The 72,089-nt window shown below is 33.4% G+C and overlaps 5 protein-coding genes across 5 annotated transcripts; 3 read left to right on the plus strand and 2 right to left on the minus strand.

The window, feature by feature from the left end:
• Positions 1-3,129: 3,129 nt before the first annotated feature.
• Positions 3,130-19,921, minus strand: LOC133172393 (phosphatidylinositol 4,5-bisphosphate 3-kinase catalytic subunit delta isoform-like). Its single transcript, XM_061307270.1, has 24 exons — positions 19,863-19,921; positions 19,377-19,570; positions 15,055-15,150; positions 14,610-14,745; positions 14,202-14,314; positions 12,722-12,844; positions 11,881-12,057; positions 11,429-11,498; positions 11,092-11,255; positions 10,385-10,564; positions 10,024-10,156; positions 9,431-9,534; positions 9,254-9,307; positions 8,793-8,990; positions 8,429-8,550; positions 7,588-7,731; positions 7,341-7,494; positions 6,542-6,654; positions 5,786-5,895; positions 5,397-5,475; positions 5,059-5,223; positions 4,839-4,956; positions 4,583-4,725; positions 3,130-3,624 (listed from the first exon to the last, which is right to left on the minus strand). The coding sequence occupies exons 2-24, from the start codon at positions 19,524-19,526 to the stop codon at positions 3,363-3,365; spliced, it is 3,108 nt and encodes a 1,035-aa protein (XP_061163254.1). The 5' UTR covers positions 19,527-19,570; positions 19,863-19,921; the 3' UTR covers positions 3,130-3,362.
• Positions 19,922-20,220: 299 nt separating this feature from the next.
• LOC133205392 (uncharacterized) lies at positions 20,221-32,035 on the plus strand. The gene is made up of 9 exons (XM_061341194.1): positions 20,221-20,427; positions 21,359-21,476; positions 21,665-21,768; positions 28,691-28,832; positions 30,153-30,247; positions 30,384-30,489; positions 31,188-31,272; positions 31,382-31,580; positions 31,775-32,035. Exons 1-9 carry the CDS (start codon positions 20,293-20,295, stop codon positions 31,868-31,870), a joined length of 1,080 nt encoding a protein of 359 aa, XP_061197178.1. The 5' UTR covers positions 20,221-20,292; the 3' UTR covers positions 31,871-32,035.
• A 2,631-nt stretch (positions 32,036-34,666) lies between these two features.
• Positions 34,667-36,682, minus strand: LOC133205907 (macrophage-expressed gene 1 protein-like). The gene has a single exon (XM_061341799.1). The coding sequence runs from the start codon at positions 36,643-36,645 to the stop codon at positions 34,681-34,683; it is 1,965 nt and encodes a 654-aa protein (XP_061197783.1). The 5' UTR covers positions 36,646-36,682; the 3' UTR covers positions 34,667-34,680.
• Positions 36,683-37,091: 409 nt separating this feature from the next.
• LOC133205016 (macrophage-expressed gene 1 protein-like) lies at positions 37,092-39,275 on the plus strand. Its single transcript, XM_061340757.1, has one exon. The coding sequence runs from the start codon at positions 37,092-37,094 to the stop codon at positions 39,273-39,275; it is 2,184 nt and encodes a 727-aa protein (XP_061196741.1).
• Positions 39,276-52,970: 13,695 nt separating this feature from the next.
• Positions 52,971-55,432, plus strand: LOC133172559 (glycine N-acyltransferase-like protein Keg1). The gene is made up of 6 exons (XM_061307473.1): positions 52,971-53,067; positions 53,352-53,459; positions 53,811-53,931; positions 54,114-54,194; positions 54,512-54,599; positions 54,727-55,432. Exons 1-6 carry the CDS (start codon positions 52,984-52,986, stop codon positions 55,172-55,174), a joined length of 930 nt encoding a protein of 309 aa, XP_061163457.1. The 5' UTR covers positions 52,971-52,983; the 3' UTR covers positions 55,175-55,432.
• The last annotated feature ends 16,657 nt before the right edge of the window (positions 55,433-72,089 follow it).

Genomic DNA, 72,089 nt, shown 5'->3' on the forward strand with positions numbered 1-72,089 from the left:
GAAAACTTTACAGGTATTTTGTAATTCGCTGTAGTTGTCCAAAAAATGAGGAAATTAAGGATATTGCTCCTCAGCCAGGAATGATCTTATTATTTAATTAAAAAAGTTTCAAAATGAAGCTTGAAATCAAAATATTTTTTGTGCAACAATTTTCATTTCATGCATCTCAATATGATTCAACGTTCTTTGAAGTCTCAGAAACAGTTTTATAAAAAGCTGACATTTGTACCCCATAAAAGTACAAAAATAAATATGTTTTTAGAGAAATCGAATTTCCTTTAATCTATAGCCTTAGGTACATGTACCAATGTTTATAAGCATGATAAAATTAGAAGTGATCAGTGATGTCTTGCAATGATAACAAGTTTTTTTTACACTATGGATTGTATAACAATTGAAGTAAATAGGAGAACAGTTTAAATTATGTCATTTTCAATGAAAAATGAAGAAAGGTATAAATTTCACCTTTTTCTATCTCAGAAAAAGAAAATGTATCAATATTGCCCTAGGTCTCTGTGAAAATGGTTTTTCATATCTTTCTGACCTCTATTTTAAAATGATACTAACTTGAATTTAGGTATACGGGTTACTTTTAACATGATTTCAAATTGAATTCCATGAAAATGCTTCATTTTCTACATAATTCTATTATAGCCATAAATTACATGAAAAATTAAAGTCATATATGGTGTATATTTTGATAAGTTCAGGTAACCAAAATTAAAAAGATTTTTCAATTTATTACTTTATATAAAGGTAGGACTTTCCTGTAATTTGCACAATTTAGATCAATTGCTTTTCAAAGATGTTAAAAATTTAAAACAATAACCTATTTATTTATCGATTCCACATTTAAATAACAGACAAATTTATAGCCAATTTAAGTATGGAAACATGAGGTTATTCAAGATCAAAATTGGAGAAAATTTTAATTTGAACATAAAATACATATATCATGTTTTAATATTTACACTCAGTCTCGTATTATTATTTTTCCAGCTCAGATACACCATATACATGTACATGTATACAATACAGTCTAAACCCATTTACTAGATCTTGACCTCAATGGTGTTTTGCAGATACAGTTGTTCGATCTGCCACCAACAAATATCATTTGGAAAACGATTAGATCTGCCGTTATTCATTTCATATCATTATGACATATGATACATTTTGTTTTTATTCTGTGGGCAAAATGCTCATATTTTATAAATTTTATTGAGAATTTGAAAGAAGTCTCAGTAAATTGTATAAGAAAAAAAAAATTCACACATAAAATATAACATACTTTTATTGCAACAATTGAGAAGCATTATTTAAACAATCTGTGGAATGTATTATTAATATTGTTATAGGAATGTGACAAAAAGATTGATGCATGCAAGTTTTAGATGTAGTCTTAATTAACAACTAAATCAATTAAAGCTAAAAATAGGAGACAAATGTCTATCCAGCAAAAGTGAGCATTAATAAAACTTCATGAAATATAACAAAATGACTACACTGGTCACAGAAACAATAAATAAAAAACAGATTTTAAAAAAAGGAATGTGCCACATCATGATTTTATAAACTTGTCAATACTATACCTATTACAAGTGTAAGAGTTTGGTGAATCAAGTTCTGATCTCGAAGTGAAATCTGCATCAAAATAAAAACATCAATATAAACAGCACCAGGAATACTCATCATGGAATACATTACATAATATTATACATGTATCAAAATGTAAGCATTTCATTCTGAAATTTGAAACTCTCATCAATACACTGAACAGGCATTACATAAAAAAAAACCCAAATACATGACTACATTTTATTATTTACATTGCATGTGTACAATTCTTAATGTCATATAGTATGTATATATCATATATTGAAATCTTTGGCAAGAAGAAAATACTTTTAAGATTCTAAAGAACAAAATTTGAGAGAACTAAGAACAGATATACATGAAATTTAGGTTGACTGCAAGATTGCCCATGAGAATACAAGAATTTAAATTATCTGAGAAAAAAAAGAAAGAGATCGAACCAAAAATAGTTAAAAACAATTGAATCTGAATCAAAGACGGTAAATAACAGTATTAAAATACATTGTATCTCAACTTTGTGTGTAATTGTTAAAATACTGCATATTAACGTGTCTTGTGTAGAACATGAAATAAATAAAATGATATTTGATCATAACAATGGTAGAATAAATAATAATTTTAAAAAAATGACTACGAAAATAAAAAAAAATATTGCATTGTACAAAATATTTTTAAACAGTATTATACTTTACACTGTATAAAATACAAATGACTTCATCATTTAAATTAAGAAATCTTAGATAGGCTGCGATTGGATTTCTTTACATCCAAAAGGTTTGTAGAGATGTCCATCAAGGGTTTTCATGAAATAGAAACCAAGAAATCTTTAATTTCATGGTAAACAGGAGTGTAAAGGTTTGGGTATATTGGTGGTTAAAAGTAAAGTTCATTTTAAATATATGGTTATGGCACTGACACAGAAATGGATAAATTGTAACTGTACAATATGTTAAGGAAATGAAATCATGAAATAAATACTGGCACAATCGTGGCTGTTTAAAATCTGCTAATGGTCTCTTAAAAAGGAAAAGTTTCAAGGCAAACTACCGGTATTTGCAAAAAAAAAACCAAACAAACAAAAACCAAAACTAAAAAAAAAAAAATTATTATACATGTAACTATACATGATGTAATTCAGCCATTAATCAAAAGGCCTTAAAATTAAAATCAAAAGATTAAAAAAAAAAATAAAATCAAACTCTTGGGTCATCAAACTCACTCGAATAAAATATGTATTCTGATGTATGATTACCCTAGATGCTTATCAGACTATAAATACTGAGCTACAAAGAATAGGATACCAAAATTTAAAGGTGGCTAAGTTAATACTTTGTTTTTATGTTGCTCTTTTTATGGCTCAATAAATTAGCATGATATATGTAGCAAGTTACATTGTGAGGAAAAGACCTTTATTTTTTTTCTTTATGCACGTTGTACATGTATATGTGTATCAATTATGTGAAAAAAAGCAAGATTGCCTCATCTCTAAAAATATGATCAAATCGACAATGTATTATGCAAAGTAATCAATGGAAATATTTTTCAATGGTGCACCATATCTTAGTAATATAAAAATAAGAAATATCATGTGGTACATGAACATGTAGCTATTTTCCTAACATCCCCTTATGAAACATGACTCTGCTATAGTTTTTCATGAACAATGTGTAAGGCACTGCTGTAGACATATTACATTTCACACCTGAGTTCTGAGTGTACTGATCATATACTGGCACCTTTCTTTACTGAATCTGATCTCTTTGTTTTTATTTATGTGCCATGTTGTGGATAGCCCAATTGACACTGGTAGACCAGCTCTTATTTTTGGCTTCTTTAAATTTGTCAATGAATTTCTTCCTAGCTTCGTCCTCTGACAGATCTAAGGCCAGTGTGTCCTTGAGGTAATCTACATCGCTGACACTGGTCAGCTGGGGAATCCCCGCAGACAGCATCATCATGAAGAGGCGGATCAACAAAGCTCCTTGAGATCTGATTATCATGTACGCTCGCTCACATACCTGTTGAAACCTGATTACGGAAAAATTGAAAGAAAAATCAATTGTTTATAATCTATAAAATGTGAAAAATATCTTGAATCTGTGACTGCAACCAAAGATAAATGGTTTCAATCAAAACATATGAAAAACCAATAATTATGATCATTGATAAAACATGTACCTGTATCTTGATAAATCACCCTTTAAATTTTATAATACATTGTACTTCCATGTAGTGCAATAATTAGAAAAAAAAAAAGAATTTGTGTATATTCTGTTTACCTGCTGTAGTTCTCTTACAAACTACATACATTGTACAGCCTACTCCACATATATTGAAATCACTTATTTTGAAATATTGTTTATTTTGAAGTAAAACTAAATCCCCAGTCTCAATTTCTCATTATCTTTGCAATAAAATATCAGTTAAATTGAAATCACTCATATTGAATTATTACTTATTTTGAAGTAAATTATCCATCCACTGAGATGATAATGAGTTGTTTTTATGACAGTTATATATATGGCTGGTTGTCATCAAGGTTGGTGACATAGTAATTATATACATTGATGTAAAGGTGTCAGTAGATATATTTTCACCTAATATGTTTTTATTATGTGTTTTTATAATTAATAAATTACTGAGGGGTATCTCCATTCTCAGATCACATAATGACAGTGCTTTTGAACAGCTGTTTGAAAACATGCTTGTAAATCACAAGAAAGAAAAAACATGTTCTTTAGATAACTGAAAAAAATTAATGTCTGTCTAAGAAAACATCTTCATTGGCCAAATTCTCATAGTTTGAATTGTGGTTATATTGAAAAAAATGTGTTGGTCCCTTGAATTTCAATATTTTTGAAGTAGACTGTATATGTATTGCTGTGGAAACCTTGTAGTTTCCAAAAATGCAGACTGATACCACTTGTGAAGGACCCATGGGAGATTACTTGTTGCTGTACATGTACTTCTAAATGTTACCACTTACCTGTCAAAATTCTCCTTGTCTTTTTCTCCTCTTTTGATGACATACTCAAAATGTGATGTCAGAATGAATGGTACTCGCTCTCTTTTGATGTTTAGCTTGGATTTAAAATTGCCAAGGAAATGACCAAAGTCTATGTGGAAAAGCTGTCAAAAGAGAAATATGCAAGAGCTTAAAAAATTGACTTGAAAGATGGAACATCCCTCCCATGTATTTTTTAAAATAACTTTTCCAGTTCAGCATCCTTAAAAGTCTTTACCTGCCCAGACTCCTTCATCATGATGTTGTCATTGTGTCTGTCACCAATACCCAAGATGTATGTGGCCACTGCATACCCAGCACAGGAATAAGTGAACTCATCAATTGCCTGAGACAGACTACAATGTAAAAATCATATAGGGTACAACAATGTAAAAAAAATTCTACTGAATAAAAAATGGTCACACATACTTTTAATGCCTGATTTTATAAATTAATACCTAGATTCGTTTGGGTTTTTGAATTTGAGCCATTCATACAGAGCTTCTTTGGCAAATGCTCCTTTGTTGTACCACTTTTGGATTTTGGAGATGGTCATAGAGTTTGTCACAATCTCAATCATTCCCTCCTCCCTCCCTGTGGCAATACAGCCATAAGGGTTCACCCTGTCAACAGAGTAAGAAAAAATAAAAAATAAAAATAAAATAACCTCAGTGAAAACATGTAATATACCTATGTGGGCATTATATATTATACAAATAATTTCATCTTTCTTGCAAAATTTATAAAAGTTGTTTCAAGTCCTGATGACAAATAAAAGCAAACAAATGCATGTTACCTGAGATCAAGCCCTTCATTTTTCCAGATGTTATCCATGATCTGTAAAATCTGCAGGGTCAGCATATCTTGTCGAAGATCTGAAGTGAGAATATCATTCTCATTTACTGGTCGTAAATATGTTTAATTAACAATGAGTGAATTTCTAGTGATTTGGAGACACAGGAATTTGATCAACATCCAGCTTAGACTTCTGTGACAATGTCCATACATCAAGTGTATCATCTCAAGTACGTTACAAATTAAATTGTTATTGCTTTAACTTTACATGTACATGTATATATCAGTAAAGCATGTGTAATTCAAGAGATACACATCATGTATCCCAGGTTGACAGGTCTGTTATAGACTTATAAGGTAAAGAATATGTGCTCTACATTGGATACCTACCATCTCCATTTTTGTACATGATGAGAATATTAGGACCTTTAGGGTCAGCATTTGTCCACTCTAACCAAAGGGGTCGCTTTTTGGAGTCCATGATCTTGCACTTGTCAACTCTTGAATGACAAACATGTATATAAATATTTGATTTTATAAAATGTAATGTATTGAAAGACAGTTTACAAATGTTCATGTCTTCCTCTGAAGTGCAAGCAGAATTTACATGCAAGTGATCCTGATAAAAAATGCATTTTTGTCAGAATTTAAAACTGAATTAAGAGACCATAGTTTTACTAGCTGAAACTTATAAAAATGCAAGCTAGAAGCTGCTTTTGACATGTAACACATCTTCTTTAAGTTTTACATTTACAAAAGATTCTTTGTTAGTGTGGTCTTGTGTTTGAAGTTTTATTATCAGCCCAAAAAAGTAGGAGGAGTAGTTTTCAATTTAAGGTATTTTGGCAAAACCTTTATTGAAATCAAATACATGAATCAATACTCAGAAACTTCATAAAGTCTACCCATTCCTTTAGGACAATTTTTAGAGATTCTTTAACAACTTACCGTAGATCTTCGAGGGAGATCTCATGGGTGACAATTATGACAGAACTTAAAGAGAGATTTCAGGGGTGACAACTTATGGCAGAACTTAAGGAGACACCTCAAGGGTGATAAGTAGATCTTTAAGGGGGATCTCAGGGGTGACAACTTTTCTGAGTGATATCTAAGAACTGATAACTTTCCCGAGGGTTGAACACTTACAATAGATCTTTAAGGGAGATCTGAGGGGTGAGAGGGCTGTGGAGTCCAGACAAGATGTCAATTTTTTGTTTCATCAGTCTCTTCACATCATCTTTGTTCTTCTGCATTTTTTTCTGTAAAAATTAAATAAACTCAAGTATGGATTTCGATACAACATGAATAAGATGTAGTCTTTTAACACTAAAATATTTTCATCTTTATTTATTTTGTGTGCATGATATAGAGCAGAAATTGATTTTTCAAGTTAGCATAGATTTGAATTAGCACTTTCTGAATGTGCTTTATATCAATATATTTACACAAGACATTTAGCAATGTACTCAATTTAGCAGAAGCTGCTTTCTGCAAAAGGGCTTAATAGAATGCACAGCCAAATGTAATACATTTACAGTATAAGCAGATGCCTCAGGTGTAGCTTTGTTTAGTTTGTACTTGTATGCATAATTGAGGGGGAAAAGTACCAATAAGACTTGTAAAACTTTATGTTAGTTTTACATACATGTATGTAGAATTATGTATCTTGATTAATTTAAAACATGTGCCAAGTGTTACTGAAATCAATCCAAAACTGTAGGAGCATCAGTATTTAGAAAGAATGTTACATATTATAATGTGCTATTATGAGAAACCAAGATAATATTGTTCATCAGAATCTTGAAACTGATACTTAGAATTATGAGGCTTATTATAGTGTACATGTGTATCAGTTTTATTAAATAAGACAAAACTGTAGAATGAGTAACAATTTTATAAAAACTATCACTGATTATAAATTTGCCATCTCTAAGTAAATTCTTACATTGGGATTTTTGGCAATGTCACTAAAGGCAGATAGTTTGATAAGAATATCCTGTTGTTTGCTGAGAATCATAAGGTGATCTTGAGATGACTTGAGGTAGGCTTCCAACATCAGACCATAACGAACTGTCACCGTGGATTCATGCATTTCAGATCTTAAAAATAACCCGAAGGTTAAAGATTAACACAACATACTAACATGAGTACCCTTCTTATGTAAATTTTGTGTAAATATGTATCTTTCTTACTTCAGTAGCCAGTAAAGATGATGTCCCAAATGTTGGTTTTCTAGAGCTCGAGAGAGGAGGAATTTACTGAGAGGACACATGAGATGTGACTCGAATCTCAGGGCTTGGACTAGCTGTAGCATGTACTGAGACAGGTCGTCATCACTGGAGATAAAGACAACAAATTCACTGGATGTAAAGATAGGTTTTGATTTAAAATATGCATGCTTTAGATTCCTTCATGAATTAAAATGCATGCATCATTACAGACAATTCAAACATTTATAATCAGTGCGAGTTAGAAAACATAGCAATTCCATTGCAAAATGACAAGGAATTTAGTAAGAACTGTCTATACAGAAAAACATGTTTGAGTAAAAACACTTATTGTTAATACTTGTTTTAAGGTAACATGATATTTGTCAATTAATCATCAAGTAACACAAAATGTTGAATTAATGTAAGGTTCATAAAACTACTGCATTATATAGTACATCTAAGCAGGTTCTGTCAAGAGACTTCTAATGTCACAAAAAAATAAATACTGTAGATTCCTTATTTTATGAGAGTACTTAATATCGCTATTAAATGGCTCTTAGATGTAAAATCGTGAGAACAATAATTCACAAGTGGACAGTTGATCAAAAGACTTTATATGGATTTAAGCTCCATAAAGATAAAAACGAGTATAAATTTTATTTCATGAGAGCTGCTTCTTGGGGAATTATGCAATAATTAATACCTCGCATATATTTAGGAATCTACAGTATTCAGACTGGACCATAACACAAAACATTTATGCATTCACTATTTAAACAAGAGTCCGTAATTCAATTTTTGATCATTAGAATTGAGTAAAAACCTGAGTTCCTCAAGGCATTTACAGGCAAACTCTCGGACATTTGTGTCTGTGTAGTGGAAGTCAAGCAGAGCCAGGGCATGTTGGAGTTCTATTGGTCGCCATGACTGGAGGAGGGCCATCATCTGAAATAAGTGGGTCAAATTCAGAACATTAGTTAATCCATTTGTACATGAAATAAATGAAATATATAAATATAATATGTACAGTACAAAAACATAAAATCTTTTATTACTTTCAAATGATTTATGTGCATTATAGGAAATGTGGAATATTTGATTAAATAGGAATGAACTTTTAAATAATTATGTCTCTGAATGACTTTATTTAGCATATTGGACTATCTGATAGCAGGAATGATATGGACCTTGGCAACATCTATGTGGTTGTCCCACTTGACAGCATTCAGGAGAAGTGGCAGTGCGTGGTCGTAGTTGTCTCGGATCTCGTATCGCATCATCCAGATAAGGCTCTTTTCCTGCTCTGCCAGCTGACGATTACCTCCCTTGTCATCATTCATCACCTCCTCAAACTGAATAATGTGTGTTTTACTGGGATGCCAGTTCTGTGATAAAAACAAAAACCTTTAAAGAAATCATTCTTTAACACGTACACCATGTAATGAATACTCATTTAAAATTAGAAAAGAAATCAAAATTCTATAGTAATTTATATCTAGTTATTGGCTTTTGATACATATATGTCATCTAACTGCAATATTTCCAGCTATTATAAAGCACCTTTGTTCTCAGAAAATGGCTACTGTGAATAAAGATAGATTTTGCTAACAGAAGATGACCCAGTATGATGACCCAGAATAAAACTCACAGGAGACCCTGGTTTTCCTTTCTCCTCCATGTTTTCACTTGCACATTGTAAAACCTACAATGGAAACAACATATTAAGAATTATTTTACAGCATTACTTATATTGCATATGCCATTTTCTATCTTTTATAAAACTCATGTGCTACCTCTAAGGTTTATTTTGGCTATTGAGTTTTACCTTTTCATGTTGAGGATACATGATGTGTGACTGGATTTTGAAGTCAGGGACAGTAAACTCCAGGGTGGTAGAGTGATCCACCTGAGGGTTCATAGCCACAGTACCTAAAAAAAAACAATATAACAAATATAAGGTTCATCTGCTTACACGTCTTTTTTATTATTTTTAATAATGCAGCATTCCAATTAGATGTACAAGTATTTATAGTTAGATAAGAGCTTCTTCTAATGAGTTAAAATACTCATGAAAGGTATGCTCATAGAGTTTTGGGGGTTATTTATAAGGCACAACTTTCTTTAATTTTTCAAAAATGTTAATTAAAGACAAATTCATACATGAAATGATAGTAACATAACTAAGTACTGTAAACCAACTATTGTTCGCGTTATCTTTTATTCCAGCTAGAATCGTAAGTTTGAAATCAATCCGCAACAATTAATTTGCATGACTGAGGAAACATTCTTTACAAATACAAAGCAAAATAATTGATTCACGGAATTAATATTCGCGAATTAAATTAGCTTGCAAAACATGCAATATTTCTAGCATGTGAATAAAAGTTGGTTTACAGTACCATACGATGAATGGCTCACCTATGGGATTACAAGAATCATACAATTCCATATGCTCCTGACGTGGCCACATGTGTAACTTATAATTTCCTTTCAGAAGTCGGGATTTGTAGTCAAACAATGGGATATTGGCCCATGTCAGCAGCGAGTATTCCTACAATGAGAAATGAAAAATATAAAATCTCCTTACACCTCTATAAGTTTTTTTATAATTTTTTTCAACTAATTCCTCATTATCTTTTAAGATTTACATGTATATGAAACTTGTTTCAACAAAATGATCCCTTTATCTCTCTTTTTAAAGTCAATTTTAACATATTTCATTCAAGAAATTCTCTTTCTTAAAAACCCAGATATCATTGCTTTAAGCCCTATAAAGTACCTTGTTTTTCCTTATATGGAGAGCAAAGCAGAGTCTGCAGTCTCGGGGAATATCCTCTACTTTAATATCATATTCTATCTCACTCTTCCAGCACACCGTCTCAGAATACACCAAGGCGTCCTTTGTATGGTCTATTCGGAGTGTCTCAGGGCCGTGAAATAATCCCACATAGAGTCTGACCTACATGTACAACATGGTGTTAGTTTACAACATGTAGTACTAGTCCACACGTCCTCAAAGTGTGCCACACTTACTACATGATCTAACCATGTGTATCTGTAGTACTGTCATTCTTTCAGTTGTTGCAAATGATTTGCTTAACCTTTATACACATCTCAAAATTTGTATTTTTCTCACATGAATAATCAACATACATATAGGAGAACCCTAAAATTTTTAATGAGTTCTTCATGGGCCACGTTATGAGTCTGATAGACTAAGTTTTTACTGAAATATGTACAAAGCTGAATTCACACCACATTTGGATATTTCCTTTTGAGAACATTAGCTTTGGATTTTTCCTTCATATTTTTCTAAAATTTTGAACTCAAAGTGAAACTCAATGAAACTAGTAAGTGAGAGCTGTCAAATACCTTATAAAACAATATATGACTACCTTGTAAGCTAGGTAATCATGCTTATGTCCCTCTCAAGTTCTAAAGTAAAATACGCAAAATACATTGTACAAAAAATCTATTATAAAGCACCTTGCTGTTATCATCCACAATGATTTTAGAGACAGTGTTGATAGTCAGTTTAAAGTTAACATGGATGTCCCACGATGTGATGCTGTTCCTGCCTCGTAGACTGGGCTTACATGGCCGCTCAGGGTGAGGACGGGAGGGGTTGTGGTCAAGGTCATTAGCTTTTTCTGTACGAAAATAACACATGCATAAATCTGTTATATTTCAAAAAAGTTAATAAATGTATCTTAAATTTCATAAAGTTGCATATTAAAATCTGCACAAAGTTGACATATTTATGGTTGTTTATTAGCACTTTAAACACTAAATAAGAAACTTTTTTGCTCTAGAAATGACTTACCCATGACTTTACTTTTGGGCCTCAGCCACAGGGCAGGAGCAATGTTCCTCAGTAGACATCGGAATATGTACTGAATTAGAGTTTAACATTATAGTGATGAATAGAACACAAGTATTACAGTATTATATACATGTATATCCTATCAACTCCTGAAACATAATAATTTTTTGCTTGCTGCTTGGCAAAAAGCAGGCCTGTGATAATCAATTTGGGTAAATCAATCCATAAAACATTGGATACTGGATGACACCTCAGCATGGAATAGTTTTAACTTGTTAACTTCATCATTAATCAACATTTTGACCATACTTTTTTTTTTTTTAGCATATTTTAAACAACCAATGTTTATCTTATGTAAAATAAGAAATGCTCAATACAAATTACATAGTTAAATATACTATATGTACAAACCTTACATGTGACAAAGTAGTACAAATTACATATAACCTAACCTTGAAGGATCTTAGTGGATACTCCCCATACAAGTAATCCTCCATTCCAATAACCTTCAGGATGTAGTCGGAAGCCTTCAAATTCTGCATACCTGTGTTGGTCCTCCATTTCTCCAGTGCCATGGCAATCAGATCATTAGGAATTTTATCTGCCTCAATCTTCATTGTGTAAATCACCTGTAAAAAAAGTAACCATTTTATCTACATATTCATGAAGATATTAAAATTACTCAATAACATAATCTATACATTATTGTGCATTTACATGTAATATATATGTACATGATGTCTTTGTGGAATTACATGCATTAATTCACTGGACTTTTTTTGTTCTCTTTATGCTCTTTTTTTTTAATTTTAAAAGAAAACCAATCCAATATTTGGTAACTGTTACATGCCTAATCGGTGAGGAGAGAAATGCTACAGACAACACCAGGATTCTAACCCGTGCCTCTGAATTAATAGTCAGGTGCTCTATCTGACTACAGGCAAACAAATCTGCCTGAATGCCACATTCCTCCCTCCTTCAAGGTTTTGCCCCCCCCCCCCCAAAAACACCAACCAAGCTCTTCCCTGGCTGGTCTTTCACCTGTTTTGCAGGGTACCATATGTAATTGAAGAGGAAAGAAATGGGACAGACCAAACCAGGTTCAAACCTGGCCCCCCTGAATCAATAGTCAGATGCTCTATCAACTGAGCTCTGGCGAGAGAATCTGTTGTTCCCCACACATTTCCAGCATTCAACTTTTTATGTTATACATAAATGTATGTCAGACTTTCTATTGCTATAATTACCTACTTCATACACATAAAACCCTACAGATATAGCATTTAAATTTACCCCTGTTTCCTCTATATGGATAGTCAGCACCATGCCCTCTTTTAACTTGTTCTGAATGTAATCAGGTAACACTGAATGGTTCAGGATTCCTACTGGATGTTTGTACTGAAACCTCAAAAATCCCTGTTAAAAAAGGGAAAAAAATTTAATGAATTATAGTTATTTTCTCTAGCTTTACAGCTATCCCATTTCTAATTTTGCAGAAATCTCATTTCTTTGGTTTTACATACAGTCAAACCTCGTTATCTCAAACTTGACGGGACCAAGAGTAAACTTTGAAATATCGAAAGACTCAAGATAACAGGTTAAAAATCATAAAGAAAAAGTGGGACTTCTAGATCACTCTGACACATCCCTGGTATTTGAGATATCAGTGTTTGAGATAACAAAGTTAACTGTACATCCTTATTTTAGACTTTAACTCCAAAATTTAAAGATCATTAATTCACAGATACATCTAAATTGTTTATGGAAGACTTTGGCTTTTAGGTTTTTCAGGGAAAAAACCATAGATTTGTCATATTTTTTAACATTTTCTTTTTGTATTTTATGGATATATTGTAATCCAGTATATCTTAAGGCTACAGTATTCTTAATCTTTGAGAGAGGGAGGAATGATTCCAAAATTCTGAGTTGGAAAGCCAAAATTCAAAGAAGTTCAAATGTTTTCTATGATGTTAATGCTAATGTTCAATTTATAAATAAATATTTGTTCTAATCATTGAAATTTTGTAAAGTTGGTTGGACTAGAGGGTACCTTTTCAAAGAAAACAAAGCTATTTTTTTTTATCATGGCCTCATTAATAAATACAACAACTTTAGGTCCATTTCTATATTTGGTAATGACCAATATCTGCCCCCAAAATCAAACTTTTGAGAAATCTATAGTTATGCTCTAAACCAGGGAGGGGGGATCTGCAGACTTGAGAGCATTACCTGTTTTCAACAGCCATGATGCCATATACTAGATACAGTGTATGACGTCAAGAAGAAGAGGTAAATTAAAATTTTTAATTAATGATTTTGAGAGAAAAAATTGTATTTTATGTCAATATTTTGAAATAAAATTAAAAGTCATCAAGTGCAGTCTGCCCCAGCTTTATCTTTTAATAATCACATATGTAAAGAATTATAATATCAATCAAATATGTGAATATTGTTCTGGAGCAAGCTTGTGCTCAATAAATTCTAAACTCAAAATTGAAAAAATTTCGTCCATTTAATCCTTTATCTTGAAAATAATGGAAAATTCAAATAGTTTGTGACGTTACTAAAACAAGTAATGACGATAATCTATTCTTCCAAACTATAATAATTTTTGTCAATATAGAATTTTCATACAATATGAACAACTGTGTACATTTCTACAGATTTTAAAAATTTGCCTTTTATGGGGGGGGGGGGGATATGTTTTTACCACATATAGTTCTTTCCTATTTCATGACTTTCAATCATGGATTTATGAAAACTGGTGACTTACAGATAAATCCTGGTTCCTTCGATTGACAATATCCTTGCAATAAGCAGACATGGTCCTGCGAAAGTCTGTGATGTCATGAGACACTTCTGCTTGATGATCGATGCATTGTTGACCTAAGACAGGATTGTAAAGAAAAACTTGTATGCAATCATTTTGTACATTAATAAAATATGTGGTAATCAAATAAGAGAAAAACAGGATGTACTTTATGTGAAATTACACCATAGTAAAAAATTTGACAATTTGAAAATCTTATCCACAGTGGGTTTAATTTCACAGAAAAATTACAAATTATGAACCAAAGCGAAAATAAAACTATCACATAAATTTCCCAATCTAGTATCCAATATGAAGTTTGCAAATTCTGTGAAATGATCAGAGATTATGAAGTGCAGCATCATATCTCACCTTTCATTCCAATTAGATTATTTGTGCTTTTACTCAATGATCGAGTTTTATCATCAGCTTTCTTTTTAACTAATTTTAGAAAACGAGCAGCTATCTTGAATTCATTCAGCATCATGTCTTCATCAACTATTTCATCCTGTAAAAAGAAATCCAAAATTTGTCTTGAATTCCTTTCTTTAATGTGTTAACATTCTTGTTATTACTTATATACAACTAGTGAAAGGTTTGTAAAAATACTAATCATGCCAAAAAATATATATCACTGACTAAAAATAGCTAGCTGTTAACTTTTAAATTAAATTAATTACATGTATATTAAATCAATGTGTGAATCCCTACTATAGGCTTTCATGGAATCATGTTAGATCTAAAATGAAACACTTATTATTTTTATGAAAAATGTCAAAAACAGAAATTACTAAGATTAGTGAAGTTGGAAACTGACCTTTTGGCCTTGTTGGTTGATGTAAGTGAAGCAATAATTCTCCATTCTTTTGAGAGATTTAAATAATGGATAGTTTTCTGCTTCCTTCCATAGTTTCTTACAACAGATTTACAACAAATACATGTAAATTCACTAACATACAAAAAATGTACATGCAATCACAGTAATATCTCTGTCGAATACTATATACAGGGAAATTTTTGCCTCCGTTTTATTTCCCCCCTTTCACCCTATAGACACAAGTGGGTGAATTTAAGATGGGGCGAATTCAAAGAAGACAGTATGATTTCTTAAACAGAACTGTGACTGGGCAATATTAAAACAGGGCAAAATTTTTTATAAGTGTGAAAGGGCAACATAACAGGGGGCAAAAAAACCCCTGTATACAGTAAATGTTTTTCATGCCAATCTAAGATGTTCTGAATCCCCCACCACTTCTCAAACTCCTAATAACATCCCATGTGGGTTCATGTCATAGCAACCTTTAGCCAATGAGCAACCTTTAGCCAATGAAATTTTTACTGCCCAAAACTTTGCCGGTAGCTAGTTCTGTTACTTTTTCACAGATACATGTATACCTAAATGCCCAAAGAGTACATGCATTCATGAAAGTGTCTCATAGGATTTCTGTATTTGGCTGTTTGTGCATCTTTGTTTGTATTATTCAGGAATGGTGGATAAGTATACCCGGTAAATTTATTTTATGCCAAAATAAACTTAAATCTATGTAAGACAGACTACAGAGCATCAGAAATGTAAACATAAAACTAATTCTTTGAGTTAAATGTATATGGAAGCTGGAATTTAATTGGCCATAGTTTTCATGTTTATATCGATAATTGAAAGGTCACTCTGATGTGACCTGGTATGGGACATTGTTACGAGGGGCATTTCAAAAGTTCTGGCAACTGGTATATAAAATTTTAATTACGTTACGGATCAAAATGACTCTGATACCACTGTAAAGCTTAGGCAAATATGCATTAGTAGTGACGTCATTTTACATTCAAAATGACGTATAGGTCTGCTAAATTGACGTCATAATTAGGTATACTCTGTATACTGGGCGTAAAAATGACTGATTAGCAGAACAATTTTTTTGTTGAGCAAAGAGCATATTGCAAAAATTCGCTCATTGCTTGGCTTTACAGCAACAGAAATAAAAGCCAATTTAGATGTAGTATATAGAGAGCATGCTCTTTGATATCGAGCAATAGCAAGATGGGTAGTTCAATTTAAAGAGGGTAGAAAATCAATTGAAGATGGCCCCCGTTCGGGGCGTCCAGTTTGTGCATATGGCGAAAAGAAATCGTCGCTGTTCAAAATACGATAGCTGATGATGCTAGATATACAGCTAAGGAAATAGCAGACTTAACTAACATTAATTCGTCAGCAGTTTTTTTGTATTTTAAAGGAAAACTTAAAGCATAGGAAAGTCTGTGCTAAATGGGTGCCGCATCTTCTCTCGGAAGAGCAAAAGCGCATCCGGGTAGAAATGGCTTCACAGTTACTAACAATTTATGAAGATTGTGACCAAAGGCGAATAAATGAGATTGTAACTGGTGATGAAACATGGATATATTTTTTTGAACCGGAAACTAAGCTCAATAATAAAGTTTGGATCGGTGAAAATGATACAAGGCCTCAAATTGCACACAGAAAGCGGTCTGTCCGGACAGTAATGTACGCCTTATTTTTTGATTCTAAAGGCCCTGTTGCTCAAGTTCCGGTTCCAGAACACAGCAGTGTTACTGGTCAATTTTATGCAGAGAATGTCTTGTCTCAGGTTATAGAGCACTATAAAACGACCCAACCAACAACCAGTACTAGAAGAATAAAGCTCCTCCATGACAACGCACCTGCCCATAGATCAGAGGTAGTAACCAAATATTTAAAGGAAAATGGTATTGCCGTTTTACCACATCCACCCTACAGTCCTGACCTAGCTCCATGCCATTTTTGGTTGAATGCTGTTATCAAAGAAGCCCTCCGAGGACGGCGATTTGAAAGTTGTCATGCAGTCGGAAGTGCCGTATTCCAGAGTATGAAGCGTATACCGAAAGAGGACTATAGGGCAGCATTTTCCACGTGGATTTCAAGACTGAAAAAGTGTGTCCAGGTCAACGGAGACTATTTTGAGGGATTGATATAATTTAATTTATGATATTGACGCTCATTAATTTACCGCACACCCAGTTGCCAGAACTTTTGAAATGCCCCTCGTAGATGTTTGAAAAGTGGAAGTGGATTAGAAACATCTAAATTAATTTTAATTAGGTTATTTTCATGCCTGAAGCTCATTAAATTAACATACTAAGATACAACATAAACTAAAATCAAATTACTGGTATAAATTCTGAAATACAAAGAAATTGTTTAATTATAAATAAATCTACAGGCGCATTACATTTGCACAAGATGAAAAGGTTTAACAACAGTCCTTATACACTGTACATATCAACAACATTTAAGGTAGGTCTCGGGTTTACTGCATAAAAATTCTTACGAGAAAACATATCCTGAAAATTTGATATAATCTTCCTTAGAATTTGCGGCATATTATCTGAAATTTTTATTAAATTTGCCTACGTGGTTTTAATGCTATATTACTGTAAACGCGGTATAGTTTTCAGTACTATTTTTACGCTTTACTATAGAAATATATAGGAAAATGACGTTTTTTAAACAATTTTACCAAAAGAGTTTCTTCAGAAAAGGTCAGATAACTTTTTAAAGACGTTGACGAATTACTCAAAAATTTTAAAATATCAAGATGAGGTAAAATTAAAACTATTGAGGTAAAAAAATCAATATGTCTTCTCGCTAGTTTTTTTGCTTAATAATTTTAAAGTTATAGCTTTTATATTGCCAAAATGTTGCATTTATGGCGTTATTTATGACTAAAACGTCATATATTGAACGTAATCGCGTTTACATATAAGTATCTTTATATTTGGAATATACAAGATCTAAAAGGCGACATAGATGCACATTGTAATTTTATTTAGCATTTCACTTCTTGCATTAATGTGATAGGAAGAACAGCAACTTATCTACTCTAGTATTATTAAATTCATATTCTGTCCACGAAGTCAGAATGGACGGTATATTGATATAAACATTCTTCAAGCATTAGAATTAATATGCAGCGACTACACTGGGATTAATTCAAGTCATGTTAAGATGTTCAAGTTCATTATTAAGATTTCAAGTATAATACGTGAATTTTATCACTTCATTCGAAATCGGTAAAGAAAAAAAAAAACCCACCCCAATACTGAAGGGGGGGGGGGTTACCGGCAATGTTTTTTTTTTTTATATCAATCGCAATTCAGTATATAGTCCGAACTCTCAAACATTTGTTCTTTCTTGTTTTTTTTTTTCTTTATCAATTTTTCATCAGCAAAATGTAAAATACTTGCATTCAGCTTATACACAGACAGCTTAATTTTGTTATAGAAAAAATTGTACTTGATACTTGTATTTCGTAATACATGTAGTATATTAATATCTGATTAGAGTGTCATAAAGGTCCGATATGCCGGGTGTTTGTATAAATTTATTTTAACATGTTTAATGCATTTCACTATGATAAAGCAATTCCTTGCTAGCCTGCATATATAGAACGACTTTATCAGATTCAAATACATAATAATTAAAAAAAAAAAGGAAGAAGACAAAGCATGTAATTAAATTTCATCCGTTTTTAGTGTCGAGGATTGATTTTATCCTAAAAATAACAAGTTTGTTTTTTTTTCCGTGGCTGTGAAGAGCAAACATAGTGCATTACGCACCTTCCCGTCTTTGCAAATTATGCGTGCATACATGCAGCCTTTCAATTTTTCGGCTTAGCAATTTACGGTTACTTTCATTTGCATGCCATATCTTTAATTTAACACTAACTCATTTTGATTGACCTTTAGCAGTTTAGTATCATTTACAATATAGATTATTCCTTGCATTTTGCATCGCATTTATTATGTTTTATTAGATTGTTCTTATACATTACACATATAATCAGAGCTGAATTCAAACTTATAATACTCTTGGTTCATACATTTACGACAATACAATTACGGACAATAACATGTACTTTCTACGCTTCCTACGGACTAGATTCTATTGCTAAAGTAATTTTCAAAGAAATAAACGGGAAACAATGCAACGTCGCCTTTGTGACGTAACTGACGTCATAATCAAATGTGCACAAAACAACCGCTCGAATCGTCGAAATTGTGTACCAAAATTGATGACAAAAGTAAACCCGCGACCTACCTTAACTAGGAATTTATATACATTGTACTCTTGGACACTGTACTCACCAATTTGATATTCTCTATGGAGTCATAGAAGTCCACTCGGATGGGTATGAAGATGCCATTTGGCATCAAGAAGTCCATTTCTACATGGCCATCATTTTCGTTGACCTCTTTGGCCACATCTAAGTCTGGTAACACTACTATTGGAGGCATGACTCTGCAATGACCAGGATGACGCTCTGGTCACTCCACTCAATCTAGTGGGGGAGAAATCGAATATCACAACGGCATGATCAGGAATTACATAAGACAGATGTGTAAAAAACAAAAACAGATATGGTAACTCTCAAACAACGAAAAAGATATCAATGATCAAGGAAGTTTTCTGTGTCCCATTTTCAGCTGATTTTGTCGTTTTCCTTAACGTTGTTAGCAGTGTAAACAAACTTTAATATGGGACAACTCAAAAACTTTAAACAGTTTTGCTCACTATAACTTTTACATAAATCACAGATATTTCGTTTATATTGGTATCCTCCCAAGTAATACTGTACCGTTACTTATTTCCTCATAGTCGTCTACTTCCTCAATGATACACGGAAGGTAATCCCCCTTTACATCTAGAATCTCGAGTCCGACCAAATAAAACTTTTACAGAATCAAAGAACTGAGAGTATTGTTTACTTGGACCATTTAACAATATTACGTTGATCCATGGATGTTCACATTTGAATTAGAACACCTTCTTCAAATTAGATGCATGGAAAGTCAAAAAACTCTACAGGACATTTTTCAATTAAAATTCTATGCATGATTATTAAGCGAAATTTATCATAAATTTGTGTCACATACTTTCTTCCATATGATCAATGTTTCACGGATCAATGATTTTAATGTAAATAAAAACCTTTATCAGGTACATTACACCTGCTGAAACGTTAATGGGCCGAATCGAGAACATAAATACCAAGCAGATAAAATGCCGGGACCCTATTCTGGTCATTCTGATGAAGCATACCCAGAGGTTTTCAACCTGCCGGCTATGCCACCCCAACCAAAGAAAAAGAAACCTGGACAACTGTCTGAAGAAGCAATAAAACAATTCTTTGAAGAGGTAGGTATTAACAAATACCCATGATGTATATATCTTTCATATTTCTATAACCACCCATTTTGTCGGACTTGTACTTTTGTAACTATCACATCATCCAGTACTTAACTCTGATTTTTGACATGTGGATGTAGGCGAAAGCCTGTCCACTTTTCTTAAGAGAATGACCTTTGACAATGAACTCGTCAAGATCTTAACACATCTTTAGGTAATGGTTAACAAAATACTAATCATTGAATGAAATCCAATAACAGGTTCATGTCGACACTATTTTAACAGACAGACAGGCAACCATGCCAAAACCAATATTTCCGAATTAAAAGGGACAATGCACATGACTTGAAAGATATTCAAATAATAAACTTTCATGCATGAGTTTGTATACTAGTATATTCCTTTTAATGAATACTTTCATGCTTTTATAAATTATATTTCTTAAAATAGGAAAACAGTGATGTACAAGTGTTAGCTGTGAATGTGTGTCAGACACGTAATATTATCGTATTTGCCCCCCCCCCCTCCCCCTCCAAATACAACTTACATTGTACCTGAAAAATCTTTGAAAAGCCAAAAAAGGAAAAATTGTCCAAACTTTAAAATCCTATTTCGAGGGGTGGGGGTGGGGGGTGGGGGTAGGGGTAGGTTCCAGCTTTTTTTCCACAACCAAATACTCTGTTTCCATGAAAACTATACAGCAACAAAAAGTGGGGGGGGGGCAACCTTCAGTGAACATCTTCAACAGTAAAAAGTTACGTTTAGAAAGGGGGGCAGCCCCAATACTACGTGTCTGTAAAATTCTAATTTTTTTTTAAGTCTGTCATCTGCAATGAAAGACACCGTTGCTGTTTTTTTTATTGTTTCTTAATTATCAGTTCTAGAGTACCACTAATTAGACCTTCATTGTACATGTACATAACTACACTTGTATTTCTAGGGATATGTCGTAGTGAAGGATTTTTTCTCCCCCAGTGAACTCGAACCCTGTAGAAAGGCTCTAGAAAAGCTTGTAGATGATGTGGCGCAGCGACTGTACAAAGCTGGCAAAATTTCCAGTAAGATATCAGAAAGAAAATTTTTGATAAAACGATCAGGAATTAATTTAGATGATATAATTTAGCATTACTCACACCGGTACATTTATATGACAGAGTTCTATATATATATATATATATATATATATATATATATATATATATATATATATATATATATATATATATATATATATATATATCTTTAGGTTTGTACGATGACTGTGATCTTTTCCATGAACGATTGCAGAAAATGGACAAGGAATGGCCAGGTGCAGCCATCTTAGTGATCAAAACACAGGTCTTGCCACAAGTGAGTATATAAGGCTTAACTAAGTTAAATCTGTAGATGAGCGAGCGATGAAAGACAGGCTAGGTGTTGAAACTGTTATGGCGGCACATATTGTTGGTCCTGCACATATTGTCGCCGGCGACATGTGTGCAAATTTACACAGCACATATTGTTCGCCCATCGGTACAAACCGGGTATTGTCCATGTGTACAGGCCATGTCTATGTGTATATGCCTGCACAAATTGTCGCCGACGACGAAGTGTACAGGCCCTAGCGGCACACGCTTTCGCCTTGATTTTCAGAGTTTAAAGATAATTTAAAATTTTTCACAGTATAAATCAAAGCATAAATCCCTGTTGCCAAAGCACTGACCAAATGAACTTTTAAGCAAATTAATATTGATAATTTGTTTTCCCCTCAGAATGTCTGGTTATATTGAGTCTTTTGGTCTGTTTACTCTTTCAAATGATAGCATGAAAACTAAAAATCTGTGATGGCATATTTTGCCCCCTACACACAAGATAAGTTATGACATCACGAGAAAAGTATGTCAACATGAAAGATAATTATGTCTACATGCAAAATAATTATGTTGACAGGATAAGTTTTATTACTAATTCAGAGCATGAAGAGAACAAACATAAGAAGGAAAAGTCTAAAATATAGGTGAAAAAGAGCATTTATATACGTATCTATATAATCATGTACATGTACAAGTAGATATCTGACATTTATATATGCATGTATTGTGGTAAGGGGTATCAACACGATAATGGCAATACCTGCATCCGTAGATTATGAAAAATTGCAATGTAGTAGAAACTAAGTAGTAGAAACTAAAGCGAAATGTAAGTTATCAATCTTTAGAGAATCTGGTTTTAATATGGGTAAGGTTACTTACTTTGTAAAATCAGATTCTCTAAAAGGATTCGTAACTTGTATATGTAAACTCAGTTACCTTGTTGACATTATTTATCAGCTGAAATTGTCAACTCGGTATAAAATAACAACAATCAATCAATCAATCTTGCATGAAGGGGACAGAAATATGCCACCATACAAATTAGAATGTTCCTTAATTTCAAGATTTCGTTCAAATGTAACTATAATTACAGTTATATGGCCTATATTACTTTGATTCCCCATAATTTCGTTTGATTATCTTAAGAATAAGTGCCCACAAATTACAGATAGAGGTTGGCAGATATTGTAATCCAATTATACCAAGAGATGTAAGATATTGTATTAATTGTCAAACTGTTGTTGAAGATGAACATCATTTTTTATTAGGGTCTTCCGTCTCCAACGGAAGACCCTTCTATTATTCTATTGTTTCTTTTTCACTTTTATTATTATTAAGATCTTCCGTCTTCACGGAAGACCTTATAGTGATTCTACTGTTTCTTATTATTATTATTTTTCCGCCCAATCTAATTTTGTGCACGCGATTTCTCGAAGACTACTGGATGGATTTTAATGAAATTTGCAGAAGCCATGTGTTTCAATCTGAAGTTATTTTATCCGAGAGAATTTGTAGAAATTCACTTCCGGTGCCAAGTTACGGACCATTTTTTGAATTTAAAAAGACATTTTGTCCGCGGATAATCTCAAGAATGGTAAAAGATATCAATGTGAAACTTTCAAGGATTATAGATCGTGATAAATCCTAGCCGGGACGTGACTTTTCGTTCGTCGTCGGTACTTCCGGTCGTTACCGGATGCGAATTTAAAAAGTCTAATTTTCTAACTTTTTTGATTTTCAATATTTTTCTTTCAAATTAGTAGGGTTTATAGAAGCATTTCCAAAAAGGCTTAATATATAATTTGTTTAAAAAACGATAAATCCAAACTCTAGATATTCGCATTTTAAAATTTGAAGCGGGTCCAAAATGGCGACTGTCTCCTTAAACTCCGACGAGCAGGTCAGCACTCGGAGCTCCTCGGTTGCTGGAAGTTTACAAACTAACCTCGAACGTCAACGGTGTTCTACCATTTCGGGTTTAATCCCGATTATGTCTGAATTTTCTTTCTCATTTTTAGCTTTAATTTACGTTTTCATCTTTATAATATAAATGATGTTTTTTTCCTGTGTTAATCTTGTGCTATTTTCATTTGTTTTAAAGAAATCTTTAAAAATCCTTGCATTTTTGAAGGACCCATGTTATATTTTAAGGACATTGGCAAGTCAAAGTTTTCCTGAGAAAAAAGGTTAAATACATGAGTTTTTTCACTTACTTCACTTACTTAGTGATTGAGAGTGATCTCCCGTGTAGAATTCTCTAAGCGGTGAAAACCAATAAAGCGTATGTTTACAGAGGTAAACAAAAAGCAAGTGTACTTCCTTCAACGGGTATAATCATCTATACAGCAAGAAAGAAAGGTAGTAATGGCTTTGTTGTACATTGTATTCAGGAGACAAAGAGCCAACAGATCGTCATTTAATATAGTTAGCTCAGTATGCTGGGGAAGGCAAAGATGTGACATATGCTGAAAGGTAGACCGACTGAGATCAGTTTCTAGGTTGTATGAAGGAAGCAGCATTTAGTAACTACGAATAAAAATTGAAATAAATCCATGCCAATATTTTCATGACAATGTGTTTCAATCAATTCAGTCAATTACATGACAGAATCAATCAGCCAGTCTGACTCTCTTCACCCTTATAAATAATATGTAATTATAGCTGTTAAGGGAAGTAACTCAAAAATAGAGATCGGTGCCGGTATGTCCTTGTCTTGTTTCTATACATGTATTTACATTTTCAGCTAAAATATCTAGAAGTCATAGGAAATGAAAATACAATAATGTATATACATGTAATACAAAAACCATATGAAATAAGTGGGTTTTGGAGAAATATGGTGAAAAATTATGTTGGTCCCTTTTAACAACATTTTACATAGGAAATGCATTGAGAATTGCAAAAACACTGATTTGACAAAATCTAAAAACGAAGGTTGGCTTGGTAGGTTAAACAATCCAGAATATAGCCTGTTTATTACAATTAAAGCTACTCAAGAGTTCTTGAAAAATTCTATACGAGAAGTTGTCTGAGCAAGAACTCGACAAGGGTAAGATTAAGACACCAAACTTAAATGAGCAGCAGTCCTTAAGGTGTAGGCAAAACCATTTGGATTCAGAGCGTCAGCCGTCACTTCCAGTCGTCACAGGAAGTGATAAAAGAAATCAAAAATTTCACCTTTTCTTTTTTTAATTGAAAATTGCATCACTTTATTACATCTTTTTTGCAGATTCAAAAGATGTTGGTCCCACCGGAAACAAATACAACTTCCGGTTATAAGAGAAAAACTAAATAATTTGAGTATTTTACTTTCCCATAAATATTCTTTATAGATAAAGTATTTGAAATGAATTTTAAATATGTTATTCAAAGTGCAAATGTCTAGAGTTACCTTGAAAACGTCAACTACCGGTTTAAGGAGATAGCACGTTGGATTTTCACGCTGATGACCCGGGTTAAATGTCCAGAGTGTCTGAATTTCTTTTATCACTTTTTCAGCTTAAATTTTCGTTTTTATTTTCAGAATCGGACGGAAGACCTCTCATTGCTCGCAATGAGTTTCTAGTTATTATTATTTTTTTCTGTCCAAATTTTGTGCAGACGATTTCTCAGAGATGGTTGGATGGATTCACTTGAAATTTTCACAGATGATGTATCATGATCTAAACCTTATTCATTTTTTTTATTTTGTGGAAATTCACTTCCGGTCGGAAGTTATCGCCCTTTAATCGAATTTTAAGTGACCATTTTGTCTACACAAAAACTCAAAAACGACAAAAGCTAGAGTGCTGAAATTTTCAGTGATAATAGAGGACATGTTCTAGTTTTGCACCTCCGTTTTCAAATTTTCTGGAAGTGCCTAGTATGGAAGCTCGGTAGGGGTCGAAATTTAGGACATGAATCAGGAGTGAATTTTCGAGACATTTTTTATCATATCTTCAAAACTATAAATATTTTTTTTAAAACATATTGAACAGAAATTGTGTAGAATTACTAGATCTTTTATATGATATAAAAGAAAAAGGGCTGACTCATCATATTAGGGATCAAGAGGGGCCAAAAGTCTTAAATCCATAACTCTTTAACGATCAATATTTTGTTATACATTACTAAAGCAAAAATGTTTATCTGAGCAATCTACAACTATATATTATGATAAAAATCTCATCTGTTACATAATTAGGGGCCATAAGGGGCCAGAATGCTAAATCTTTGACGCTTTATATCTCGAAAGTGGGAAATATTTTTATAAGCAATGTTGAACAAAAGATGTTAAAAATAATGTGCTAAGCAATATGCAACCTTTAAATATTTGCTAAACATCTCCATTAAGGAGTTGAAGGGCCGGCCCCTACATATTTCTTTTGCATATATCTCGGAAACGAAAAAGAATTTCTTTATAGTTGTTGAACAAAATGTGTTCAAAATCATAAGAGCTTTAATGTGATATCAAGAAAAAGGGGCTGGCCCCTCAAAATCGGGGCTGATAGGGGCCGAAAGTCTTTCATCAAAACTCTTAAACGATCAATATTTTGTAAAATATTACTGCAGCAAAAATGTTTATCTGAGCAAACTACAACTATATATTATGTTATTCACATCATATGTTACATAATTAGGGGCCATGAGGGGCCGAAATACTAAATCTTTGACGCTTTATATCTCGAAAGTGGGAAATATTTTGATAAGCAATATTGAATAAAAGATGTTCACAATAATGTTCTGAACAATATGCAACCTTTCAACTTTTGCTAAACGTCTTCATTAAGGAGTTGAAGGGCCGGCCCCTAAATATTTCTTTTGCATATATCTCGGAAACGAAAAAAGAATTTCTGAATAGTTGTTGAACAAAAAGTGTTCAAAATCATAAGAGCTTTAAGGTGATAAGAAAAAGGGACTGGCCCCTCAAAATAAGGGCTGATAGGGGCCGAAAGTCTTTCATCAATAACTCTTAAATGATCAATATTTTGTAATACATTACTAAGGCAAAATAGATCATCTTCACACTCCTTAACTATATAACATGTTGTTGGCATATGTTACGTTATAAGGGGACATTAGGGGCCGGAATGCTAAATCTTTGACGCTTTATATCTCGAAAGTGGGAAATATTTTGATAAGCAATATTGAATAAAAGATGTTCACAATAATGTTCTGAACAATATGCAACCTTTCAACTTTTGCTAAACGTCTTCATTAAGGAGTTGAAGGGCCGGCCCCTAAATATTTCTTTTGCATATATCTCGGAAACGAAAAAAGAATTTCTGAATAGTTGTTGAACAAAAAGTGTTCAAAATCATAAGAGCTTTAAGGTGATAAGAAAAAGGGACTGGCCCCTCAAAATAAGGGCTGATAGGGGCCGAAAGTCTTTCATCAATAACTCTTAAATGATCAATATTTTGTAATACATTACTAAGGCAAAATAGATCATCTTCACACTCCTTAACTATATAACATGTTGTTGGCATATGTTACGTTATAAGGGGACATTAGGGGCCGGAATGCTAAATCTTTGATGCTTTATATCTCGAAAGTGGGAAATATTTTGATAAGCAATATTGAATAAAAGATGTTCACAATAATGTTCTGAACAATATGTTACCTTTCAATTTTTGCCAAATATTCCCATTAAGGAGTTGAAGGGCCGGTCCCTATTATTTCTTTTGCATATATCTCGGAAACGAAAAAGAATTTCTGAATAGTTATTGAACAAAAAGTGTTCAAAATCATGAAAGCTTTAAATTGATATGAATAAAAAGGGACTGGCCCTCAAAATAGGGGCTGAGAGGGGCCGATAGTCTTTGATCAATAACCCTTTAACGCTCAATATTTTGTAATTCATTACTGAAGCAAACATGTTTATCTCAACAATTTACAACTATATATTATAATATTCACATCATTATTAGGGGCCACAAGGGGCCAGAATGACAAATCTTTGGCACTCTATATCCCGAAAGTGGGAAATATTTTGATAGGCAGTGTTGAATAAAAGATGTCCAACAGTTCAAAATAAGGTTTTAAACAATATGTAACCTTTCCATTTTTGCTAAACGCCCCCATTAAGGAGTTGAAGGGCCAGCCCCTAAATATTTTTTTGCATATTTCGGAAACGAAAAAGAATTTCAGAATAGTTGTTGAACAAAAATGTTCAAAATCATGAGAGCTACAAGAAGATACTAAGAAAAAAGGACTGGCGCCTCAAAATAGGGGGCCAGGACGGGCCGAAAGTCTTTAATCTATAACTCTTTAATGATCAATATTTTAATACACTTTACTGAAGCAAATTTGTTCGTCTTAACAATTTATTTTTATTATTATATTTGAACAAAAATCTCAGTCAAATTCTGATCTCATCTTATCAAAAATCGGACGGAAGACCCACTCGTTGCTCGCAACGAGATCGCATCTAGTTTTATTTTATTTTCATTTGTCCACTTTATGAACAACTAAGAAGTGAATTTTGTACACTTTTTAACAATACATGTATATCTTATGAAATTCTTAATCCAGCAGATGTTAAATCAACAAGAAACATTTGTAACTTCATACGTGATGCATTTAATATAAGAAAATCTGTGTGACTATATATTTGTTTACTGTATGTACGACTTGCGCCACATATGGTTTTTGTCAAATTAAATAAATTAGAAAAAAAAATATCTAAATTGCCCGATAAAGACAGAAATATCAATTTACATAAATGCTAGTTTAAATCTATTGGACATTTTTGTTTCGTTATGCAAAGACCCCTACATTTCCTTGATTCATAAACCAATTAATGCACTTTTGATATTTCGCATTAGACATTAGTGATTTTTTTCTATTTACAGAAGCATTAGCATTACATCTGTTTTTACCCAGTTAACGTTCCATGTCGTTTGGTGAAGAATGTACAAAGAAAATGCTTTTTTTTTCAGGCAATGAAAGATATTTGGACAAATAAGCGATTACTAAATGTAGTTGAACAGCTAATAGGACCAAATATAGCAGGAAACTGTGTGTTCAACATGCGTTCTAAACTGCCACAACATGAGCCTACAGTCGTTCCTTGGCACCAAGGTATCAGCAAAAAGCGCATCCTTATATAATAAAAAACCTTATTCTTATCCACAGGTATTAAACTGAAGTCCTGATCGATTAGCCCAGAAAGGTCCTGCCGAGGGATATATGTTTATGGTTGGGGTTGGAAGATGTGATTGTTATAACTCAATAAAAAAGAACTAAAAAAGATTTAAATCAAAAGCAGAAAAAATATTAAGATAGTGCATTTACATTAATCAACATCTAAGTAAATTTTTTTCCCGGATTTTAGTCTCCAAAAGCCTTTGAAAAATATCCATTTTTAGCGGATTTTAGTATCCAAAAGCTTACAAAAAATAAATATCCTTTAATTTACAAAGAATAGTAATTTAAAAAAAACCCTTTATATCTCGTTGTTTTATTTGCTTATATGTATTTCTTTCAATGTAATGTGAATTTCAAATACGTTTAAACGTGCAATACATTATATGATCGACCAGCATTCGGTGAATGCAACATCAGCTAGGTATGGGCTTAACTTCAAAGCAGACATTACTTGCAGGCGAGTTTTTAATTAATCGTAATGTGACAGATAATGTTAAGACTCTGGAGCAAGATATAATCAATCCAAAGGGACTAATCAGCCTTATTATCCTCATGTCTCTCTCAGTTTGATAGGAAAAAAAATCAGATCTGTCGTTATCTGACTTAGCCTAATAATTTTTAGAAATGAATGTAACCATCCGGGAGATCCCAGCCCCATGACTAGTCCGAAATGTCTGAAATTTTCCAGCCATTTTTTCACGATTTTGATATTTAACGTGCCAACAAAAGGTCAGAACCGGTCCCATTATGAAAAGTGGAAATTTCGCGGCCCCAAACTGAACTCGATTTTCGATACTTGCAAATCGAATTAAATATCAAACTCACAACTTATCAATAACACAGTGCTTCTAGTTCTCACCAATATGGCTTAACAGAAAATATCACTCCACACTTCGATTCAGGTCTCACGAGATTTCAAAATACACGAAATCAAAACAAACCTCGACAGTTTGAAAAATTGTTTTTACCATACACTTTATATAACAAAGGAACAATAAAAGCGATATTAGTAAGTGCTAGAAACATTAAACTGTTGATACATACTGTAAGATGTGAGTTAGACATTTTAAAATTCGGTGTGCATGTATCGAAAATCGACCCGAGAATGCCGCATCCGGTTGGAGGCGGCGAATTTCCACTTTTCATAGTGGCGCCGGTTCTGACGTTTTCCTGGCACGTCAAATATCATGTATCAAAATCCTGGAAAATGTCAGATATTTCAGACTAACCCGTTTCTTATATGTATTCCTGTAGATAATGCATATTTTGACCATGACGCATACAAACAACTGATACCAACAGCCTGGATACCATTTGTTGATGCCAACGAGAAGAATGGATGTCTCCAGGTATTGGTACATTTCTTTGTCACTTTCTCCGAACCCACACTTAGACATTGGATAGAATTAATAACAAATTTATGATGAAAAATTGAATGTTAAAAAACGAGTGGAAAATGCCACTTATTGCCACTTTTTTACGTAGTTTCTCTGCCGTGGACAAAAGAGCGGACGGACGGCTGATCACACGTGTTGCTGGCAGGGAACCTGGTACGTCATGTTAGAAGAAGAGGAGATGACGAAATCACTAGGTAATACTGTCGTATGGGAAAAAAACACTTATCTTCAATCGCAACTTTCGAGTCAGAGGAAAAAAACCCTCTGACCTTAAATTCCAGAAAGGATGGCATTTCGGTCTTTTCATAACCATTGCAAACATAGTACATAAAATATGGAACATATCCATCGTATCAGATACTATTATTTGACCTCTATCAATTCCCAACCATTGCAAAAGTTAAGAAATGAAAGGTGAGGTGAAGATAATGAACAGTGCTCGATCTGGCAAATCCTTTAAACAATACAAACTGTGAACAGGACAGAAACACAGATTCCTGAAACCATGAAGGTGGGATGAGGTGCCAAGAAGGAGTAAGCATCCCCTGTCGAGCGGTTACGCCCACTACGAGCCCTCTGTATTGATCAGGTAAACGGAGTAATCCGTCATTTAATTGATATGGAAATAATGACCTAGCAATTGGTATGAAACATGTCAGTCAAAATACAACCGAATGTTAAGGTTTAATTTGCAAATAAGGTCATCATAACGACCATAGAATTCGCGAAATGCTGACGATAAACAAGATTGTTGAAGACCCTGAAACATTAACTTATTGGTCAGTAACCTGCCTCGATTTAAAAATTGGTCGTACCCAGAGGATATACTCTTGCGTGTCGAATTTCTTTAGCACCTGCATACTTTATGTCATTGTGAATTTTTATTGCACAGGGGTGGACCTGGAGAAGGATCTCCGTTTGGTTGAGGTTCCTTATGGTGGAATGGTGTTATTTAGCAATGCAATACCTCATCAAAGGTATCTTTTTAGAACAACTGCAGAATTGCAATAATCGAGGGTCTGCACAGTGTTGTTCTCGAGGGTCTTCAAAAATATGTGCTTCTCAATATGTACGAATGTCTTTCAGTTTACCTAATGTATCCAACGAGATCCGATGGTCCATGGATCTTAGGTGGCAAGATGCCAATAAACCGTCAGCCTTCCATGGACTGAAAGAAGCAGTTGTGTTCCGAACGGAACAAGATCCTAATCACGTAATTGACTGGGAATCTTTTGACGCAGTGGATCGAACTGATGTCCAGCTGAAAGCTGTAGAAGATATTCGGGTAAGCACCGTAAATTCTATCTAGAATTAAGTATGATTGACCATAAATTGTTGCAAATTTCTACTTCTTGAAGTTTAGATACTCGTTTTTCTGTAGGGATGTGTTTCAAATTACGTTGTGTAGACAAAATCACATATGTACATGTATATTAGAATGGGAATGGCAAACTAAAGAAATTTTTACAATTTTTGTAGGAGGACAAACCAGAAGAGGGATTTGATACACTGATTTCTGGTCCGTGGATGAAAATGTGGGAGATTACCAACACAAACAGACATGTGGTTATCTGAAGCTTTCTATTATCTACATCAAATTTCATTGTTATCGGTGTAACGATTACAAACTCAAATATTTGTACACTTGCTAATAAATGTGTGAATATTTGTAACTTACTAGAATTGATTGTAGTGGTGTTTTTTTTTCAGAAATAAAATTTTTATTGTATTATTCCTAAATATTTGTTTAAAATGTTTTTGAAACGGTATGTACAGTACTACATTATGGTTGTAGTAAAGCACATTGATATATTATATTGGCATATATTTTTTTCTTACAGGGGCATAAACACAAAACACGTGTCACTGTGTAAGTAAACATGAGCTCCAGCTCCGTTATTGTTTATGTTTACTTTTACCGGTTGTTTTCGATTTGCTAATACCCTACACATCAGTGAGCTCGTTGTCTTGGTTTTGCTTTCTTACATTTCTTTTCTAACTTTTCTTGTTTTCATATCTTTTATTTATACACCATGGATTCCCCACTGTTCGTAGATATTATGGAAAAAATTTAGTACGCAGTGCAAGGATGTATGATAAACTAACCCGCCAGAAATAAGAAATAAGGAGTAGTTTAAAACGTTTCAGATAATATGTTTTTTAAGCATTCATTTAAAATATATGCTCTTGCAACATGTAAGTCATGAAATTCTATCGAAAATTTTTAGGATGTACATGTCATGAAATTCTATCGAAAAAATTTAGGATATACATTAAAAAAAATGAGCCTATGCTCATTTAAAAAATTCTATGATGCTGGTGTATCAGTAAAGTCTTGCTTTTACAGATTAAAAGTATCTGTGAATCCCCCCCCCCCCCCCGTTCCTCCGAACTGATGTTAAAAGAAATAAATCCATTCCTTAGCTACAGATTATATCGTCCTACTTTGAAAGCTGAGGAGATTATTGGTCTGTATTAGAATCTCTTCGGAGCTAAAGGCTCGTTTAATATTCTCTGATCGGAATTTCATTCTACAATTTAATTATGATTTGTAATGTATTACTTTTATGAGAAGAAATCGAACTGATTTAATATTTGTTCCACAGAAAAGATGAAAAATTCAAATTTTTATGGTGTTCCTATGGATCCACTTGCACCTTCGCACTTTTGCCCTTAGGGCGAAGATACGAGAGCGCGAAGTTGCGAAGGCAAAAGTGCGAAGGAGCGAAAAAAGCAAAGATGCGACGGCGAAGGTGCGAGGGCGAAAGTGCGAAGGCGAAGGAGCGATACTAGATACTAGTATCTCTCCTTCGCCTTTACATTCTCGCCTTCGCCTTTTTTTTTGTGGAGCTCTCTATCGTTTGAAGTTAATTTAAACCATTGCTTACCATCCATTTTGGCGCCATCACACTAATCTAGCGCAAGTGTACCAATAACATCCAAGAGAAAAAAAAAATACTAGCGCAAGAAAGGCGAAGGCGAGAGTGCGGTAAATTAAAGTATAATGCGAAGACGAAAGTGCGAAGGCGAAAGTGCGAAGTTGCAAAGGCGAAAGTGCGATATATGTATCGCTCCTGCGCCTTCGCACTCTCACCTTCGCCCTTCGCCGTCGCATCTTTGCACTTTCGCTCCTCGCACTTTTCGCCTGCTTAACTTCGCACTCTCACATCTTTGTCCTAAAGGCGAGAGTGCGAAGGTACAAGTGGCCCCACTAGAACACCATAAATTTTGAAAGTAACCAGACTCATATATACGAATGTTAAATATTACATAACATTTATCTGTAAGTAAATGTGATACAATGCAAAAAATGATAGCTGTTTTTATGCACCATTTTGATGTCAGAATAGAAATATTATTTAGAGAAACATCTAAACGTAGAAAAACACACATTTTTGATGTAATATCATGCCTTCCAAACGATTATATCCACTCACATCACACAGTAATAAAGAAACACACTTGGTATTATAATTGCATTTTATTGAAGAAAATAAATAGGTGTGAAGTAGAAATTTATGCTGCTAAAATTTGTTTTAAAAGATTTAGACAAAAATGTGGAGTTCAGAGATCTCAATATCTTGCAAGAGGATGAACAATAAATTAAAGTGGTTCAGGGATGACCCTGAGTTAAAATACCGAAGAACTTTGATACAATTTATTTTCTATGCTATTAATTCATTTGCAAAAATTCAAACAAATAAAATGCTTTTCTTGTTAGTGCGGGAATTAACGTTCAACTGTTGCAGAAAAGATACTGTAATTTTTTCTGCAATAGCTGCAACCTTTAATCGAAAGACATTTTATTGTTTATCTTTATGTCTGTATAAAAAAAATCCTATAAAGTAGGTTTAAGTACGTTATATATTGTATTATTAACGTGTTCATCGTTGTTTGTTTCATTGATGGAAAAGCACCCCGCATAAGAAATCTTTATAGGTGGTTTGAAAAACCGGTTCTAGAAACTGGCGTTTACAGATTGATGAAAGAAATGATTTCCATAAGAAATTAAGGAGAACATATTCAGCTATATGAAATCGGAGTTATTGTTCTAAATGCTTCATGTTCGTATTTTGCTTTTGAAACTTGTCATCCGATCCATTTGAATTCATAAACCATAGACTTATATATATTTCGAAGTAGTTAACTACGATGTGCATTAATAAATTTTAATGATTAACAAGCCATAATTTTTTAACTATGACATAAAATGCACAAATCTTTCGATTTATATAAAAAAATCTTTTACTGGTATTATTACAAACTACATTTATTCAAATCATGACGGGAACATTTTGGCTTTTTATTTACCTTATTTAGCTTACAATAAAGGGTCTACTTGAAAGGAAAAAACAATTTCGATAGGGTAAATAATCAACATGTCATTACAAATCACTGTGGCCTCTGTTTCTCTTGTCCAGAAGATTCTTGACGCTGAGAGTTTCTCCATTATTTGCGATCCATTCTCTATCTATGGTATCAAATCCACTAAAGTTGTCTGGAACGTTGAAAACAGTACTCCAGCTTTGGCCTTCGTTGCTGATGATATAATTTCCAGTTTCGTTCCATTCGTTTGGTTTGTGAACAAATGGAGGAAATCGGATGGGCATAGACACTTGACCAAAAAGAGCATTAGCAAGTGTGCAATAGCTAACTTCACACTCGTCTGAAATTGTCCCGAGGTGTTGGCTGTAGCCTCCGGGACATGACTTTGAGGTATATGTCGGAGAGAAGTACTGGTTAGAAAGAGGATTACCTTCTTGGCAACTAAAGAAACCAGCAAATGGAACAGAATACCTTTGTCCAAGCTCAAAGTCATCCGTCAAACATATATACATGTCGGATGTTACCAACATTGGCTGATAATTTGGCGGACAGCTCTGTGACTTTGTCACGGGGTTGGCGACAGTTTCAGTATATATTCCGCCGAAGAGGTAACCAGATTGTGGAGGCGCATCACCGACGTGTGCGTAACACCAGAATGTTGAGTATGATGCTTCGCCGTAATATACGACATCATGGCATTTCTTCCAAAAAACCATGTAACTTTCACACACCTGTCGGATTTCTGTTTTGGTAACATTTCCCTGATAAAGCAGAGCTGACTGATACCCTTCGCCACAATCAAATGTTCCAGTTTTCTTGTTTTTAAGAGTCAGGGGATCGCATAAATCATCGGTATCGCCTGAGAATTCACACGTTTGGTAAATACCACCAATAGTCAAGTTTTTGCCAGGAGGCAAACATGTTCCATCGTCAACATTGGCATTGAAATTAAAGTTTGGAGAGTTGATATCTGTACATCCTTTGTACGTGTTAAACTTGTAATAAGCCGAAATAGCAGCCTTTACTGAATCATAAGTTTTTGCTCGAATCGAGGCCGGTAATTCTGGAAATTGTTCTTTGGTAATAAGAAAATGCAGTGGATCTCCTGACTTGTCAACTGCAACCAAGTCATTTCCAATGCCGTCGACCCAGTCATTGATACTAAAATTCAGTGGTTTATATGGTTGACCTCCATATGTGTAAACAGTAGAATGAGTCTGTCCACTAGCATATGTCTGGATCATTTGATCAGTGACAGAGGACGCATGGTCAAAACCTGCCCCTCTTCCAAAGAAATAAACTCCAGCTGCTGCAGAAATTTCTGATTTTGTTAGTTCGGCATTTGTTGACATCGAGTTATTGAGCTGATCAACTTTGAAGATTGAAGCACCAGCATCAATACTGGTTATAATGTGAGTTCCAAAGTCTCGCACCAAAAGTTGGCTCTCGTACCGCGCGTATCTTTTCCTTCCGTTTAAATGATGGCTAGCAATGGATTGGATCTTGGAGCGGAAACTATTATCTAAAGAAACACTTGGCTGGAGTTTAGATATGTATCGTCTGTATTGGGCTCCTGTTCGCTGAGTAAATGAGTTATCATTGACCTGGTTTTTTTTCACATCATCATATTCGGAAGAAAATTTTCCACCAATGGAGAACAACCCAGCTATTTTGGCCTGTCCACCAACGTTTATGGATTTTGATGTAGAGGATGTGAAATTCATCCAATGATCAATTCGTTCAGAATAGATCTTGACCTGGCTAGCTTTACTTGGAACAACGAAGATGTTCTCCGGAATTAGGTATCGTCCATCTTCAGTGACTTTACAGTCTGTGTAGTTGTAGAAGACAATTCTCGCCCGATCTTCATTCTTCAAATTGTCCCAGCCGCCTCCAGGAAGAACTTCAAGTGTCAGAATATCTGAATTAGATATCCGACAATGGAATGCAGAAGGCAAACATCGTGAGGGAATTACAATGGAAACAGACACAATATAGCATGTCCAGAGAAGTCTCCCTGTCATGCTTGTTGATTGGCGTCTATATTGAAATTAACGTCCAATGTTTTGAGGTTATTTATCAATAATAATATGATATAAATATGATATACAGCATATTTGCTTTTGTCACTGATGAATGTTATCTGTAACTGATAGGGGTATATTGAACTATTGAAAGTGTTGATGATTGATAAGCTATTTTTTTTCTTTTACTGAATGATTTTCATGCCAAAATTAACAAAATAAGATAACTGTGACAAAAGAAATATTTGTATGGGTCCTATATTCAGTTATAACAATTTAGCTAAAACAATTCTCCCTCTCATATTATGCGTTGCAGAGAAATGCACATGTTTGCATTAGTTATCAATTTATAAACCTTATTTGTAAACACCTTTATCAGTCAGTAGCAATTGTGATTGTTTCTACCTGGGATTCAGTTAGATTTTGACCAGCATACATGAAGTATGATGGGGTCTGTGAAGTCTTATCGTACGTTCATTATAATTTTATTGTCATTTTTTCTGGTGGAAATCAAAGGAAATGTCTCTAATTGCAAGTATACAAATACATCGATTTTTGGTTATGAAGTTTTGCCCGGAAATGGATGGGATAATCTCCGAAATGAAGTAAGGGGTCGAGTTGTCCTTCGCAACTACAGTACGTGTCAAATCACCGATGATGGTCGATACCTGCTACCAGATGGAGTTTTTGCAATTCCCTTGAAGTCTAGTCAAGTTGAACTTTACTCCCAACTCATTGAAAATTGGAATAATTTTACATCAGATACGTCTGCAAGTATCAATTTAGATGGTTCAATCACTATTGATGACCTTCCAATCAACGGGAAATTCTCATTTGAATTTCAGGCAGTAAAGGGTCATCAAATAAACGACGATTCCGTAACAATGAAAGTAAAAGCAAGGTATGCTAGATACTCAGCAAGACTTCAACCAGTGACATCACTCGATCCCGCTTTTATGGATCGCGTTTCCAGTATTGCGCAACACATACAGTTTAACCGATCTGCCTCCGCCAAATATGAAAGTCAGCTTCTAGTGAGAGACTTTGGAACTCATGTTGTTACAAGTATAGATGCTGGTGCATCCATCGTAAAGATCGATCACATAAATAGAAGTTTACTCCAAGACGCTTCAGTTGATCGTTATCAGCTATCGCTAATCGCGAGTTCCGATCTTTTTCATGGCAGTGGATCAGCAACTGTGAACCCTGATGCACTTCAGAAGTACTACAGTTCTCTCACGCATTCATCAGTCAGCACATACGGCGGTCCCATTTACAAACCCGTAAATTTCAGTGTCAATGACTGGGTGGAGGGGATACAAGATGAGCTGGTAGCCGTAGATCGAGCTGGAGATCCACTGCATTTTCTCATTCAACCGAAACTTTTCCCAAATATTCCCGTTTCGACAGTATATGAACTAGCTTCCCACGTTGATCAAGCAATCAAGGCCTACTACAAATACAATACACATAAAGGTTGCACAGATCGTGATTCAGAAAATTTCAATTACTACGCCAACGTCGATGATGGATCCTGCTCACACAACATTTCAGGACTTGTTTTTGGTGGTATGTTCCAACAATGCAATGAATCAGGAGACATTCCAAATACCTGCCAAAGTTATGAAAGCAAAAACCCTTTGACTGGTGACTTCACATGTCCTGAAGGATTTGACTTAATACCACTTTTTACTGATAAGCAAGCATTTACTCAGGTGAAAAAAGTATGTTCCAAGTATATGGTCTTTTGGTCTAAATGTCACGAGGAATCTGTCAGCGGATTGGCAACATTTACGTCTTACTGGTGTGCAGCAAAAGGACAATTTGCAATTCCAACTGGTTTTCTGTTTGGAGGCGTGTTCTCTGACTCAATTGTCAATTCAGTAACTCAACAGAAAACTTGTCCACCATATTTCAATCCCATTAAAACAGCCAAAGAATTGAGTGTATGTGTGACAAATGATTTTGAAAACGGAGAAAAATATGCCATGCCATTTGCCGGATTCTTTAGCTGTCAGAATGGAAATCCACTCACAGGAGGGTTAGATACAACTGTCAATACTGTCAAATCCTGTCCTCCTGGGTACAGCCAGCATCTTGCCACAACACAAGACGATTGTGATTTAATGTACTGCACAAGACCAATCAAAATACCCGCCAGTCCATATGTTCCTGTTCACAGTCCTCCTTTCATGAAACAACCATTGGAGACGAATGCAACTTCAGACTTCTTAGTCAGCGATGATGGACAGCAATGGACACAGCTCTACGTTGTGGACCCTGACTTTAACGGATTCAATGGAACTGTTTCCGGTTGGATTGTAAACGATGGTACAAACTTAAATATGGAGTCCCTGCTAGCAATAAAACAATCATCACCAAACGCAGATACAAAAGTACCCCCTCCCAAAGACTTGCTTGGTAATGAGGACCCTACATCAACTAAGGACACAGTTAATTTTGGAGGTGTGTCTGAAAGGCATCTTTCCTTCATCGTCGGATGTTCTATTGCGGCTACTCTTTTCTGCGTTCTTTTTACGACGTTTATGATTGCCTTTGTCCTCAGAAGCAAACGCAAGAACAACTACCACAGAATGGTAGATGGTGAACTACATTCAGTAAAACACTAGAATGCACTCACTATATATTTCTTATAGTCTAGTTTTTGAATGTAATTTGAATAACATCATTTTAAAACGTATAAAATGAATTCAGTATTTGCTGGAAATTCTAAGTTTGTTGAAAATTAAGTTATATGCAGAATTTTCATTATTAAAACTAATCAATGATAAGAAACGAAATATAAAACGATTCAGTTTTATCATAAATGTACCTAATAGCTTACTATTGATTACAATAAAGTCTAAAACTTCTTGCAGTTTTTTTTATTTCATTGAAGCATTTTGTTGTGTACAATATTGTGGGGGAAAATTATCCCTCTGACACATATCGCTCTGTTCCCGCTAATTTGCCTCACTAAGTCAACGTCCTCCATCAGTAAGATGACCTTTTCTCAACTACTTAGGAAGATTATACACTGTCGGAATTCCAGCTCCAACGGAGAACTTCCAGTTCATGTTTCTCCATCTTCCAATATTTCTTTTTGTTTTGGAGTGTGCGAAAGGTCTAAGGTTATCTCCTTCGTTCTTCAAAACATTAAGCGCTATGAGGTAAGCTAAGATATGCGATAAATTTACCTCCTCCTCTTCAAATATTGGTAGACCTGGGGATTGCATCGAGCCCCAGGGTTCAATATCAAGTGAAACTTTGGTCCGAGGTCTGGAATAGGGGAGTAAAATTTGCCCTTGAGGTCGCAGTATGTCCAGAATTCGCTTACTGGTTAAAAATTCGTCAGCTTCATCCTGTTCTGTTAAACTTTTGTCCACCTCTTCCTGGCAAACCTTATCAACAAAAATGTGAAAAAATTATTTCATTAAGCTCTATTCTGTGTAGGCAGTGTGTTGCTGAATGTTTCTTTTGTTGTTTGGTTTCCATGCATTGAATAATAATATTTTTAAAAATCAAACTTTTAATTTTAAAGTTTACATATATAAATTAAAACTTGATGATTTTTGACTGCATAAAAATCAATTTGAATTCAAGAAAGTTTATCGTGACAAAGAAAATACACTGTACATTGTTTCTGCATGACTGCTGTTCGTTTTGATGTTAAAAGTTTCAAAATCAAACTGGGATTAGATGGTTATTGGTTTTGTATAAAATCTAGAATTCCTTTGTTTTATATTAGACAAATGAAAAATTCTTCATTTGTAAAATTCCATAGTTTTTCAAAGATGTCTGATTAGAACAGAACGTTAGTGACACATCCACAGGCTAGATTTTTAAAAAAAAAAAAAAATCCTGATAACCATTGTACGTACAAATTATACAATGATCAATGGCTTAACATTTTTTCAACAGAAATTCAAAATATGCAAGAGAATGAAGAAATTCTGATCAGGATTCTTTGAAATTGTACTTCTCGCAATGATGGGAAAATTACTTTGGGTTTCTGCTTTGTTCTTCATTAAAATTATTTACTATATCTCATTTCACTTAATTAAATATATATACGTTCAGAGAAAAAGAAATCTTTTGTTCTTTTCAATTCATCTTCTAGGATTTTGTTTGGTGCGAAATTTTTGATTAGGACACGTCTGTGACAGTTCGTCTAATTAACTGCGTTTTTTCTTACTTTCATTAATTAAGAATGGAAAAAGAATCCCTTTTTCCCAAATCCACAAATGAAAACTGACTTACGTTTAAACGTCAGCATTTTAAAACATGCGAGTTTTGGTAAATGAATGTTAAAATAATTTATATCAAGTAAATTTGTATTTTCTGGGTGTATATATGGCACAAAATGTATTTTCAATATGATTTCATGTTGAAAATGATATGTTGAACAACATTCAGTACATTCAAAATTTACAACCTGGGGCCCGTTTCACAAAACTATCTTAGGACTAAGATCTGTCTTAAAACCAAAATTGTCTTGCACCATATATAGCTGTTTCACAAAACTGACATATTTTATGATAATCTTAAGATCTATCTTAATCCTAAGACAATCAGATATATGTCTTACGTCAAATGTTAAGAACGTGTTAGTCTAACATATGACACTTCAGAAAAGCATGCTGGTTTTTAGAGAAAGGAACAATTCCTTGGACAATATGAATGATTTACAGCGGAAGATCCAGCTGGAAGGTCAGAGGGTTCCAACCCCTTCTCTTTGATTTTAAATATCATCAAATATATAATAAAGTAACCAAAAGTGAGCTTTGTCCCCACTTAATATACGTAAGTTGATAAGAAGAGTTTTGCTTGTCGATGAAGGAAAGCGACTTGTTCATTTGAAGTCTACAAGCCCCCCCCCCCTCCCTAAGAAATAGGCTTTACGTTTGTTTGTTAGTTAATTCTTATCATTTGTTTGCTTGTCAAAACTTAATTTGGAATGGTATAAAGCCAAGGCACCCCCCCCCCCTTTTAGTACCCGCCTCTGCATTTGTAAGACCTTAAAAGTTAATTTTATTATATTTTATTGATTTTCCTAGAAAATAACAGGCCCTTTTGCATTCATCAAATATCTTTTTTATATGAATAGTTGTTGCACACTTTCCCTCGTCCGCAGGGAGATATTTAAGTATGACACCTACTATTATGGTGTCCCCTGCTTGTAAGGATCTTCCCCTGTATTTTTTTTTTTTTTTTTTTTTTTTTTTGCAGTTCATGCACATTCGCATTTGACCTCCTTTCCCGTGAAGTAATCTTCATTTACCACAGTTACTTTTGATGCTACATGTTTCCTTCTTCAAAGCATAAGAATCTTTCGAAATCTAAATGGATTTTTTTTCTGCTTATTCAGTTAGCAGTATCAATTCAGTAGCAGTAAAAACTGGACAGTGTTTCATAGACATTCTGAACTCACGGACTTCGTACCTACGCCTTGTGGTCACCATTCATTGTTTGCACATTTAAGCAAATTAACTGCAGTGGCGGATTATATTAAATTTAAAGTGATATAGTTTGATTCATCTTTTCAACGAAATGTAATTTTTTTTCTTAGCAAAGACACTAATGCAAATATTAATCAATACCTTATTTTACACAGTTTCGGAATTCAAACTTATTAATATCCCCCCTTAAATAATAAAGAAAAGATACTCTGTAGTTGATGCACTTAGAATTTATTTTGAGCTTCTTAAACTGCAAACTCCTTCTGAAATTATTCCACGATTCACCATTAATTAATAATTATGATAAAAATAAATAAATAAATAAATCAAAACAAAATAAACAAATGTAAAAGGTAAAGATAACGAACAGTGATCGATCTCAAAAATCCATAAGCAATACAAATATGTGAAGAGGGCATACAACAAGGACCACTGGAAATTCCAGAGGTAGGATCAGGTGCCTAGGAGGAGTAAGCATCCTCTGTTGACCGGCCACACCCGTCGTAAGCCCTATGTATTGATCTGGTAAACGGAACTATCCGTAGTCAATTCAGTACAAAAAACAAAGGCCTAACAATTGGTATGAAACACGTCAGCCAAAATACGACCCAGTGATAGGTTATATTTGCTAACAAGGTCATTATAACGACCATAAAATTTACGAAATGTTGACTTAAAACGAGGCTTTTGAAATCCCTGTAACATCAACTTATCAGTGAGTAGCCTGTCATGCTTTAAAAATTGATCGTACTCAGAGCAAGCTCTTGAGAAGCGAATAAGTTGGAGATATAAACACCAGGTTATAGCGAAATACTACTATATAAATAAGGAAAGTTGACGATGGAAAAGCTAAAGTAATCTCGTTTGTCATACAATTTAGTTGTTAATTGGCCATTATCGTCCATAGTCAGTAAAACATCTAAATATGAAACAGATATGACAGACTGTATGGTGTCTTTTATTTAAAGTTCACTGGGATATATCGGGTCGACATACGAATGAAAATAACTATTGTCAATTGATAAAACATAAACAAAGAAATGCAGATAACTTCCAGCAAACTATTCTTTTTTTCAAAGTCCTTTAAAAATGTAGCATGAAATATGTCTTAGGACTTCTAATACTTAAGACAGTTTCGTGAAACAGTAGTGACAAAACTTATGATTGTCTTAAGTCAGCTCATAGGACGGATCTTACGATGGTTATAGTGAAACCCAGCCCAGATATTTATTTCTTTCTGATCTTCTGTACGAAATAAAGAATAAAAGTCTGGTGTTATTGATATTTAACGAATCTTAAACAAAACGATATTTTGTGAAAAAAAGCATTTTGAAGATGAGTTACATTGAAATACTTATCATTATTGGAATATCTTACTTACCACTGTGGCCTCTAAGAAGACGAAAAGAAAGAAAGCTTTAAGAACCCAAGATTCCATGTTCCACTAGTACCTTCCTGAATCTAATGAGACTTGTAGAAGATCGGATTAATGAAAATGATGGATAAGGGGGCGTGTCCAGGGGGTTTGACCAGTAAGGGGTCATAGTTTTATCCGTCACATCAGTAGAGTGATCACTGCGCTTTAGTTGTCATGAAGTTTCCTGGGTTTTGTATTTGTTTTGAGAATTGTCAGGGCAATGTGGAGAGTGAAGGTAAACAACCACTTGCAAATTTGGAATCATGACAAGATGAAAATTAAACTGGTAAGCATATACAGGTATATAGAAATGAGAACATCGTGAAAAAGACCATTAATACCTTTGCACATGTTTTGATATAGGTAACTCGCATGTATATGTATTCATGTCTGTAACAGGGTGGGGTGGCGTGCTACTGACAAGGTCAGTGTGCAAGGTCAAAGTGAAAACTAAGCCTAATTAGCATACTAGTATGCGTTTTTGAGGCACTCTGTGACGATATGAATAAATAATGATAATTTCTCAAGGTAAAAAGTACTTTGCAGGTTTGGTTTATAGATCCTCCTACTCATTTAAAGATACCTTTAGATTTTTTTTCTGCTCTGTATTTCCCATGTTTCCGCTATTTTTTAATTATTATTTTGAAGCGCAATATAGTGTCCTTAGGGATGGAAAATGGACTGAAAATTCACTTAATGCCTGTGTTGATGAGCTGGATGAGATCTAAAATTAAGATTATTTAGTTCCATCGAAAAAATTTATTCGATCAAATTTCAACCATTGAAATACAATAACAATTTGTCTTATTAAGTGCTAATTGGAGACGAGAAGTTAATTTCGTAACCCTACCTTTCCTTCTTTGGTAACATGAATCAGAAAGCAATGACCACTTGTCGATTTATAAGATAATTAAAAGGATTTAGTGACTTATACGTAGATAACTAGTAATTTTGTACCATACCTTTACTAATCTTCATGATTACACACCATTTATTAATCATTTTTTCCCGAAGATCCTTATTGCCTGACTGAATTTCTATTTTGCATCATGTGCCTAGAAAACGAGCTTTCCCTTGTCATTAATTAAATGCGCAACTTTGAGTAGGTGGTCTTAATTTAAAACAAACTTTTGAGAGGTCTTGTAAAACAATTCTTTATAAAAATTTTAGTACCAAAAAAATTCATAGCCATCCAGCAAGGCACGCAAGTTTGTTTCGGTCGAAGTCGTGCAGGTGCTTGAAAATCAAGTTTAGGACCTAATCACTCCCCACTCAAATACAGTATATAGAAAAATCAGCACGCCCTAAATTATAATGAATCTGGTCAACACAGGCAATTGAGACGTGTGCTTAAGTTTAAAGAACACTGAGATATCATCCAACTTAAATGTATTCGAAATTATTTTGTTACTAAAAAAAGAACCGTCTCTCAGTCTAATGTTTACCTTAAAATTTTATGCACCTTTCAAACTTTCTTCTCAAATTATGGACAAGTGAAAAATTATAGGCTAGACTGCTCGCGCATATATGAAAAAAAAATTGTTAAATAAGCATTAAGACCACTTTTGAAATATATATAAAATGAAAAAAAAATGCCTTTGTTCTCATGCAAACCAAGAGTGATGTTTTCAGTGTAGTATCTTAACAAATTAATTAACATTTGTCTTCTATTACCCTATATATTTGCTTATCCTTATATTCTATTAATTCTGAAATGAACGAAAGAGGAAATGGATTCCCTTAAGGCCGGTACACACGGTAAGGTTCGCCTTATAAGCCTAAAACCTCACGTTTTGCAGGACGTACGGCTCTCGTGTCCACACGTTAAGACATGACTTGCAAGATTATATACAACATTTCCATAAATCCCATGTGTTTCCAGCCAAAAATAGTGCTTTCGGTCATTAAAATAGAAGAATAGATTACTAGGCTTTGTAATAATTATACCAACAAGTACATTCACACTTCTTCAAAAAAGAGGAAGAGGTTGAACAGAAGCATTTGTGGACATTTTCATTAGCTTATTCGAAAATACTTTGTGTTCACTTCAACATACCCACGTGTTTGGTTTGATAAAAATAGAATGACATTTGGGTAAATGATTTTCATTGGTTGAGAAGAAATTTCAGCTAAGTCTTGTATTAAGAAATAGAGCAGTGTTCTATTTGTAAGTCAGACTTGTAAGGCTCCAAAAACCGTGTATTAAGGATGTACACACGGTAAGGCAAGAACTTAAGTTCCATGACTTACAAGGCAAGCCTTATCGTGTGTACCGGCCCTTAATCAGAAATCTTTGAAGCAGAGGTGAATTATATGTATGAATTTAAGTACCTTTGATACATTTTTGTCAAGGCCTAAAAAGATCCCAAAATTTCACGACAATCAGCTATGTCACTTTTATGCCATTATCACCTGCATATGGGGATTATGTCTCTCAGTTGATTCTTGTCCATAATTTGAGCAGATTCTACGCAAGAACAAGTTCTATGGTCGATACAATGACTTTGTCAGTAAATACAATCTATCATAAAGTCAAATGCTGACTGACGTTTTTCATACTAATTGTTAGGCCATTGTTAGGCCATTATTTACACACTGAATTGTCTACGGATTTTTCCGTTTTTCCCAATTATGACAAGGAGCACACGTGACCGGTTGGCAGAGGATGCTCACTTCTCCATGGCACCTGATCCCAAATCGAATGCTTTAGAGGTGCGTATTTGCTCTGCTCCTGATTTGTATTGTTTGAATGGACTTTTGAGCTTGAATACCGTTAGTTATATCCATATTTCATTTTGAGATATCTATGTTTAAAAGATGAATTTGAAAATACTTTTGGTACTTTCGGTCTGCTAATGATAGGGTACAATCGGCTTCCATGGGAATTCCAACCTATTGATGTAAACCTCTTGGGTGTAGAATCAGAATGATTTTTTATACAATTTTAGTCTGCGGTTGACCAATGGCAAGGTAGGATTTGCAAGTTCCATTCTTATTTAAAAAAAAAAAAAGAGCAGTTCTCTATGATGTAAAAAATCCTGGTCTTCAATTTATTATGGGGAATGGTTGTATACAAAATCATTGAAAAGTCATACGGTTTAGATGCTATTGGTTTTGGTTAAATCTTATTTCAAAATTTTTAAGAGTTCCTTTAAGTATCCACAAATATGTCGTTTTACAGTACTGCTGAAGTTTCTCCTTCACTGGGGTTAGCATTTTCGTGAGGAGTAAAGAGACTTGGTATAACTTTGCTTTAACCCGCTATGTATCTCTTTAATGATTTTTATGAAGTTTTGGAGACGAATAAAGGTAAGGTAATTCAAAATCAATATGTTTGTTAGGAATTTTGAAAATATTGACACTTATTTTGAAGAATGTAAATCATAAACGGTATTAATTTTGATACACCCGATGAGCATTTCGACAAAGTATGTCTCTTCAGTGATGCTTAAGGCAAAACGTTGGAAATCCAAAATGTTTAAATAAAAAACGACTTGGAGGAGCTGAAAAAAGGTGCCAGTGACTGGAGCCAAATTGATCGAAGGATCAGAGCTATGTATGGGGGAGATAATCCTTAATTTAAAAAAAAATCTAAAATTTACCACAGCTATTAAATATATTTCCGTATTTTCAAGCTAATACCGAAGTACTAAGTTACTGGGCTGTAGAGACCCTCGGGGACTAACAGTCCACCAGCAGAGGCCTCGACCCAGGGGTCATAATGTAAATCATATACGTACTAATTTTGAAGCACCAGATGCGCATTTCGACAAATTATGTCTATTCAAGAATGCTCAAGCTGAAACGTTGGAAATCCAAAATATTTAAATAAAAAAGTCTTGGAGGAGATGAAAAAAAGGTGCCTAAGACTGGAGCCAAATACATGGAAGGATAAAAGCAATGCATGAGGGAGATAAACCTTAATTTTGAAAAAAAAATTCTAAAATTTACCACAGCTATTAAATATATATCCGAAGAATCTATTCCTTAGAAAGGAAACCATAAGTCGGATTACTTCTTGTAGAATTAAATCCAAATTCATCTCAAATTCAATTGTAACAATGAGCCTTACAAACAAACTATATTGCTCCCTGCTTTGTCAGCTAGGACTTCATATTGTTCATATAATGTAGAAATTCTTTAGTCACTTCTGAACTATTGAATATGGAAGGATATACCGTTCTCTTACTAGTAAAGTGCACCGCAATTGTTTTACACGAATTTTTAACATCCACCTTATTCTTTTTATCAAATCTGACAAAGTACCAAGGTCTTCTCCCTCATATTTATCCCATAGTCAGTAATAAACTTCGACAGAATTCATAACATTTATAAAATGCTATCACCAGTCGAAAAATCGGAGTGCCCTTTTAAACAAGTGATTTAAGGTCCCCATTAGTAACTATATTCACATCACCAGTAATGACGTTACCAGCAGGACTATAGTTGTAAGGATAAGAAGAACATGAACACAAAGGGAGTATTTGTTTCAGATGGTCGATATTTAGGCACTGTAGAGTTTGTTTGTAATTAAAAAGTTTAGAAATAATTGTATATAATTGTAAGAAATACAAGGTGTGGACGTCAACTTGAAATAAGGTGGAATACAAGACAGGATCTTTTGTGATAAGTATCTTTATACGCATATGTTCTAAAGGGTATTTCAAATCTCAAAAAAAACGTTAATCATACTGAAACTTTGAATTCGAAGTGTAACTATATTACGAACTTCGATCCTTGCTCCATTTAACTCCTCTCACTCTTGTTCCTTTCTTTTGTTTATTCTGAATTGTTAGCTACATAACCGTATTCCTTATAAAGAATTTTCTTACAAATAATTTGGCTTTTTTTTTTCAGGCAATCTTTTCCTACAACATTTTATTGTATTGGTTCTGGCATTATGCACTTAGAGTTTGATCTTCTACATAAAATATGAAGATAACAAATAGTAATCAAGCTCACTAGTCACAATGTATAGATATTATCTATAAATTGACAACTCGGCTTTTTTGACTTCATATATACTAGTAACCACTTCTTCAATAAAAATGGAAATCGGAAATTGTCTTACTCAAGAGATGCTCTGAGTACGATCAAATTTTTAAATCAAGGCAGGCGACTGACAGATAAGTTGAAGTAATAGGCATTAACAGCCTCGTTTGAAGTCAGCATTTCGTTAATTCTATGGTCGTTGTAATTACCTTGTTATATAACCTATCGCTGGGTCGTGTTTTGGCTGACCTGTTTCATACCAATTGTTAAGCCTTTATTTTTATACTGAATTTCACAACGGAATGTTCCGTCTACCTGATCAATACATAGGGTTCCGGGGTTGTGACTGATCAACAAGGGATACTTACTCCTCCTAACAATTGGTGTGAAACACGTCAGCCAAAATAATACCTTTTGAAAGGTTACATGTATATTTGAAAACAAGGTCATTATAACGATCGTAGAAGTTTTGAAATGCTGACTTTAAACGAGGTTTTTGAGATATCTCAAAGATCAACTTATCTGTCAGTAGCCTGCTTCTGTTTAAAAAAATAAATGATCTTACTTGGAGCATGTTCATGAGTATCGAATAAGATGTGAGATATAAACTCTATATGCAGGTGATAGCGGAATAATTTAATTTTGTTGTATTCTAGCCTCTGATTGGTTAATATCCAAAAAGGAACACAAATTATTTCTGTATAACCTGGTTTGGTATGGGGACACCCCCCCCCCCCCTGACAACCAGCTGAATCATCTGTATCCATACAATCCTCTCATTTCCAGTCCTCGGGATTCATGGAAAATTCCAGATTTAATAAATGTACCTTTAACTTAACAATAATTCGATCTTACCACATGTAAACAAACAACAAGGCTGCCGCTAGGCCTATGCATCAGTTTTTACCTCCCCTTGCTTCCCATCACTTCCGTTACTTCCGTTACTACGGTTGTATTATTGAGTGGCAAATCTGAACTAATAAAAAGCAACGAAATTTTACACCCTTAGTTATTTAATGATTTTAAAATTAAATTATAAGGAATGACTCTAATTCTTGTCCAAATTATTCGAGTATAACCTGGTTTGGGTCAGTTTACGCTGTTTTATAATCCGCTTCGCGGATTATAAAGCGTAAACTGACCCAAACCAGGTTATACTCGAATAATTTGGACAAGAATTAGAGTCATTCCTAAAATATTACTACATAAATAAGGAAAGTTGACGATGGGAAAGCTGAAGTCATCTCCTTTTGTCATACAATTTAGTTGTTAAATGGTCCTTATCGTCTTTAGTCAGTAAAACATCCAAATATGAAATGTGGTAGACTCTTTGATGTCTTTTATTTCAAGTTCACTAGAATTTATCGAGTCGGTATATTAATGGAAGTAACCATTGTTAATTGAAAATATGTCGTCTACATATCTGAATGTCGAATTGAAGGCCACAGAACATATTCCTTACCAATTGTCAGGCCATAGTAATTTTGTCTACAGATTACTTGGTTTATATAACTAATAGGAAGGGCTCACAGCGTGACCAATCTACAGAGGATACTAACTCAGGGGTTTTGTCCTGATCAGTCTTTAAATAGGAATTGTGAGGTTGATGAATGTTCGTTGTCTTCTTTTTTTTCACTATAATGAGAGAAATAGTCGTTGAAAAATGAAGCAATGGTAGAAATTAGCTCAATTTAATGTAACTATGTTGTAAACTACCCTCTAACTTGTAGAAGAAACTGCTATTGTTTTATTGTTATAACTTCCCCAGGTATACAGAGTAAATCCCATCTTTAGACACAAGTTAACATTTAATTACAACTACTACTTAATGAAAATGAAAAAAAAATCTTTAACAACTAGTAGTTATAATAGAAACTACATGTACTACTATATAAAAATAGAAAATCATCATCATAAACCTCCCTTCTCCCAAGATTTCACATAGAATCTGTAACTCAAACGACGGAAAAATTTGATAACATTCAAAAGAATGGAATACCGTATTGATTCAGAAAACAAAAGCTACAACTTTGGGTTACATCTGACAACTGTATTGTATGACAAATGAGATGATTTCAATTTTTCGTCAACTTTCCTTATTTATGTAGTGATATTCCGCTATCACCTTCATATGGTGTTTATGTCTCCCAAATCACTGTACGTGTACATAAATTGGAGAATTCAAAATTTAGCGCAACAAGGGGTATGGAGTTCTTGACGTAAACACATGTCCGTGCCGTGTATTGTATTACTAAATGATTTTTTAGCGGTATTCATGAATTAGTGTATCGTTGTCTGCGCCAAAGCCGCTAAAATAGGAAGCCCGCTTTTTTTAAGTACACATACAGTATTCGCTACACAAGAGCATGAGTCCGATCAATTTTCTAAACCGAGGCAGGCTACTTACACATGAGTTGATGTTGCAGGGATTTCAACAACTTCGTTTAAAGTCAGCATTCCGTAAATTCTATGGTCTTTATAATAACCTTATTAGCAAATATAACCTATTACTGGGTCGCACTTTGGCTGCCTTAATTTGATTCATAGCAATTGTTAGACCTTTGTTTTTGTACTAAATTTGACTACGGAATGTTCCATCTACTTGATCAACACATAGGCCTCACGGAGGGTGTGACCACTAAACAGGGGATGCTTACTCCTCCTAGGCACCTGACCCCACCTCTGGAATTTCCAGGGATCCGTGTTTATGCTCTGTTCACAAATTTGTATGGTTGTAGTTTTTATGAGACCGATCACTGTTCGTTATTTTAACCCTTTTTAAAACTCCTTTTGTGACCAGATCCCAAATTCAGTTCATGTTTTGTTAGCGGACATACTCTTTTAAGTGATTTGAAGAGTGGTTCATATGCATACTTAGCTACTCAACTATAAAACAAAGATCCAGAACTAACTAAATTTCAACTCACAGAGGGTGCGAGAAAGTTAAGAGAGGCTTAATATAATTATAGTCAAAGCAAGAGAAAACGGTTGATGATCTGGATGCAATCTTACTGTTAAGAAAAATGTTAAAAGTTTGTCATAATATATGTAGTTATGTTTTAGACCTTACCTCCAATAATTTCTTAGTCTGTATTGTCATAGAGATCATCAACAAGACTAGTGCTCTTACAGGCATTTAGGTCAGACGACACGTTCCTAAATAATATATAATTTTTTCAAAGAATTTATCAATGAAGTACCGCTACTTTAACAAGTTCCCTCACAAAAAATTGAGGTACCTTTCCGGGCATTTGTGCAAGATACCAGAGGGTAGTGTAATATTGTCAATATCAGAATTTTTTGTTCTATATATTTTCTAGATTTAGAAATCACAAGATAATGTTAAATATTAAAAATATTTCTTATATATTACCAGGAGAAAAAACACAGGTATTTGAGGAACGTGTCGTTAGACCTCAAAATGTCTAAAAGATCAAATAAGAGTTCAAAATTGTTTCTTTTATGACACGAGTGTACCCTCGTAGAAGAGATGATAAAGCAAAAAACGTAAGTACACATATTTTTATCAGCAAAAAAGATGAACAAAGATATGCTTTTGAGTAAATAATAAAAGACGTGTGTATCTTTCAGTTTATACGGAATATGCACTCTCTATAGATTTGAAAAAAAAATATTTTACTACATTAAATGATAATGTTCATAATCAAATGACCCACAGTTTAACTACCCAGGTTGTTTTATCTTATCTCGAAGGTATTCACTAAAGCAATTCTTTCTACCTTGATGTATATTTAAATCGAAAGATCGGTGATCTTGTCAACACTTTAAATCTTTTTTGACCTGTATGACCTGTGGACCTTTTTCTTTTATACGGAAAGCCATCAATTTTTAATTTCGTTAAAATCTTTTTGATTGGGTCTGTCTGATCATAAAATTAAAAAAAATCATGAATGCTTATATACATCCATTAATTATTTTATTTTTTTTCTTATCCAAGCTCATTATTGCTATTCACTAGATTACCACTAATCAACTTAACATGTCATACTATTAGTTAGATCCGGTTTTAAAAAGCCTTAAGTATGAAAAATTCACAACTCCGCCCAATTGAAAGAAATGGCATGTTGAAGAATTCTCCCAAGTGAAATGCATCCTTTATGAAGTATCAAATGTAACTTTTTATTGTTCCTCCATTTATGTAACGTGGGCACTTTCATATACTTTATATGAATAATTTATAAAGATAAATACAAGTATGTAAATATAAACAATAAAATGTCTTTCTTTGTCTTGAAATATTCATTATGGATAAACAGCTGCAGAAAAAAATGAACTTGCTTTCGCGGTCCCCCCCCCCCCCAAAAAAAAAAAATGTTGCAACAATGAATCATCCTTATTATCGACAATGAAATCATTTTAATTTGTAATTTAAAACATGACAAAGATTTGTAGTAAAGAATATGATATAACAACAATTTTATTTTGCTTAGTGCATTAGAAGGTTCTCAGATGGAGGCTTACATTGTTCTGCGAGAGGAGGAATACCCCACTCTACTGAATGAACTCCAGAAACAGCTGCCAGCGTCACTTATGGTACACAATTTTTTTTTTTAGAAATCACATGTTGTTCAAAATACAAATGTTGTCTATCAATAGTCATAAAAAACGACGTTGATGTCGAGAGATGGTGCATTGGTTTCACAAGTGCATGTTTGTATACTAGTAGTTTATTCCAAACATTTCAATCACAGGAAATATACACGTAAACCTATCAATTTGAATATCCCATTTAAAAATAGCAATCGATGTCTGCAATTGTGAATTCATTTTACTCTTATTCAGGTTCTGCAATTATGATTACATTTTTTTATATTCAGGCTTATTATCCATTGATGTTATCTCAAAAGAGTCTACTCCCAAAATTCAAGTTCATCTTTGTCGATGAATGGCCAGAGTTTAATTGCGTTTTAGAAGTGGAAAACTTGGTATGTTGCATTCATGGTTAAAGGATATAAAACAAAACAAAATAAAAAGCAAATAAATATGAATTAAACAAAAGCAAAGATCCAGTGCATAAATTTTTTCAGTACTGGCATATTTGGTGCTGTTTCTTCAAATTGGTTCGAAAAGAAATTCCCATTCATAAAAAAAAAAATGAAGAATCAAAGGGAAAAATTCTAATATTTCGTATTGAATTATAATTGCAAGCCAAAGATTTGATAATTGAATATATATATATATATATATATATATATATATATATATATATATATATATATATATATATATATATATATATATATATATATATATATATATATATATATATATATAAGCCTGAAGACTTATCCCCACATCGAATGTATGGTTACTGTAGACGAGAAGAGTTCTGTGTTCATCTAAATCGCATGATTTGTCAACGCCTTCAGAAATCATCATCCAGCATAAATCTTTTTGGTAACACCATTCTTATAAATGTTTGCTCGATTTAAGTTTTTGATATAACAACAAAAACAACATTATTACTTTTAATATTATTATTACATTTATTATTGATAATGATGATGATATTTATGATGATGCTGAAGATTGTAGTGAAAATAATTAAATAACTTATTTGTATTTGCAACATATGACAGGGGGACCAAGGCGTATGAAGGAGCTATTATCCGATGATGCAGATACTCACAGTGCCTCAAAGATTTCTGCCTTGGGTAGCTGTAAGTTTTTAAAAACATTTATATGATTTTTCTTCATCATGTTTTGTTAAAGTTTGCATAATGTTTCTTTCTATGAAATGTTCCTTGTGCATTGTTCTCATCATTTTTAATTGAGCCTTTCACGGAAAGTAGCAAATCTGAATAAAAATAAACGCAAGCTTATCATCCTATCAAAAGACAAAGAATTTGTTTAAATATTTTGAAAAATTAATGAAAAATTATGATAACGGTTATTATTTTTTAATATTATTTTTTAGTATTTATACACACATTTCAGTCATATTCAATTTACCTCTACATTTTTGAATAAAAAATAGGTGGATCTAAGAGGGTTCAAGATACCAAACCTTCATGGGTTGGAGGTTTTGATGCATTCAGAGTATCCAAAAATACCTTAAAGAAAATGTAAGCAAAAGAAAATGATTCTTTTGGGCTCCATTGCAAATCTTGGCCATACTCAAAGTAAAAATCGTCTTCCTAATCTCCTAATTTTCATTCCTTTTTTTCCTTTCTATTCTGGCATTGGTTATAGTGAAGTTCCTAGAACTTTTACCGTCACAACAATTAAGAGAGAATACATGGACTTGGTTCTAAGCCAATGGCAGTACACAGGTAGTTATAGTGATGCAAAGGAATTCTTCACACTTACAGCCACCTCTCTGGAATCTGTGTGTATCCTCAACGACTCAGGTGAACCTGTGGCTTGGGGTTTTGAACAACATTACGGAGCTATCGGCCTTATTAATGTATTACCAGATTACCGTAGGAAGAAACTCGGCAGTGCTGTTGTTTCTCTCCTGTCGGAAAAAATTCTACAGAAACATGACTTTGTGTACGCAGCTATTGAGGCAGAAAACGCCAAGTCTATTATATTGCATAAAAAGGTTGGGTATGAGAAAATCGATGTTTATCCTGAATGTATCTTTACCTGGTGTTATTACGAAAATGGTAAGGAAAAAGCGGATGAATCTTTACAGTAAATACACACACATGTGTCTAAAATTAAACCATTGAATTCTTATTACATATACACCGATACAATATTTTAGGGGATGATATTACAGAAATGTTATAAACGTGTTTTTTAAAGTATATTTTGTCTATGTGAATTTAAGATATACATCATAGACAGCTGCTTTTTCAATAAAAATGAAACTCGTAGATTTACTTACCTTGTCATTGGTTATTTGAAAAATTATTTGTTTAAAACATTCTGATTGTACACACAAGTACTCTGAAGTTGATATTAAAAAGATGCCTGACTTTCTGATTGACAATATCTATGTTGTTTTTGGAGATCAGGTCTTCCAACAATTTGTCGGAATTCCCATTGGTACCAATTGTACCCCATTACTAGCAGACCTATTTTTGTATTCATATGAAGCAGAATTTATTCAAAGACTTATATACATGAGAAGAAGAAAACCCTTGCTGTTGCCTTCAACTCGACATTTAGATACATCGACGACGTATTAGCAATTAACAACAGTTACTTCCATTCATAAGTCGAATCGATATATCCCAGTGAAGCTGAAATAAAAGATACCACAGCGTTTGAAACACTTGTTTCATAATTAGATATTTTACTAGAAAAAGACGTTAACGACAATCTTACCGCAAAACTTTTTGATAAAAGTGATGACGTCAATTTTTCTATCGTCAACTTCCCTTACTTGTGTAGCAATATTCTCTTATCACCTGGATATGGGGTTTATATCTCCCAGTTGATTCGATACGCAAGAGCATGCTCTACGTACAAACAATATCTAAAACGAAGCAAGTCGATGAAACAAGCATGTCAACAGTCTCGTTTAAAGTCATCATTTCGCAAGTTCTATGGCCGTTAAAGTGACCTTGTCAACAAGTGCAATCTATCATTAAGTCGAATGCTGACTGACGTTTTTCATACCAATTATTAGACCATTATTTACACACTGAATTGTCTGCGGATTTTTTCGTTTGTCTGATCATGACAAGGAGCACACGGCAGGTGTGACCGGTCGACAGGGGATGCTTACTCCTCCATGGCACCTGATCCCATCTCTGATGTACTAAAGGTCCGCGTTTGCTTTGCTCCCAATTTGTATATTTTGGATGGATTTTTGAGATAAATACAGCTCATTATCTCCATATTTCATACACAGGCCTTTAAATTCAATTTGGAATTTGGAACTTTTGGAATATGAAGGTATGTCAGGAAATAATTATATAGAGTTGAAACGTTTTATAGTCGGACTGTGCACTTCTTCTCTTTAGTGATTGCTAAAAAATGAGGGTTGTGAAAATTTTCAATTATTTCATTGGTTGAAATGCCGTGCAAGGCCAGGGAGGTAATTTTTCAAGAAGTTTAATCTTTAAAAAAAGTCGACAAAACGGGAAAAAATTACAATAAATGAAATATTCTGTTTGAACATAATGTGAATTTTATTTTAATTTCAATAAGCAATTGAAATAAATAAAATTGATTTATTTACATTTCTCTACAAATTACAATGTAAATGATAACTGCAGATCATAGAATGGGGCAAGATACACATTGAAAGTAGTTACACGATAACGTTTTTCTTTGAATTGTGTTAAAAAGCGGATCCAGCACCGGTGTCCCCCCCCCCCCCCGATTTTTTTTGTTTTTGTAAACCATTCTCGAACAACACCCTATACACCCCATTTCTAAAATTCCTGGATCCGCCACTGATACTCACGATTTGTTAAGAATTGCCGGACTGGATGGGCACTGACACGATCCTTTAACAGTTATCAATAATTAACAAACTAACCATGCCATTAGTCCCTGCGATCTCAAATTTAATTACCTAAAAATTAACGTATCAACGTTTATAATATTTAAAATTGAATCTGGAATAAAGCTTTGATGATATTGCGTTCAAATATACTTAGATTAAATTTGTTGATTAAGCTGTTCCATCTTCACCCCTATCCGTTAATTATACTGATTGATGATTCATTGATTATATGATGGTATTGGGTACAAAATATTAATTTGCTATTTTTTTATTGTCCTCTAGTACAAGTATTGAATTGAACATATTTTATTGACAAAGCCAAAAGGATAAGACACAAGTTCTACAACTTAGATAGTCTTCTCCTTATACAAAATTTTATAACATTGCCATAATAAAGTACAATTATTTTCAGTAACAAATCAATTAGTAGTGTCAAAGACTGTATGCTCTTGATACCAGAATACAATTTTATATACAAAAAATTAGATTTTTTAGAGAATCTACCACATTCTTTTAAAAAAGTATGAATAACTTTAAAAATTTCTACATTTTGTTGATCAGAGAATGAATCAACACCGCATAGCATCAAATGCACATCTATAATGTACAAATTGTTGAATGATAATAAATTACTCATTAAAGAATGTCTTGCTGTTGCATATTTTCTACAATCAAAAAACAAATGGTAGGGATCCTCTATTTGTCCACATGAGCAATTTGGATTGTCTATTAAATTACAGCGAAATAGGTCAGAATTTAAAATACAATTATGTCTTAACCTTGTGTGAATAATATTCCAAAATCTCTTTCCAAAAGAGAAATACTTTGGAGGTTTTACAATATTGCTTGACAAAAATTTTTAAAACATTTATTGGAAGTTGCCTCCCTTATGTTGAGTTTAATTGCATTCCACTTTCTAACTGTGTCCGGAATAAAAGATTTATTGAATAATTCTAATCTGCATTTTGGCAAGGAATAGTTGGAAGAATTTCGAGTAGAGTATTGTGAAATATTGCCTCTAATATCAGGTACTATATTTTGAATGTAAGTGGGTACTAAATTGTCGTGTATTTTGTACATAGTTACTAGATTAGTTCGATTTCTTCTATTTTCCAAAGGTTCCCATCCAGTTTCCAGATAAAGTGAATTTTTGGAAGCTTAATAAGTGTAAGACCAGTTACTATTCTAGCAGCAAATAATTGAACTTTCTCAAACTTTTCAATATCTGCCTTAGTACATCCAGACCAAACTTCAACAGCATATTCCAGTTGTGGTCTGATAAAAGAAATATACATCTGGGACAAAATATCCCTTGACACAGTGAATTTTAGTTTTTTCAGTAAACCAAGTTTTTTGTAAGTCTTCTTTACAATGTTATCAATATGATCAGACCACCTCAAATTTGAAGACAAGAGTATCCCAAGATGCGTGTGTTGTGTGACATAATCTAATTGACAGTTCTCAAAAATTAAATTTGGAAATTGTTGCACAGCTTTTAAATGAAAAAATACAGCTTTGGTTTTCTGTGGGTTGAATTTCAACAACCATTTCTTCGACCATTCATGTAAGATTCTAAGATCATGATTAAGATTTTGCTCAATTAGAGTGATATTTTCTGAACATTGTTGTAAAGAATTGTCAACAGCAGATAATCTACAAACAGATATAATATTTTGAGCAACATCATTTACATACAGCAAAAATAAGAGTGTTCCAAGTACCGATCCCTGAGGGACTCCAGCTTTTACATAACCTATGGAAGAGAGCAGATTTCTGTACTTGACTTGTTGTGTTCTATTGCTTAAATAACTTTCAAACCAATTTAGCATATTACCATTGATTCCATACATTTGAACTTTATAAATTAAGCCTTTATGCCATACTCTATCAAATGCCTTGGGTAAATCGCAAAACACCATACAACAGAATTTACCTTTGTCAATACTTTTCACAATAGAATGGTATATTTCTAGAAGTTGATATACAGTAGAGTGCCCAGGTAAAAAGCCTGACTGATATTAATAAAAAAAAAAAATTTGAATGTAGGTAGTTGTACACATGTTTGAATATAATTCTTTCAAATATTTTACTTACACAACTCAACAAAGAGACAGGTCTATAATTTGAAGTTATAGAGGGGTCATCCTTCTTAAATAGTGGAAGAACATATGCTAATTTCCAACATTCAGGAAATGTTTTTAATGATAATGATTTATTAAATAATATACACAGTGGTTTTGATATAGTGTTTTTGCAGGACTTTAACATTTTGTGACTGATGTAATCTGGACCAACTGCTTTATTGACAGGAATTACTGAGATTATATCTGTAATCTCGTGTTCTTGTATTTGTATTTCTAGAAATTTTTTCACTACATTTAATTTCTATATTTGGAAGTTCATGGTAACTATCATCTAAAAATGTGATAGATGTAAAATACTTGTTTAAGAGTTCAATCTTGTCGGTGTCTAGTATTGCAAATCTATCTTTGTTATTGTCATTGATATACTGAATGGGTGGTATTTCACTCGTCGATTTAGTGTGAATCTAGAACAAGTCACAAACCACAATATGAATAGCACAATGCAATTGCCAGTTATGTTCGGCAATCACATTTGGTGGCATATTTATTTTTAATGTTCCATCTTTTTGCTGTATACTTACTGGTTTTTTTTTTATATATATATATTTTGCAAATATTGTTTATCTGTAAATTTAGGGATCAGCATATTGATATGTATTGTGTGAATACCATTTGGTCTGATCCCCTATCATGTTTATGCATATATTTTTTTTTATTTTCGTCATTTTTAATAAATGACATATTTCATCTCAACATTGGTGTTGATTTCATTGATCATAACACAGCAAAAAGAGAGCTGTGGTGAGATTGTGCAGCATGAGGAAACATGAAATAACAATTATGTAAATAATTTCATTTATGTGTTGAATGCTTTTTAATTTTCTTTTGTTTAAATGTACGTAAGTAAACATTTTATTCTGTATTGTTTTAAAACTCAATATTTTGATTTTTCTTCATCTGCTGGAATTCTCCCATGCCTTGCAGGTGTCAGGTGCATGTTATGTAATTTTCCCCATTTCTTCAGTTTCGGCTACTTGTTACACAACTCCAAAATTGCCCATGGTCAAAACTTACCCCTATGTATGCTAATAGCCAATCAGAAATAACCATCATAGTCACGTGTTTTGATGCTGTTGGTAGCTGACCAGTCAGCGTTGGGTCATTCTCGCCTCATCTATGCTATCGATAACAACAAAAAATTTGGCACACCCACCACCACCCCAGTCTTTCCTACCTTATTTTGCATTTATATATTTTTAATTTTACTGACATATTTATTTTTAATGTGCCATCTTTTTGCTATATACTTACTGTATTTTTTTTTTTATATATATCTTCAAATATTGTTTATCTGTAAATTTAGGGGATCAGCATATTGATATGTGTTGTGTGAATACCTTTTGGTCTGATCCCCTATCATGTTTTTGTATATATTTTTCTTATTTTCGTCATTTTTAATAAATGAAATATTTCATCTCAACATTGGTTGATTTCATTGATCATAACTCAGCAAAAACAGAGCTACGATGAGATTGTGCAGCATGAGGAAACACAAATATATATTAATTGGTTATCCTTTAATACGCTAACAGTTCTTAGTTCACTCGGGGCTCTTGTGAATCACAAACTATGAGTGTACTTACCGATAACCAATAAATTATTATAGTGAGGCTATAACTTGGACAAAATCAATTTTAAAATTTACCTTTTGATTGTTTGTAGACAGAGTGGTTGTGTCTGTTTTATTGAAAGGTTATAAAATATAGAGTTTTGAAAATCTTCATGATATCGAACATTTTTTTTTAAAAAATACATGTATTTCAAATCTAAAATTGTATTCCGTTTTATGCTGATTTAGAAATTTGACGATATCTATGTCTTTGATTATTTTACAAGAAAGACAATTATTTGGAGAAAATTGCTACTTGGACATGTAGATAAGTTATGCAGACCGATTAACTTAAATCTTTGAAAAACATATAGAGAAAAATGAGACCAGTAGCACATGAATATCTTGAATGCATATTTTTAACATAACAGGAATGTGTAATGGTCAAAGTTTTCATAGAGTTTAGGGTATTGCTGGCTACAAGAAACTAAAAGCTGAAAGATTAGCTTAAATCAAAATACAGTATTATGCTATTGACTATAATAATTCCAGTAAACAATAGTTAACATGTAACTGTTTTTAAAGAAAATTTAGGCATTTTTTTTTCGAAATTGAGAACAATTAACCAACCACCTGTTTTTTCAGAAGAGGATGGAATGTGGAATAATGTTCCTAGATATGAGCGACTTTGTTATTTATGTACATGTAATAATTATCTTACTGAGGATGAAATATACAGCTGATTGGAATGTGATATAATTTCCGGAGACTTTTTTGTAAAGACATATCATATGCAAAGAAATGCTATAAAAAGTTTGTAATTGGATGACAATTTAAATACTAATTATACATTCTCCAGAAAACTATGTATATTTGTATCCAAAAGTAACGACATTGTCAGTTCTTCTAAAGCCTCATAATCTCTGTTCTTCTAGAGTGTTGTGAATAAGTATATATGTACCTAGCTCGTGTACCATTAATGTGGTCTTTGAGGGAATTAATAAATGACGACTAAATTAGAAATTAATTGTATTATCATAAGTGTAATAATTGACATTATTAAAGTGTGTCATTTTACTTTACTTTGCATTGTACCAAAACGTAACACTTAAAATGCCTATGTAAACGAACAGCAAATAAATCAAAACCTGTTAAGAAGACTGACAATTTAGATTGAATGAATTACAAAGGATTTGTTTTGAGTATGTTTTAAAGATGTTTTAATAGAGCAATTTATATATATAATTATAAGTATAAACCATGGTTTTAGGTTTTTCAATTATGACTTTGAAGACTTTGAATCAGTATTGGCCATTTTCATTTTCCGCACTACTGATTGCCTTCAAAAGTTTTGGTTTAGTTGGAATGTTTCATGATACATATAATTGGTATCAATTTTTATTGATACCTTCGTGCTATAGTGCAATCAAAGATGTTTCATGTGCGAGCAAATTGTCGAATCAGCAGAAAAAAAAATAACAGTTACTTACTGCATTCAAAATCTCCAAATATTTATAGAAATTTTAGAAAAAAAATTCAACCTAGGTATTATATTATTATTAGTAGTTATATACTTAAAAATGATATTCTAATAAACATGGAAGTGGTAGAGTTAGAATATGGAGCCAAAAACTGGGTTATAAATTGTGTACATATTGGTTTTTGCTGATTTGATATTTATGCTCCCCTTCGAAGAAGGGAGGGCATTTTGCTTTGCTGCTGTCTGTCTGTCGGTCGGTTTGTCTGTCTGTCCACCGACAGTTTTTTTTTCTTCTCAGAAGTTGCACATACTGAATTGAAATTTGGTATACAGATTTATCATAAAAATTTGTCTAGGTCAAGTTCTGTTTTGGGTACGATCGAGAATTTTTTGACAGAGTTATGCCCCTTGGACTTTGAAAAATTCCAATTATTGGGGGGGGGGGGGGGTTTCACTAACATCTCTTGTTTTAACAGTGCTGGTGTTTAAAGCAATAGCCGTATTTAAATTAACATTATCCTGCTCAAAATCTTAAATTCACCTCCCCTTTGGTAAGCAGAGGACAAAAGACTTAGTCAGGCTAAAGGAAAATGTATAAATACATTTTATTTAAAATTCGCTAAAATGTCTTAGCTGAAATATCCTATAAATCTTCTGCTAAAGTGTCATTTTTTCTCACTAAAACTTCCTTTCATTCCGCTAAAATATCCAACGCCTCTTTGTTTGTATGGATTTTTATGAACTTCAGGAATCCAGTATAGGTAGAATAAATCGAGCTCACCTACGTTGACTGGAATGTTTAAAGAGTTAAAGATTGAAAAAGTGATTTTGTAGAATTTCATCCTTAGAAAGTGAACTATAAGTAAAAGATGGATTTCTAGATATAGAATTAAAACTTAGTTCTCCCAAAACAAGGAGGTAACAAGGAGGTAACAAGAGGTTAAAAGTTAGAAAACGTATTCTACATAAGTACATTTAATTTTTAAAAATTTTAGTCACTAGCTTGTATTCTAACTTTCGGTATGCTCTTAAAAAGGGTCGGCGAAACTTTTCTTGTCATCCTTAGAGTGCTATCACGTTAAAACAAACTCATTCTTACACATACACAGATGAATTGTATGTATTAATTTAAGTACCTTTGATACATTTTTGTCAAGGCCTAATAAGATCCCAAAGTTTCACGACAATCAGCTATGTCACTTTTATGCCCTTATCACCTGCATATGGGTTTATGTCTGTCAGTTGATTCGATAATTGTCCATAATTTGAGCAGATTCTACGTACAATGTACGAACAAATTCTATGGTCGATACAATGACCTTGTCAGCAAATACAATCTATCATTTAGTCAAATGCTGACTGACGTTTTTCATACTAATTGTTAGACCATTGTTATTTACACAATGAATTGCTGAATTGTCTACGGGTTTTTCTATTTTTTTCCCTGATGATGACAAGGATCACACGTGTCTGGTCTGCAGAGGATGCTCACTCCTCCATGGCACCTGATCCCACCTCTGATGTTTTAGAGGTCCGTGTTTGCTCTGCTCCTGATTTGTATTGTTTGAATTGACTTTTGAGCTTGAATACTGTTTATTATATCCATATTTCACTTTAAGATATCTATGTCTAAAAGATGAATTGGAAAATACTTTTGGTACTTTCGGTCTACTTATGATAGGATACAATCAGCTTCCATGGGAATTCCAACCGACTGTTGTAAAACCTGGTCTCCAACGACTATATATATATATATTGTCAATTGTCAACTAAAGCATCTTTTATATATATCAGAAAACTTGAGTGTACAATCAGAATGATTTTTTTTTTTTACAAAGTAAGTCTGCGGATGACCAATGAGAAGGTACCGGATTTACAAGTTCCATTCTTATCTTCTTTTTTTTTTAAAAGCCCAGTTGTCTTTGATGTAAAAAAATCCTGGTCTTTAATTTATTATGGTGAATAGTTGTATACAAAGTCAATGAAAAGTCATACGTTTAGATGCTATTGATTTTGATAAAATCTTATTTCAAATTTTCTAAGAGTTCTTTTAAGTATCCACAAATATGTCGTTTTACAGTACTGCTGAAGTTTCTGCTTCACTGCAGTTAGTATTTTCGTGAGGAGTAAAGAGACTTGGTAGAACTTTGCTTGATCCCGCTATGTATCTCTTTAATGATTTTTATGAAGTTTTGGGGACCAATATAGGTAAGGTAATTCAAAATTAATTTGTTTGTTAGGAATTTTGAAAATATTGACACTTTATTTTAAAGAATCTCTTCCTTGGAAAGGAAACTATAAGTCGGATTACTGCTTGTAGAATTAAATCCAAATTCATCTCAAATGCAATTGTACTAATGAGCCTTACAAACAAAGATTATATTGCTACCTGCTTTGTCAGCTAGGACTGCATATTGTTCATATAATCTAGATATTCTTTAGTCGCTTCTGAATTATTGAATACAGAAGGATATACCGTTCTCTTACTAGTAAATTGCACCACAATTGTTTTACACGAGATTTTAACATCCACCTTATTCTTTTTATCCTATCTGACAAAGTACCAAGGTCTTCTCCCTCATATTTATCCCATAGTCAGGCATAAACTTCGACAGAATCCATAACATTTATAAAATTCTGTCACCAGTTGAAAGGTCAGAGTTCTATAAATTTTGGCCCTTTTAAAACAAGTGATTTAAGGTCCTCATTAGAACTGTAGTCACATCAACAGTACTATAGTTGTAAGGAGAAGAAGAAGATGAACACAAAAGGGGTATTTGTTTCCAATGGTCGATATTTAAGCACTGTACAGTTTGTTTGTATTAAGGTAGTCCGATCCTAAGTTTCGGAAAATCAGCAGTTGAGGAATTAAATATGTTCACAAAAATATCTCTGAATTTGCAAAATAATGGGTATTTACCCATGGTATCTCTTCAAAGTTCATCATTGAATTTAATCATATTATGAAGGGAAAATTACCAAATCTCAGATGAAATATATGGAGATAACGAACAATATTCAAGATCAAAAGTCCATTAAACATTACAAAATAGGTACAGAGCAAACACGGACCTCCAAAACATCAGAGGTGGGATCAGGTGCCATGGAGGAGTGAGCATCCCCTGCCGACCGGTCACACCCGCCGTGTGCTCCTTGTCATGATCGGGAAATAACGGAAAAATCCGTCGACAATTGAGTGTAAAAAAATTGCCTAACAATTACTATGAAATACGTCAGTCAGCATTTGACTTAATGATAAATTGTATTTGCTGACAAGGTCATTGTATTGACCATAGAACTTACGAAATTATGACTTTAAACGAGACTGCTGATATTCTTGTTTCATCAACTTGTTTGTCAATAATTTACCTCGTTTTAGAAATTGTACATACGTAGAGCATGCTCTTGCGTATCGAATCAACTGAGAGATATAAACCCCGTATGCAGGTGATGAAGGTATATTGCTACATAAGTAAGGGAAGTTGACGATTGAAAAGTTAAAGTCATCACGTTTATCATAAAGCTTGGTTGTTAGATTACCAATAACGTCTTTTTCAAGTAAAATATCCAAATATGAAACAGATGTGTCACACTCTGTAGTATCTTTTATCTCAAGCTCACCGGGATATATCGTATCGACATAAGAATGGAAATAACCATTGTTAATTGACAATACGTCGTCGATATATCTAAATGTTGAGTTGAAGGCCGCAGCAAGTGTTTTTTTCTTTTCACGTATAAGATTTTGGACAAATTCTGCTTCATATGAATACAAAAAAAGTCTGCTAATAATGGGGCGCAATTGGTACCCATGGGAATTCCAATAGATTGTTGGAAGACCTGGTCTATGCATATAAAAGCACCAGCTATGCATTTTTTAATTAAAAATTAAGCAACAAATATACTTTAGGATAAAAAAGAATAGGCATCCCGGCATTAGGAGAAAATTGCATGTTTTTTAAATACTTATACGGTATTTTAGTTCTATTTACTTTGATTGTGAAATAATACATGCTGTAAAAAGCTTGTTCTTTCGTTGCAAAACATCACAGATCACATGTAATATCATCTTATGGTAATAAGTGATGGTATCTAAGCTAGATTACAGTGAACTTGATCTCTCTAAAAATGTATTTATGTTTTAGGTGCAATCTTAGGACCTGCCTAAGTACTACTTAAGTATGTATTAAACCGTAACATAAAACGAACTAAGCCAGGTCTTAGCTAAGTCAAACTTATGTTCCAAGTATTTCTTTTGAATCACCCTAGTTTTTCACTTTATTTACATATATTGCTAAAATAAAGATTCATTTAGGTTTTGAAATAAATATATTAAATTTGACGTCCTTACTTATCGATAATACTAAGATGGATTATATTTCGTATCTAATATATAATTCTGTTAAAAATTATTCTTAATATTTGAAAACCAATATTACACGATCACAAGTGGCAATAGTGGTTCAATGTAAATGCATGAGTTTTGTTCATCACTCGAGACGGCAATGTTTTCAGTTTATTGAAGTCAAAATTTTGATTTTGAATACCTTGAGTTTTTTTTAACATTGCAGGTTTGTATTACGAGAGATGATCAAAAAGTTCGCGAACTATCTCTTTATTTACAAACCCACAATTCAGATCAGAATGAAATTTGTCACACATATAGTCATACACATGTTCTATTAATAGCAGATGTTATATGTTTTGCTCCGTGTTTGTGACGTCACAATGTGCAAATGACATCATTAAGTAAGTGACGTGACAAAAATGGCTGACTCAGTCGTACTCGAGCAACGAATGGCTGTAAAGTTTAACGTATATCTTGGAAATTCCTTTGTAGTAGAATATGATAATTTGTACAAGGTTTATGAAGACAAAAGACTTACCAGAAGTTCAATCATTAATCGGATTGATTGTTTTAGTGAAGGCAGGGAGATGGCTAAAAATGATGTTTGTTCTGTTGCCCTGCGAAAGCAAGCCGGGGAAAAGATGTGTCCTTAGTTGAGCAATTTGTTATGAAAGATCGCAAAGTTACGATTAGAAAAATAGTTGAATATCTTAACAATAATATAATTATTGAATCCCTAAAATATTGTTCACTTTAGACTTTAAACATATGAGATATGATAAAAAGAAGGCGCCCATACTTTATCCACATTGGATAAACGACGCTCCCGAGACAGAGGACTCGGGTTGTGATGGTCACCATGCTAATTCTGGGAAGGGATGTCCCTATCCACCCATCCTATTGCCGAGATTTGGCCATTTCTGACAGATGGACTGTTCTTGTTTTAAAAAATAACTTGCATAGTAATAAAAATAAGACTTGGAAAAATCTTTTAGCTTCTCTGAACAGACCGCTACGGAGCATGTCACATGACCGCCTGGATCATGTGATTCGCGCGCGCATGAGCAGAACAATGGAAGGTGTTCATTAAAATCGGAGAGGACTACTTCAAAAAAAAAAAAAGAACATTAAAACCTCAATTTATTTCTTTTAAGGAAGTAATTCAATTAGTTCGCGAACTTTTTGATCACCCCTCGTATATTCAAGTTCATACATAAATTTTGGCTTACGTCTATAATCAGTTTATGGTCTTGGGGCCTGTATTCAGCACTCAGGGCTTTTGGGAAGTGAGGGATCTTTTTTCTTGCGAGCATCTACTGCGACACGGGACCTCGGTTTATATAGTCTCATCCGAAATACCGGTCTTCACGTCCCGCAGTGAGATTCGAATCCCAGACTCAAGGATCAACTAATTACTCTGCGACTCTAGAGCAGACGCTCTAACCACTGCAACACGCGGGCGAAGTGAAACAATGTTACTCTGATTATATATATATATAAGTTCCTTGACAAAGTGGTTTGTTAAATGGATAAAAGTTATGTACGTAATTTTTTATTATATTGTGCTAGTTGTAGAGGGGTATATAATAAATTTATCATTATAACAGTAACTTGATCCGAAGAGTCGTATCACGCAGTGTTTGAAACTCATGGTAGAATTAGGTAGACATGCAGGGCTGACTGCTAGTGAAAGTTGTCAGACCTGCCAAAACTCTACTAGCCCGAGAAAATAAAAGTTTTTTATAAATGTTTTTAGCAATAATGTGAATGGGGCACGATCACATAACTTCCATCCCGAATCTATAGCCTGTCGAACTCCACCCCTTTCCTTGTTACAGTTAGCTGCCGATTCAAGAAATAGTAGTTGATTTGAGAGATATTTATTAAATATACGAATTTTAATTTATGGAAAATTTAAGCACGTCCAGCCGGGCTTTGATACGTGCAAATCTGTTCATTCGTGGCAAAATTTGTGCGTCTCGGGCGGTCGGGCGCACGGTTATTTCAAACACATATATATATATATATATATATATATATATATATATATATATATATATATATATATATATATATATATATATATATATATATATATATATATATATATATATATATAATGTTTGTTCATGTTTGTACATATTACTACACTGAATATATTATGGAGATTATAAAATTAGCAATCGGAGATTTCAGCTAAAAATTGTTTCTAAATCTTGCAATACAGATGTAATAAATACAATAGAAAAACTAATACTGATTTAAAACTCTTTTTGTTAGCAAATCCCAAATTTAGATCATGTTTTGTTAGTGGACAGACTCAATTTTAAGGGATTTGAAAATGATTCATATGCACACTTAACTACTTGACTATAAAGCACAGATCCAGAAATAAATTTCAGCTTACAGAGAGTACGAACAAGCTAAGAGTGGCTTAATTTAATTACAGTCAAAGCAAGAAAAATCGTTCAGATCTAGATGCAATCTAACTGTTAAGAAAATATAAGTTTATACCCATGTCTACTATTTAAATTTAAAATTTAAAATTCAACAGTAGATTATACCTCTTACGTGTAAAGCATAATACATGTAGTTATGTTTTCGACCTTACCTCCAATAATTTCATGGTCTGTTTTGTCACAGAGATCATCACTAAGACTTAAGTGGCAGTAGTACTCTTTGTGGCACTAAGATGTTTTAAAGATCAAACGGGAGTTCCAAATTACTTCTTTAAGACATGACTGTACCCTCGTAGAGTAGTAGATAAAGCAAAAACGTAAGTACACATATATTTAACTAGCAAAAAAGATTAACAGAGATATACTATTGAGTAAACAATAAAAGGCGTGTGTTTCTTTCAGTTTATACGAAATATGCACTCTCTATAAATTTGAGTTTTTTTTGTTTTTTTTTTTTACTAAATTAAATATTAATGTTTCATAATCAAAGGACCCACAGTTTAGGTACCTAGCATGTTTTTTTTTTATCTTATCTGAAAGGTATTCATTAAAAAGAATCTTTCTATCTTGATTTATATTTAAATTGAAAGATCGGTGATCTTGTCAACACTTTATCTATTTTTGGTATGCGTGAACATACTATCTTTTATATGGAAAGCCATCAATTTTTAATTTCGTTAAAATCTTTTTGATGGGATCTGGCTGAACTAGAGCACACAGTCATTAAAAAAAAATAATTTTGGTTGTACCGCGTCATTTGATTGGATGAGAGGTTTACATCGTATAACCTGTGTTGCCTACGTCAAAATAACTAACGTTAAAAACGTATCCATCCGCTTGACGTTACGTTTAAAATATGTACAATTTGAAGGAGAAATTGTCTTATTTTTTTACACTTAATGTTATGATGGAAAATTAAATTATAAGGAATGAATTCAATAGTTATCCAAGTTATACTGTATAACCTGGGTTGGAACAGTTTACGCTTTTTTATAAACCGTAAACTGCCTCAACCTAGGTTTAAACAATATAACTTGGACAACTATTAAATTCATTCCTTAAATAATACACGATGCAGATTTACATCCATAAATTATTTTTTTTTCTTATGCAAAGCGATAATTGCTAATCACTAGATTATCACAATCAACTTAACTAGTTATAATTAGATCCGGGTTTTAAAAAGCCTTAATTGAGTATGAAACAATCACAATTCCAGCCAAATGAAAAATGACGACATCTTGAAAAATTCTCCCAAGAGAAATGCATCTTTTATGAAGCATCAAATGTCAATTTTCATTGCTCTTTCCTCTATGTTACATAGGTTCTTTCATATACTTTATATGAAAAATGTATAAGGATATATATGTAATAATAATAAAAAAGAACGAATAAACGGTTGGAATCATTGCAGAAAAAATGAACTTGCTTGATTTAATTGATTTGAACATATTTTATTATGTACTGAAACATAAATGTATTGGGCAGCAGGCATAACCTATATAAGCCCTCACCACAGGTACAAGGTTTATTTAAAATATACATAATACTACATCATATAGTTAACTGCAAATCTGTAAATGTTGTCTACGGAATAGAATGTAACCTTTGTGGGCTTATTTATGTTGGTGAAACCAAGGGTTCACTTCATAAAAGAATATCGGGTCACAGATTTCAAATAAACAACGGGGGTCAGCAGCTTCTCTACAAACACTTTAATTTACCTGATCATTCTATTTTATCAATGAAAGTTAGAATTCTAGAAAATATTTACCATCATACTAATAGTCCATCACTGAATACACCTTTACGTAGACAACGAGAAGAATACTGGATTAGGAAACTAGGCACAGCCTTTCCATATGGAAGCAATGACAAAGTCGATAGTATTTCGAATCTGTCAAGTCCACAGTGTATCAATGTGAATGGGATGGGTCTTTTTAACAATACTCAGAGACGTAAGCGTAGTCATGGGCATCGGTCATACAATAAACCTATTATACACGATGTTTCTTTTGATTCACTACTACCTAATGTAAATAAACAGTTTGGTCTCCATCACATTCGTGCCAAACTTTACTCTGTCCCTTCGAAAGTTCTATATGGTTTATTTGAAAAGGTCATGGAAAGTCCATATTTGGATTCTTCGACACCAGAATACAGGCTTGGATCTGTGATTATGGGTATTGCAAATCATAGGCTTTTTAAGCCGCCACGTTTTACGGAAGATAACACTGGTCAAACAACCCGTTTGTCCTTGAACTTCAATTTGCAAACAAAGGAATCGACGCATTTAATATCAGTTATATTCTTAGTCACAAAAGGGTCCAGTCTTGTATTTCAAGTTGAATTCCACACCTTGTGTTTCTTATAAATATACATCGACTATTGCTTCCAAACTTTTTAATTACAAAAAACTTTACAATGCCTAGATATCGAACATCTGATACATAATCCTCCTATGTTCATTTTTCTTCACTTTACAAGTATAGTCCTGCTGGACACGTCATTACTGGTGATGTAAATATAATTAATGATGAGGACCTTAAATCCCTTATTTTAAAAGGGCCAAAATTTAGGGAACCCCGTTCTTTCAACTGGCGTCAGAATTTTATAAATGTTATGAATTCTGTGGAAGATTACGCCAGGCGATGGGCCAAACACGAAAAAGAAGACCTTGACACTTTGTCAGAATGGATTAAGAGCATCAGATGGATGTTGAAATCTCGCATTAAGCAACTGAGGGGCTGTATGAAAACTATTTATCCTTCTGTTTTTAATAATCAGAAGTGAAAAAGGAATTAGATAGATTACACGATCAGAATGTACTGGTCCCAGCTGACAAAGCTGGTAACAACATAGTCTTTGTTTCTAAGGCTCATTATTTGAATTGTATCTTAGAAGATCTAGGATTTAATTCTACGGGTGGAAATCCAACTTACACCCATACCTATCTTTCTAAGGAGGAAATTCTTCAAAATCATTTGTCAATTTTAGATAATTTTCATATTCCCAACAATCAAAATGAATTTAAATTACCATAACTTTATTGGATTCCTAGACTTCATAAAAATCCTTACAAACAAAGATACATAGCGGGTTCCAGTAAATGTTCTACCAAGCCTCTTTCTTTACTCCTCACTAAATATTAACTGTAATGAAGGAGAAACT

This window comes from Saccostrea echinata, unplaced genomic scaffold, assembly GCF_033153115.1.
Source record: "Saccostrea echinata isolate AGI-Se365-2 ecotype Australia unplaced genomic scaffold, CSIRO_AGI_Sech_v1 ptg000054l, whole genome shotgun sequence".
In the NCBI taxonomy this organism is placed as follows: Eukaryota; Metazoa; Mollusca; class Bivalvia; order Ostreida; family Ostreidae; genus Saccostrea; species Saccostrea echinata.

Coding starts and splice junctions, on each gene's coding strand:
- LOC133205016 (XM_061340757.1), top strand. CDS start 37,092: ATGGGGTCTGTGAAGTCTTATCGTACGTTCATTATAATTTTATTGTCA.
- LOC133172559 (XM_061307473.1), top strand. CDS start 52,984: ATGGAGGCTTACATTGTTCTGCGAGAGGAGGAATACCCCACTCTACTG. Junction 53,460..53,810: donor TTTTAGAAGTGGAAAACTTG/GTATGTTGCATT, acceptor TATATATATAAG/CCTGAAGACTTATCCCCACA. Junction 54,600..54,726: donor AAAAATACCTTAAAGAAAAT/GTAAGCAAAAGA, acceptor CATTGGTTATAG/TGAAGTTCCTAGAACTTTTA.
- LOC133205907 (XM_061341799.1), bottom strand. CDS start 36,645: ATGACAGGGAGACTTCTCTGGACATGCTATATTGTGTCTGTTTCCATT.
- LOC133205392 (XM_061341194.1), top strand. CDS start 20,293: ATGCCGGGACCCTATTCTGGTCATTCTGATGAAGCATACCCAGAGGTT. Junction 28,833..30,152: donor AGTCGTTCCTTGGCACCAAG/GTATCAGCAAAA, acceptor GTATTCCTGTAG/ATAATGCATATTTTGACCAT. Junction 30,490..31,187: donor GGAGATGACGAAATCACTAG/GTAATACTGTCG, acceptor TTTATTGCACAG/GGGTGGACCTGGAGAAGGAT.
- LOC133172393 (XM_061307270.1), bottom strand. CDS start 19,526: ATGCCTCCAATAGTAGTGTTACCAGACTTAGATGTGGCCAAAGAGGTC. Junction 10,157..10,384: donor TCCATATAAGGAAAAACAAG/GTACTTTATAGG, acceptor TTCTCATTGTAG/GAATACTCGCTGCTGACATG. Junction 9,535..10,023: donor TGATTCTTGTAATCCCATAG/GTGAGCCATTCA, acceptor GTTTTTTTTTAG/GTACTGTGGCTATGAACCCT.